Source organism: Scleropages formosus, chromosome 16 (genome assembly GCF_900964775.1).
Source record: "Scleropages formosus chromosome 16, fSclFor1.1, whole genome shotgun sequence".
Classification (NCBI taxonomy): Eukaryota; Metazoa; Chordata; class Actinopteri; order Osteoglossiformes; family Osteoglossidae; genus Scleropages; species Scleropages formosus.
This window is the reverse complement of record NC_041821.1, coordinates 1,395,095-1,454,635: the sequence shown is the minus strand read 5'-3', so window position 1 is coordinate 1,454,635 and position 59,541 is coordinate 1,395,095. Positions and strand designations below refer to the sequence as shown.

The following is a 59,541-nucleotide window of genomic DNA, read 5'->3' as shown; positions in this document are numbered from 1 at the left end:
CTGTGTAAAGGCTAATCTGGAGATGATCAGAAAGTTATGGTGCGTGGACCTTTACAGCATACATGAGCTGGAGAGATCTTGGGTGAAGTGAATCTGGAAAAAGTGAGTTTTCAGACCTTTCTTGAATGTAGACAGAGTTTCAGCAGTTCTGAGTTAGAGGGGGAGGTAGCGGGAAGACCACACAGGAAAGAGTTGCAGTAGTCCAGATGGAATGTCACCATGGACTGGACAAGTAGTTGGGCAGAGTCAGTCGTGAGGTAGGGACAGATCCTGCGAATATTATGCAGGATGTATCTGCAGGATCGGGCTGTGGCTTCGATGTGCTGAGAGAAAGACAGACTCGAGTCAATCGTCACTCCTAGAACCTTAGCCGAGGAGGTAGGCAAAATAAGTGAGTTGTCCAGTTTGATCGATAGATCGTGACAGGAAGATGGGCTAGCTGTGAAGTGAAGAATCTCTGTTTTGGAGAGGTTGAGTTGGAGGTGGTTATCAGACATCCATGCAGAGATGACGACAGGCAGGTATCGGATCAGAGTGCTGCTACTACGGCGGAGCGGTTGCTGGAAGAGATATTCTGCTTTTTTGGGGCACTGGAGGAGCTGCACAGCGACCAGGGAAGGAACTTCGGGTTGCAGGTCATGAAAGAGGTGCGCGACCGGCTAGGGGTGCGGAAGATGCACACCACACCTCTCCACCCACAGAGCGACAGTCTGGTGGAGCGGTTCAACCGCACGCTCACCACGCAGCTCTCCGTTCTCACCTCCTGACACCAGTGTGACTGGGACAGACACCTACCCCTGGTCCTGTGGGCATGTCGCTCTGCTGTCCAGGAGTCCACTGGCTGCACCCCTGCCCTGCTCATGTTCAGGTGCGAGGTGAGAACGCCAGTGGACTTAGCTTTCGGCAGCACGCCGGAGCCCGAGGTGAGTGGAGAACCGTTTTGGAATACCTTCAGCAATTGCGGCAGTGCCTCGAGTCCGTGCATGCATTTGCCAAGTGCCATCTGATGGAGGCAGGGGAGCGGCAGATGCACACATACCACATGCAGCGTTGTGGGCATCTCCTGGCCCCAGGGATTGAGTGTGGGTCTACAGTCCCCGGCGGAAATGTGGGCTTTGCCCCAAGCTCGTGGACAGTTGGGTGGGTCCCTGTGTCATCCTGGACTGACTGTTGGATGTCGTTTAGAGGGTGCAGATAGGATCCGGGTGTCGGACAGTGGTCCTACATCACAACAGGTTAGCCGCCTACTGTCTCAAGGAACCTGCACCGGAGCCCCCATTGCAAATCTGCCAGGTCCAGCAGACTCACTGCCTCTGCTCAGACCCAGGAGAGAGTGCAGGCTACCTCCGCGTAGGGATTTTGTGCTGGTGAGGTCGACAGTTACCAGGACAGATGACTACTGAAGGAGGGGCAATGTAACGGCACTGAGGGGGCATGAATTAGCTCCGTGTAAATAGTTATTAGTGTTCACGTCTGTACATAGTTTGGTGTTCTGTTATCATTGGTTGTTTTATTGTTTACAAGTATTTTGTTACAGGGGAATTCTGGGTACTTTTACGGGTGGTTCCCTAACCGTTGTGCACTGTAGGGGATGGGAGTGACCTAGGGGAACTCCCCAGTGTTTTGTGTGACTAAGTACTGTCTGAGTTATCTTTGTTAAGACTACTGGGAAAAACATGTATACAGTTAATAAAGAGTCTGTCCCTTTTACCCTGAGTCCGTTTCTAGTAGCTCCATTGGGAGATGCTACAAGAGTTATTAATAACCACTAATTACACACACTATCCGAAACCGCTTGTCCTGAGCAGGGTCGTGGCAAACCGGAGCCTAACCCAGCAACACAGAGAGCAAGGCTGGAGGGGGAGGAGATACACCCAGGACAGGACGCTAGTCTGTCGCAAGCACCCCAAGCAGGACTCAAACCCCAGACCCACCAGAGAGCAGAACCCAGCCAAACTTGCCGTGCCACCGCACCCCCACAACTACTAATTAAGTAATAATTATCTAATTGTTAGTACTGCAGGATTTCATAGTTATTAATAACTACTACATAAGTAATAATTATCTAATTGTTACTCCAAACATTACCTACTCATTAGTTAATCACTCTTCCTTACTAGTTATCCGTAGTAACTAATTGTAAGAAACTGATTTGGCTTAAGTAAGATATGCAGAATTACTATTCAGAATAAATTACAATTTTAATAATTTAATCGTTTAAAATTATTCCTTCAGTACAGACATTGTTTGGACAGTGATTTCATAAAATGTTCATATAATGTTTCAGGTGTAAACTGATAAATAATATGTAAGTAGACAGGTACAGGAGTAGGCAGGAGTTTGAGGACATACACCCTGTTATGAACATTCAAGTTAAAAATTTCAGAGTTTCAAAAATTTCCCAGCTTATTTATTTATTTTTCATTGTACATTTAATTTTGCAAGTGATTGTGTTGAAAATGACCCGCGTTCCTACTTTAGGACAATAGATGGCAGACAAATACACAGAATAAAAACAATGGCACTCTGTGTGTGCATATGGGCGTTATCTTCACTAAGCTGTACAGTAGCAATTTTATTTACCATTTTTTTACTATAATGATATTTCAGCCTTTTGCAGAAACTGTCCCACATACAAAATAAATAGGTGAGGGTATAATTACACACATGCGCGCGCACACACACACAGACAGACAGACACACACACACACACACACACTGGCTGAAACCACCTGAAACCACCTGTCCTGAGCGGGGATGCGGCGAACGGGTGCCTAACCCGGCAACACAGGGTCGCAAGGCATCCCAGGCGGGACTCAAACCTCAGCCCCAGCAGAGAGCAGGACCTGGCCAAACCTGCTGCACCACTGCATACCCACTGGGTATAATTATAAAAATTAAATAAAACATAGAAATAGAACACAGTGCAATTATAAATGGTATGAAAAATCATGGAACAGATAATACATACAAAATTAACAGATATATTGGGGACAACTGCTGCCTTTGCACGCAAAGGTTACTGGTTCAGTTTCCCCCTCCAGCTGTCATACCCTTGAACAAGGTACTTACCTTAAATTGCTCCACTAAAATTACCCAGCTGTGTGAATGGATAAATAATTGTAAGTAGACAAACATTATAAACATCAGCTAAATGAATACATGTATGGGAATAAATGTTATTTTAAACATTTTTTTGAGGAAGAAAAAACCAAATGGCACTTCTCTCCCAGCCCTTATTTACTGGTTAAATACAACAAGAATATGTGATCTGAGCATATTTATTTACAATGCTTATGGAAAGCACCCTAAGCTGACTTGATAGAAGTGTAAGCATCAGAAATTCAGTTCAATTCAATTAAATTCAATTAATATTTATAGAGCACTTCCCACACAGTGGCGCATAGCACTCAGTAAAGGATCAGGGACATAATATAAATTAAATTTTGGCTATAAAATAACTTACCACAAACAAAGAGTAGTAAGAAAAAAATGTTAAAACCGTCAAAATGTTGCTTTTTGTTGATGATCTAGTCCTTGTTTCTTCAAATCGATGAGATTTACACACAAATTAAAATAAAATTAAACAAAATTTTGAAGAGAGTGGAAATAACATACAACGCAAAATGCCAAATGGATGAACCATGTAAGGATTAGTGTAAACACTGACAATGAATATGTATGGATATGTACACCTCATTCAACTAATTAAAATGAACAATATCACTAAAGAAACTGGTGGGAGAAAAAGAGTGACTTGGAACTGGTCTTTGGTCGTATTTAATAGCACAATAATAAAGAAGCAGTCAGACACAAAAAACCCCGTATTTTATTGTGTAATTCATTTTGAGAACAGTTGGAGAAAACCATCAAATAAATGAGAAAATATGTCATGGTTATGCTACAACGAGGACGGACTCAAGTGCAGAGTTTCCTGAACCGTAGTTCAATAAATTAGGCTGACGTGATCCAAAGCAGCGTAGGGGGTGCGGTGGCGCAGTGGGTTGGACCGCAGTCCTGCTCTGCGGTGGGTCTGCGGTTCAAGTCCCACTTGGGGTGCCTTGCGGCGGACTGGCGTCCCGTCCTGGGTGTGTCCCCTCCCCCTCTGGCCTTACGCCCTGTGTTGCCGGGTAGGCTCCGGTTCCCCGTGACCCCGTAAGGGACATGCGGTTCTGAAAATGTGTGTGTGTATGTGTGATCCAAAGCAAACTCGTGGGAGAGGCAGAGGTCGGGCGACCAGCAACAGGAGTACAGCGGACGAGACAAAGAACGTGGTCGGGCAACACACTGGCAAAGGTCGATATCGGAATTGTCCGCAGTAACACAATCGGAAGAGAAACAAGAGTGGCAAAAAACGGGGTTCCGCATGGAGGTCTGTTCGGCGTCCCTTTTTATACCCGTTTCCATTATGAAACAGCAGGTGTCACCGATGTGCTGGCTGCGGGGGACGTGACATGTAAACTGATCTTAATGGAATAAATCTGATATTTTCTCCTCATTTGCAACAGTATTTCATGTTTACACTTTAGTGTTAATTTAGAATTTATAAATATCATGGATTGTGAGTTTTGACCACATCACCGACACTCTGTAGAATACAGTGAAAATTTTACATTTAGTGCACTCATTTGACATCTTTCTCCAAAGTGACCTACAATCTTCAGCTACTTACATTGATTTTCCCATTTGCACAGCATGATAATTTTTAACTATATTTAACTCAACTTAGGGGCAGCACCTTTCTGAGACTCAGGGTTCCTATGGCAGCACTGGGATTCAATGCCAGGTCTGTTGAGTTCAGTGTGACAGTTTGAATGCACTGTGCTACTTTGATAAATGTAAAGGTCGATTCCGGGTGCCTCGCATGGATTTTACCGTGAAAATGTACAGTGCAATATATCGTACTAGTCCTGACAGTGAACACCGACCGTGGAAGTAGGAAAAAGTGGCAGCCGAATAACTAACAATGAAAACTTTATGCCACAATGCAGTTGGAATTAATGAAGACAGGGAAAATATGCAGTTAAAAACAAGTGTAGGATGGGAAAATATGCAGGTAGTTGTTGTGTTTACTCAATAAACACACTGAGAATGATTTTGTTAACTGGCACGTAGCCTCATTTAATGTCCACGCTGGGTTCTCACAACCATGTGCTTTTTTAGTATCTCTGATAAATCTGCTTCCTTGCTGCCTAGGTATCCTTCCTGTACCTACCGTACACTCCTGCCCACTATAGGTAATAACAGAAACAACAACTGATTACCACAGTAGTGAAAATGAAGCAGGAGAGGTTCAGTCTTCATTAGATATCTTTTTCCTCCATGACTTCTTCACATTGCAGTAAATGTGACCAAAGCCCTACCATACTGAGTACTACAGTAAACTGTGTCCTAAGAGCAGGCTGGTGAGCTGTGCATTTATAAACAACATCCAGCATGTTGTGTATTGTTTGTTGTGTTGTGCTGTTAGCTTGTTCACATACTTAAAGTAAAGGCAGCTAGAAGAGGAGCTCGTAGCCTTGTGGTGAGGGTTACTGCCTTCGACAGTTGCTGGTTCACATCCTCCTCCTATTGCTGTGGTACTCTTGAGCAGGGTACTTACCGTGAATTACTGCAGTAAAATTACCTAGCTGTTTAAATGGGTAAATCATTGGAAGGTGCTTTGGAGAAAAGTGTTGGATAAATGAATAAAGGCTGTATAATGTAGGGTCTTTGCTCCTTTCCAATGTGAAAAAAGAGCACTGGGAGTCCAGAAGGTGCTGCTCAGGGTCCTACTGGGGTAAAACCCAGTGCTGCGAGAAGCAAGGGTGGGTCAAGAACTTTGTATGTTTTAGGACAAACACCTTATTGTTACACTGGTGCATAGGGTTAGGTATGTACTAGAACCCAAAAGACACACCTGTTTCCAAATCTGCGAAACAAAAGTAGATGTCTCTGTGTTACAGTCAAATGTCAACATTCCTCAGCCTCGGTGTCTGTGTGTGTGTCTGTGTGTGTCTCTCTGTCTAACCTGCTTCTCAAACGCTTGGGCTGTGGACCAAGTAGCTGGGTTTGGTCATTTCCTTAAGGCCTGTTCTCTCAGGTATTTCTGTGGCAGAGCAAGCCTCAAGGCTGGGTGTGTGAGTATGTGTGTTTGTGTTCACCTGCAGGCACATGCTTGTGTGGGCAAGAGGTGTGGCTTGGGAAGGCAGCCAGCAGGTGTGTGGGAATGTTAGACTGCTTGACTGCAGAAGCGAACAGTTGTGAAAAGTTGAAATGCGGCAGTTATTTATTATAATTATTTAATGTATGAAGAGAGCAGAATAAACAGGATTCATCAGGATTAATCTATCCTGCATTTTATGCACCTTTCTCAAGTGATGAACACCAGTGCATCAAGTGGAAAGTAACAAACTAGATTTACTTAAGAATCACATGTCTGCAGCTATGTCGCTTTCTGTTAGTGTAATGCACAAATTGTGTTGTTGCTGAGATGTACGCCGCTTTGGAGAAAAGTGTCTGCTAAATGACTAAATGTAAATGTAGGGGTAGCCAGTAGTGGGATATAGACCAAACAACACGTATATTTACTGTCACACAGTATTTATGGCCCCCTCTTTGCTATCCACTAGATTCTCTGACCAGCTGCCTTTAATGTCCAACTTAACCTCTTTTCACAGTCAACATCTGATCCCCAAAACTTTGAGCTGGAACAGGCAGCCACTGGGGAGCTCTCCTTCATATTCCTCCTCTCCGGATCCAGCGGCTGCCCCTCTCACCAGCTGGCCACATCTCTCAGGTTTGATTCTCACCCTCTCACACCAGTGGTTCCCAACACTGATAATGCAAAAGGGTCTTTGAAAGAAGCCATCAAAAGATTTCCAGAAAATGATCCCATTGTGCATTACTGCAGGCCAGAGATCACGTTGAATCCAAAAGCCAAAATCAATTTTAAGTTTGTCTTTGTAATATATATTTAGTTCAATTTGGACCCATTTCTTCTTTTGATAAAAAAAATCATATTGCGTTTAGCTGACACTCTCCTACAAAGTAGCTTACATGTTGAGCTTTTTGTTTTTTTTTTTAAAACACACATTGTCTGAAACCGCTTTTTATTTACCCATTTCAGTAATATTATTGGAGTAATTTGGGGCAAGGGCATTGCTCAAGGGTATTAGAGCTGGAGGTGAGACTTGAACCTGCAACTTTTGGGTGCAAAGGCTACAGCTTTAAGCACTAAATTACCAGCTGTCTTGTATTAAAAATAAAGAGGAACATGTATGTATGCTGGACTGAAATTTTCTGAAACACATCAGTTTTACTGTTCATCTGTGACCATTCCGAACATCAGGAACATCGTAACAAGAGTACCACTGATCACCACTGCTAGTCACAACACAACATCTATAAAATTATTAAAAATAAATTCATACTCTCAATATTTTACCTTTATATATGGTTTCTCTTCCTTGGTGTTGGAGATGAGGAATGATGTATATGTTTATGGGATGGATGTCAACAAATGTTAAAAGTTAATAAAAATATGACAATGAGTCAGAGTATTTTTACTTAGTTATATAACAGATATGTCTTCAGGATGAAGATGCATTGAATTGGTTGCCTTAAATACTGCATGCGTCACAAAGCGATCACCAGTAATGGAATGTCACTTAAGCTGTTAAACCATTCACGTAGCTCCAATGAAGATACCATAAAATATATATCACATTTAACATATAAAATATTGAAGCCACTGCTTGATACTCATTTTTATATCCTAAATGTTTCAGCCTAGATAACTATCCCATCAGATAGACTGGCTGAGTAAAGCTCATGTGACTGACCGTGTCACAACCTCTCGATCAAACTGGACAACTCACTCATTTCGCCTAGCTTCTTTGCTAAGAGTCTGGGAGTAACGGTTGATGTGAGTCTATCATTCTCTCAACATATCGACGCCACGACCCTGTCCTGCAGATACATCCTGCATAATGTTCGTAGGATCCGTCCCTACCTCACTACTGACTCTGCCCAACTACTTGTCCAGGCCGTGGTGACTTCCCGTCTGGACTACTTCAATTTTCTCCTGTGTGGCCTTCCTGCTAATGCCATCAAACCTCTGCTGCTTCTACAGAATGCTGCTGCACGAGTTGTGTTTGATTTGCCAAAGTGCTCCCATGTGTCTCCTCTACACATCTCTCTGCACTGGCTTCCTATAGCTGCCCGAATCAAATTCAAAACCCTGGTTACTGTGTACAAATGCATCAAAAGAACTGCTCCCAGCAATTTACAAGACTTAGTCAACTGCCACACCTCAGCCAGGCCCCTTCACTTATCGACTTCTGCTCGCTTGGTGGTCCCGCGCACGAAAGGCAAAGCTTGGAGGTTTTCGGTTCTGGGTCTGTTGTGGGGGGAATGACCTTCCCCTGTCACTCAGAACTGCGGAAACTTTGTCTGTTTTCAGGAAGGTTCTGAAAACCCACCTTTTCCAGATCCACTTTGCCCAAGATCTCTTCAGATCGTCTATGGTGCAACTGTTCACGCATTGTAACTCCAGAAGCATCCCCAGAATACAACCTTTATTCAGCCATTGCTCTGGTATTGTACTGCTCATCTGTGTATCTTCTAATATCCATCCATCCATCCATCCATCCATCCATCCATCCATCCATCTTCCTCCGCTATCCGGGGCCGGGTCGCCGGGGCAGCAGTCCGAGCAGAGTCCTCCAGACTTCCCTCTCCCCGCACACCTCCTCCAGTTCCTCTGGGGAAACCCCAAGGCGTTCCCAGGCCAGCCGGGAGACATAGTCTCGCCAACGTGTCCTGGGTCTGTCCCGAGGCCTCCTCCCAGTGGGACATGCCCGGAACACCTCACCAGGGAGGCGTCCAGGAGGCATCCGGAACAGATGCCCGAGCCACCTCAACTGGCTCCTCTCGATGCGGAGGAGCAGGGGCTCTACTCCGAGCTCCTCCCGGGTGACTGAGCTCCTCACCCTATCCCTAAGGGTGCGCCCAGCCACTCTGCGGAGGAAACTCATTTCTGCTGCTATCTTCTAATATTTAATTAAAAAAAAAAAAAAAAAAATTGGTGTGGGTATCGGGATTTGTCTATCCTGTGTCTTATGCGCCTACTCGAACGATGAACCTCGGTGCAACAAGTGGTAGGCAACAAACTAGGTTTACTTGAGTCACATGTCTGCAGCTATGTCTCCTTCTCTTAATGTAATGCATAAATTGTACTTTTGCTGAGATGTACGTTGCTTTGGACAAAAGCGTCTGCTAAATGAATAAATGTAAATGTAAATGTGTAGGGGTTTACCTTTCTTTGGATTTTGAGCATATGAACTGACTGAACTGAAGACCCCACCCCAGCCTTTGTTCTATCATTTACATTTACATTTATTCATTTAACAAACTCTTTTTTCCAAAGCGATGCGCTTCCTAGTAATATACTGTATAAAAGCATTTACATTACATTACAAGAGTACCTGTGTAAAAGTTTATCCGAAGGTGATCTTAAAGCTTTAATGCATGAACATTTACACCTTACATGATCTTAAAAGATCATAGGTGAAGTGAGTCTGGAAGAGATGAGTTTTAACACCCTTTTTAAATGTGGACAGAGATCCAGCAGTTCTGAGTTGGAGGGGGTCATTCCACTACAATGGAGCCAGAAGTGAGAACCTTTTTGATTTATCACTGTAAGCATTAAAGTTATGGCACACAAGTTGTTCATTATTGTTCATTAACTGGCGCATTTGTTCACTCATAATATCCACTTAAAGTGTCAAGACTTCTATAACACATTACGTGATGTGTTCCACGGGGCCTGATCGGGCTCAGCCCGAAGCCAAGACGTGGAGCCGCTCTTCGGTGGCCTTACCACCTGCCGGAGAAGCCGTAATGGGCTGGTGCATTGTGATTTGGGCGGTGGTCGGGGCTGAGTGCCCGGCCGACGCAAACCTCGGGTGTCAGCTCTGGCTTTTGGGACTTGGAATGTCACCTCACTGGCAGGGAAGGAGCCTGATCTAGTGCAGGAGGTTGAGAGATACCCTCTAGATATAGTTGGGCTCACTTCTACTCACAGCTTGGGTTCTGGAACCACTCTTCTCGAGCAGGGGTGGACTCTCCACTATTCTGGCGTTGCCCAGGGTGAGAGGCGGCGGGCGGGTGTGGGCTTATTAATAGCACCCCAGTTCAGCCGCCATCTGTTGGAGTCTACCCCGGTGAATGAGAGGGTCGTCTCCCTGCGCCTTCGGGTCAGGGAACGGTTTCTCGTTGTTGTTTGTGCTTATGCGCCTAGCGGCAGTGCAGAGTACCCGGCCTTTTTAGAGTCCCTGGGGGGCGTGCTGGAAAGCGCTCCCACTGGGGACTCTGTCGTTCTACTGGGGGACTTTAACGCACACGTGGGCAGCGACAGTGACACCTGGAGGGGCGTGATTGGGAGGAACGGCCTCCCTGATCTGACCCCGAGCGGTGAGTTGTTATTGGATTTATGTGCTAGTCACAGTTTGTCCATAACAAACACCATGTTCATGCATAAGGGTGTCCATCAGTGCACTTGGCACCAGGACACCCTAGGTCGGAGGTCGATGATCGACTTTGTAGTCGTTTCTTCTGATCTTCGGCTATATGTCTTGGACACTCGGATGAAGAGAGGGGCTGAGCTGTCAACTGATCACCACCTGGTCGTGAGTTGCATTTGACGGCGGGGGAAAAAGCTGGACAGACCTGGCAGGCCCAAACGCATAGTAAGGGTCTGTTGGGAACGTTTGGCGGAGGGCCCCTGCCAGAGAGGTCTTCAACTCTCCACCTCCGACAGAGCTTCAACCAGGTCCCGAGGGAGACTGGGGACATTGAGTCTGAATGGACTATGTTCCACACCTCCATTGTTGGGGCGGCGGTTTGGAGCTGCGGCCATAAAGTCTCCGGCGCCTGTTGTGGCGGCAATCCCCAAACACGGTGGTGGACACCGGATGTAAGGGATGCCATCAAGCTGAAGAAGGAGTTCTATCAGGCCTGGCTGGCTCATGGGACTCCTGAAGCAGCTAACGGGTACCGGCGGGCCAGACGGAGCGCGGCTCTGGCACTCGCCGCGGCAAAAACTCGGGCCTGGGAGGAGTTCGGTGAGGCCATGGAGGAAGACTTTCGGTCGGCCTCAAAGAGATTCTGGCAAACCGTCCGGCGACTCAAAAGGGGAAGCGGTGTTACACTAACACTGTTTACAGTGGAAGTGGTGTGCTGCTGATCTCAACTGAGGACGTCCTCAGGCGGTGGAAGGAGTACTTTGAGGATCTCCTCAATCCTTCCGACACGCCTTCCGTAGAGGAAGCTGAGGCTGGGGACTCGGAGGGGGACTCGTCCATTACCCTGGCTGAAGTTTCTGAGGTAGTCAAAAAACTCCTCGGTGGCAAGGCTCCGGAGGTGGATGAGATCCGCCTTGAGTTTCTCAAGTCTCTGGATGTTGTAGGGCTGTCTTGGCTGGCATGCCTCTGCAGCATTGCGTGGAGCTCAGGAACGGTGCCTCTGGACTGGCAGACCGGGGTGGTGGTCCCTCTTTTTAAGAAGGTGGACTGAAGCTTGTGTTCCAACTACAGGGGGATCACACTCCTTAGCCTCCCTGGGAAAGTCTATGCCGGGGTACTGGAGGGGAGAATCCGACCGATAGTCAAACCTCGGATTCAGGAGGAGCAATGCGGTTTTCGCCCTGGCCGTGGAACACCGGACCGGCTCTATACCCTCATTAGGGTGTTGGAGGGTTCATGGGAGTTTGCCCAACCAGTCCATATGTGTTTTGTGGACCTGGAGAAGGCATTCGACCGTGTTCCTCGTGACATCCTGTGGGAGGTACTTTGGGATTATGGGGTTTAGGGCTTGCTGCTACGGGCTGTTCCTTCCCTGTATGACCGGAACAGGAGCTTGGTTCGCATTGCCGGCAGTAAGTCAGACCTGTTCCGGTGCATGTTGGACTCCACCAGGGCTGCCCTTTGTCACCGATTCTGTTCATTATCTTCTTGGGCAGAATTTCTAGGTGCAGCCAGGGAATGGAGGGTGTCTGTTTTGGTGGCCGCAGGATCTCGTCTCTGCTTTTTGCGGACAATGTGGTCCTGTTGGCTTCATCAAATCAAAACTTACAGCGTGCACTGGGGAGGTTTGCAGCCGAGTGCGAAGTGGCAGGGATGAGAATCAGCACCTCCAAATCCGAGGCCATGGTTCTCAGTCGGAAAAAGGTGGATTGCCCCCTCCAGGTTAGGGGGGAGTTGCTTCCTCTAGTGGAGGAGTTTAAGTATCTCGGGGTCTTGTTCACGAGTGAGGGAAAAATGGAGCGGCAGGTTGACGGACGGATCGGTGCGGCGTCCGCAGTAATGTGGTCATTGTACCGCTCTGTTGTGGTGAAGAAGGAGCTGAGTCGTAAGGCAAAGCTCTCAATTTACCGGTCGATCTACGTTCCTACTCTCACCTATGGTCATGAACTTTGGATCATGACCGAAAGAATGAGATTGTGGATACAAGCGGCAGAAATGAGTTTCCTCCGCGGAGTGGGTGGGCGCACCCTTAGGGATAGGGTGAGGAGCTCAGTCACCCGGGAGGAGCTCGGAGTAGAGCCGCTGCTCCTCTGCATCAAGAGGAGCCAGTTGAGGTGGCTCGGGCACCTGTTCCGGATGCCTCCTGGACGCCTCCCTGGTGAGGTGTTCCGGGCATGTCCCACTAGGAGGAGGCCTCGGGGCAGGCCCAGGGCACGTTGAACAGACTACGTCTCCCAGCTGGCCTGGGAACGCCTTGGGGTTCACCCAGAGGAGCTGGAGGAGGTGTGTGTGGAGAGGGAAGTCTGGGGGGCTCTGCTTGGACTACTGCCCCCACGACCCGGATAAGCGGAGGAAGATGGATGGATGGATGGATGATGTGTTTCTGCATTAAGATCCATTTAAGTGGCATCAAGCAACTTTTACGAGACTGGCCCTGTTTAAAATAGAGCAGCACAGTTGATAAATATATAATGATTTAGCAGACTGTTTTCTTTTCTTTTTTCTGTATTAGTCAAAACATCTTATTTTATTGGTACTGAAAAGATTTACAATATATAAATACATCTTTCTGTAAGGTGGAACAGTATACTGAAGTTTTTTTTAACATGGGCCTCGTCCCAGTTGGCCGTGCCTAGTATACCTCCAAAGGGAGGCGCACGGGGGCATCCGTACCAGATGCCCGAACCACCTCAATTGGCTCCTCTCAATGTTGAGGAGTAGCGGATCTACACTGAGTTCCTCCAGGATGTCCAAATTCTTCACCCTGTCATGGAAAATGAGTCCTAGCACCCTGTGGAGAAAACTCATTTCAACCACTTGTATCCGCAATCTTATTCTTTCGGTTATTAAGCCCATATATATTTATCTCTTTATCATCACTGTTGCAGTACTGTATATTTTATTTATTTTTACGAATTGATCCTTTTTTTGCTGAACTCCCTTCATAAGCAGAAATATTGTTTTACTCAATTCATGCATTTGATATCTTATTGGAAATGCAGACTGTGTACGTTCTTCAAGTCCACTGGAGCAGGAACCCCCAGAAACCTAGTTCTTTGAAAGACAAAGATCACAGAGAACAGCCTCAAAAATACGTCAGAACTGGATCCCTGAGTCCTGCCAGTTTTAAACAGACAGCTGTACGTCACAGTCATATGCCAGCATTCCTGAAAGCCTGTGCGTGTGTGTCTCACATTTTTCTTCTAAGGGTGGGGTGTCATACCTTTGAGGCCTCTCCTCTCAGGTGCATCAGAACAGTGCTGGAGAAAACCTCAAAGTTAGCTGGGAAAGTGCCAGACAGATGTGTACCAAGTTGGTCAGACAGCATGATAGTGGAAGGGAACATTTATATTCATTATGTGTCTTAAACGTTACTGCAGTAAGTCAAATGGCAGAGTGTTCGTGTCCAAAAAAACACCCTTTTTACCTGGATTACACAGTGCCCTTACTGACCCACAGAGAAGGAGCCGTTATGTGATAAGTCACCTTGTACCACTCTTTCTGCTAGGGAGCTTTACCTTACACTGACTGATCCCACAAGTGCACTTTCACCAATACTTATTTCTTTTTTCATAACCTATATTTATTAGGGGATACAAACAATATAACAGTGTTGCAAGTTAGATATTCCCCACAATTTATTTTCTTTACAAAAACAAAAAAGAGTACAGCACTGTGGAAGAGGATAAGGGTTCAGTCCTTGCTCAGTCTGTATGGAATTTGTATGTTCTCCATTTCCTGTTTCCTCCCGCAGTCCAAAGACATGCTATTCAGGGGGACTGAGGACTCCAAGCCACCCACAGTGTATGTGAGAGACAGAAATAGTGTATTTTACTGGTGTATGGATGAGTGATGTACTGATGGAGAGATCACCCTTATGTTATTGTATTTATCGGTATTTTGATACATTTGCCCAATAAACTCAAAAATCTTACTTCAATTTCAGCTCCAAAATAACCTGAGCGACGTATTATTTGTGCTCATTTGTTAACACGGAAGACACAGATTCCAGTCTGTTTTCATTCCTACATTTTTTTTCAGTCTGGAAATTCCTGGGCCTTGTTTGTGCAGATATGACGAAGCAGATGTGTGACGCCAGCAGCAGGAAGTAATACATCAATATCAGAAAGTCAGAAATAATAATAATATCAGAAATAACTCATACAAAAAACATACAAATCAAATAAAGTAATTCATATCAAAATAAATATTAACTGGAATATATACATTTTTATAACTAGATGAGCCTAGGCATAAATTACAACCTTGGGGAAAAAAAAAAAGAAAACTTTCTGAATAATAAACTTTTAATACAAAAAAAGATCTGTCATTATGTAAACACATTGCTGCTCTATTTTTGAAAGATTTCAGTTTTGTAGGTAACATTTCATATAAACAAACTGTATGTATAGTATGTATTGCAATAAATAGTATGATCAGTAGCATATAATGTTTTTTCCCTTAAATTTCAGTCTTGAAATGAAGTTCATCAGTTGTTAATAATTTTGTGTTCTGAGAACACATATTTGTCGTGCTATAAATAACCACATTAAAAATAACACCTATAAATTTAAACTCTGTTTTCTTTGTGATCTGTAAGTATCCATATCTAAAGGAAAAATAACAATTCATTTACTCATCGCTTTTCTTCAGAGAAACTTACAGTGTTGAGGTATAAATAATTTACTCATATATACAACTGTTTTTAGTGGCACACTGAGGTGACATTTCTATGTTAGAGAATATCACATCGGACTATATTACTTGTTCTCAGTACTCAGGGGTCTCGGGTTTGTGCTCTTTTACCAGGTTATGAGTCTTAGCGCATTGGCCTTGGACACAAGCGGTTTCTGAAAATCAGCCCTGCCAAAAATTGCTGCAGTCCTTGTTAACTCGGTCACAGAAGTGCTCATGTAATACCAAAGTAATTTTTGAGGCTGAACTTTTGGGGTATTTAGTAACTATCGCCATCTATCCCTGTTTATGTGCTTCCACTTGTGACCCTTATTCCTCTTTGCCGATGCAGGTTACCATGTTTACCATATGCTGCCATTGTTTTTGAGACTGTTCCCTGTGACACATTAGATAACTCTGCCATTTTAATGACTGATGTAACTGCAATTTGGGTACTGACCATTTGGCCTTTTCGGAACTCTGATGGTTTACACATGTTGCTTTGAAAACTCACACATCAAAGTGCTCAGAAAAGAAGCAAATCCTAGAGGTTGATTAAGTCCTTCCCAGCAATCAAGAGGGGTCTCTTTTAAAAAAGATGGAAATTGAACAAGCAGGACAGGAGAAACATGGACACTTTGAACTCCGGTGCTGAAGGTGACTTTAATACTTGGTAGATGGTCACATAAAAAACAGATGGATGTTGGGTCAAATCAAACCAGAACTCTTACTGGAAGCACAGATAAGACTACTTTGAACATATCTTGAGAAGACTGGATTCTTGAGAAATGATGGTGATGGTGGAAAAGTTGAAGGAAAAGAAAAGGAAACATAGCGATTGGATGGACTCAATCACAGTATCAATGGACACAGTCCTTTCAACACTAAGGACACAAGTGTGGGACAGAACATTCTGAAGATGCTATGTATGTGGTCAAGAATATTGGAAATCAACTAGACAGCACTTAACAACATATGGAGGGAAAGGCAGCCCTGAACTCTAATTCATTCCAAAAATATTATGGCATTTTTTAATACTGGACTGAGGAATGTTGATAAATCACTTCGTTGAAACCAGTCCCTTTGGTTGCCTAGTATGGCAGAAACAAAAAAAAATTCTCTGTCAAAGAGCAGCCCAATGAAAATGTCACCACTGAGGGTATGAAGTATAGCAGGTCTGGGGTAAATAGAGGGAGGCTGAGGAATGCGAAGAACGGCCGCCTTCTTCGTTAAATAGGCATGCATGAAGAGAAACCAAAGAGGAAACAAGCTATCTGGAGATCAGGTGCGCCGCACATATAGATATTTTAATTGATACCTCTATTTGATTTATTAAAGAAAATTAGTGGAATTAGCAGCTACAAAGTTTTTACAGCATTTATATATCTAAAAGTATCACTTAGGGACACTTCAGGATTAATCATTTCACAAAGAAGGTAAGAAACATCTGTGGAAAAACAGGGATAAATCTGAATTTAGCTTCGGTTCACTTACAGCTTCCTATATAATGTTTATTCCAGTTATACTATATTTTGCTTTTGTTTTAATGTTTGAAGCAATTTTCACAAAAAGACTATTTCTTCTCGTTGTAGCTCATGGTGGAAATCATACGTCCGCATGTTATATACTGCATTTAGATTTACATTTATTCATTTAGCTGATGCTTTTCTCCAAAGCAGCTTACAATGTTAAGGTTACAATTATTCATCCATTTATACAGCTGGGTAATTTTACTGGAGCAATTCAGGGTAAATACCTTGCTCAAGGGTACTACAGCCAGAGATGAGGCTCAAGCCTGTGACATTTGGGTCCAAAGGCAGTTGGTCTAACTACTCTACCAGCTGTCCCCAGTGTATATCATATACAATACATTATAATTTTAGAAAATAAAACGTTTGGTTGGAAACAGCACCTTTTTCTTCGTTATAAAAGCCAAATCAGGACAGAGGGGAATGCTGTATTCTTTGCTGCGGGTTTGAATCCAGCTCAGTCTGAGTGGAGTTTGTATGTTCTCCCTGTGCTTGTGTGGGTTTCATGTAGACGGGTCTTTCCAAACTGTACTTTCTCTCTCTCTCTCTCTCTCTCTCTCTCTCTCTCGCCCTCTGTGCGTGTGTGTCTATTTCACTGCATTGTGACAGAGTGAGACTTATTAAAAAATACTGTATAATATACACACACACACACACACACACACACTTTCTGAACCGCTTGTCCCATACGGGGTCGCGGGGAACCGGAGCCTAACCCGGCAACCCTGGGCGTAAGGCTGGAGGGGGAGGGGACACACCCAGAACGGGATGCCAGTCCATCACAAGGCACCCCGAGCGGGACTCGAACCCCAAACCCACCAAAGAGCAGGACCTGGCCCAACCCGCTGCGCCACCGCACCCCCCCGTATGATACAGTATAATTAAATATAATATGAAAAAATAATATTTGCTTGACTTGAGATGTTAAGGTGTACAGTTCTTGATCCTACTGGGTTTGGGGTTTTGACTGAGTGATTTTAATGTGATGAGAAAATCCAGTGTACATTTCAACATGTTTTATACCAAGTATTTTTATCATGACTGTTTTGACATGTGGGGGGTGCGGTGGCGCAGTGGGTTGGACCGCAGTCCTGCTCTTCGGTGGGTCTGGGGTTCAAGTCCCGCTTGGGGTGCCTTGCGGCGGACTGGCGTCCCGTCCTGGGTGTGTCCCCTTCCCCCTCCGGCCTTACGCCCTGTGTTGCCGGGTAGGCTCCGGTTCCCCGTGACCCCGTAAGGGACAAGCGGTTCTGAAAATGTGTGTGTGTGTGTGTGTGTGTGTTTTGACATGTATTATTCTGAAAATTAGAAACATGTTTTGTTAGCAAAGACAATAAAGATTTTAGGCTTTAAACATTTCTGTCATTAATAATTGATTTGGATTTTTCTTTAAAACATTCCTTCACTGGACACAGCAGGTGTACAGTGCAGAAATAGATAGGTTTGAAACTGTATCAGAGAAACAACCAAACCCCATGAACTGGAACAATTTAATAATAAAGTGATATTGTAAAATATCACAGTCACATTAAAACAAGGACACTTCGGGAATACCATCATACAGTTGTTCATTCTGTTTTTTATAAATATTAAAGGCAGAGTGTCTACCTTGCAGGCTTCAGCAGATCCCGCAAGTATGGGGATGATGTGGACAATTGCACTCGTTTTCTTAACAGGTAAGATCACGACTCATAAGAAGAATGAGTTGGTAGAAAATATAACAATGTAGCAGTGCCACCCTGAGAGTAGTGAAAACAAATACTCTCCTCTGGTTCTCTGAGTCCAAAACGATGAGTACATCTTAAAATGCACATTAATTAATGAAGAACACAGAGAAAAAAAATTTAAACTTCAAAACTTGTAACTAAAATCTGAAAAATTCACTATTTTTTACCCTAACTACCACAACTATGCCTGCAACAACTACAACCGAAGCAGCAGCCAGAACGACTCCCTCTCCAAATACCACAGCCGAAGCATCAACCACAACAACTACTCCTCTCACTACAGCAACTGAGGCACCTACCACAACCACTCCTCCCACTACTTCAACCGAAGCATCAACTGCAACAATTGCTCTTCCCACTACTACTACCGAGGCAACTTCCACAACAATGACTGCCTCTCCAACTACCACAACCGTAGCATCGACAACAACAACTGCTCTTCCCACTACTACAACCCAACCATCTCCCACAACTACTACAGCCTCTCCAACTCCTACAACCCAAGCATCTTCCACAACAACTTCTCCTCCAACTACTACAACCATAGTATCAACAACGACTCCTCTCACTACAGCAACTGAGGCAACTTCCACAACCACTCCTCCCACTACTTCAACCGAAGCATCAACCACAACAACTGCTCTTCCCACTACTACTACCGAGGCAACTTCCACAACAACGACTGCCTCTCCAACTACTACAACCCAAGCATCTACCACAACAATTTCTCCTCCAACTACTACAACTGTTGCATCGACAACTACTCCTCTCACTACAAGAACTGAGGCACCTACCACAACCACTCCTCCCACTACTTCAACGGAAGCATCAACTGCAACAACTGCTCTTCCAACTACTACAACCCAACCATCTCCCACAACGACTGCCTCTCCAACTACTACAACCCAAGCATCTCCCACAACAACCACTCCTCTGACTACTTCAACGGTAGCATCGACAACAACAACTGCTCTTCCCACTACTACAACCGTAGCATCGACCACAACTCCTGCCTCTCCAACTACTACAACCGTAACATCGACAACAACTGCTCTTCCCACTACTACAACCGAGGCAACTTCCACAACAGCGACTGCCTCTCCAACTACTACAACCGTAGCATCGACAACAACAACTGCTCTTCCCACTACTACAACCCAACCATCTCCCACAACGACTCCCTCTCCAACTACCACAACTGAAGCATCAACCACAACAAGTACTCCTCTCACTACAGCAACTGAGGCACCTACCACAACCACTCCTCCCACTACTTCAACCGAAGCATCAACCACAACAACTGCTCTTCCCACTACTACTACCGAGGCAACTTCCACAACAACGACTGCCTCTCCAACTACTACAACAGTTGCATCGACAACAACAACTGCTCTTCCCACTACTACTACCGAGGCAACTTCCACAACAACGACTGCCTCTCCAACTACTACAACCCAAGCATCTTCCACAACAACTTCTCCTCCAACTACTACAACCGTAGTATCAACAACTACTCCTCTCACTACAACAACTGAAGCACCTACCACAACAACCACTCCTCCCACTACTTCAACCATTGCATCGACAACAACAACTGCTCTTCCCACTACTACAACCCAAGCATCTCCCCCAACGACTGCCTCTCCAACTACTACAACCCAAGCATCTACCACAACAACTTCTCCTCCAACTACTACAACCGTAGCATCGACAACTACTCCTCTCACTACATCAACTGAGGCACCTACCACAACCACTCCTCCCACAACTTCAACGGAAGCATCGACAACAACAACTGCTCTTCCCACTACTACAACCGTAGCATCGACCACAACTCCTGCCTCTCCAACTACTACAACCGTAACATCGACAACAACTGCTCTTCCCACTACTACAACCGAGGCAACTTCCACAACAGCGACTGCCTCTCCAACTACTACAACCGTAGCATCGACAACAAAAACTGCTCTTCCCACTACTACAACCCAACCATCTCCCACAACTACTACAGCCTCTCCAACTCCCACAACCGAAGCAACTTCCAGAACAACTGCTCTTCCAACTACTACAACCCAACCATCTCCCACAACGACTCCCTCTCCAACTACCACAACCGAAGCATCAACCACAACAACGACTCCTCTCACTACAGCAACTGAGGCACCTACCACAACCACTCCTCCCACTACTTCAACCGAAGCATCAACCACAACAACTGCTCTTCCCACTACTACTACCGAGGCAACTTCCACAACAACGACTGCCTCTCCAACTACTACAACCGTAGCATCGACAACAACAACTGCTCTTCCCACTACTACAACCCAACCATCTCCCACAACTACTACAGCCTCTCCAACTCCTACAACTCAAGCATCTTCCACAACAACTTCTCCTCCAACTACTACAACCGTAGTATCAACAACTACTCCTCTCACTACAACAACTGAAGCACCTACCACAACAACCACTCCTCCCACTACTTCAACCGAAGCATCAACCACAACAACTGCTCTTCCCACAACTACAACCCAACCATCTCCCACAACTACTACAGCCTCTCCAACTCCTACAACCCAAGGATCTAACACAACAATTTCTCCTCCAACTACTACAACTGTTGCATCGACAACTACTCCTCTCACTACAACAACTGAAGCACCTACCACAACAACCACTCCTCCCACTACTTCAACCGAAGCATCAACCACAACAACTGCTCTTCCCACTACTACAACCCAAGCATCTCCCACAACTCCTGCCTCTCCAACTCCTACAACCCAAGCATCTACAACAACAAGCACTCCTCCCACTACTACAACCGTAGCATCGACAACAACAACTGCTCTTCCCACTACTACGACCCAACCATCTCCCACAACGACTGCCTCTCCAACTACTACAACCCAAGCATCTACCACAACAACCACTCCTCTGACTACTTCAACGGTAGCATCTACCACAACAACTTCTCCTCCAACTACTACAACCGTAGTATCAACAACGACTCCTCTCACTACAGCAACTGAGGCACTTACCAGAACCACTCCTCCCACTACTTCAACCGAAGCATCAACCACAACAACTGCTCTTCCCACTTCTACTACCGAGGCAACTTCCACAACAACGACTGCCTCTCCAACTACTACAACCCAAGCATCTCCCACAACAACCACTCCTCTGACTACTTCAACGGTAGCATCGACAACAACAACTGCTCTTCCCACTACTACAACCGTAGCATCGACCACAACTCCTGCCTCTCCAACTACTACAACCGTAACATCGACAACAACTGCTCTTCCCACTACTACAACCGAGGCAACTTCCACAACAGCGACTGCCTCTCCAACTACTACAACCGTAGCATCGACAACAACAACTGCTCTTCCCACTACTACAACCCAACCATCTCCCACAACGACTCCCTCTCCAACTACCACAACTGAAGCATCAACCACAACAAGTACTCCTCTCACTACAGCAACTGAGGCACCTACCACAACCACTCCTCCCACTACTTCAACCGAAGCATCAACCACAACAACTGCTCTTCCCACTACTACTACCGAGGCAACTTCCACAACAACGACTGCCTCTCCAACTACTACAACAGTTGCATCGACAACAACAACTGCTCTTCCCACTACTACTACCGAGGCAACTTCCACAACAACGACTGCCTCTCCAACTACTACAACCCAAGCATCTTCCACAACAACTTCTCCTCCAACTACTACAACCGTAGTATCAACAACTACTCCTCTCACTACAACAACTGAAGCACCTACCACAACAACCACTCCTCCCACTACTTCAACCATTGCATCGACAACAACAACTGCTCTTCCCACTACTACAACCCAAGCATCTCCCCCAACGACTGCCTCTCCAACTACTACAACCCAAGCATCTAACACAACAATTTCTCCTCCAACTACTACAACTGTTGCATCTACAACTACTCCTCTCACTACAAGAACTGAGGCACCTACCACAACCACTTCTCCCACTACTTCAACCGAAGCATCAACTGCAACAACTGCTCTTCCAACTACTACGACCCAACCATCTCCCCCAACGACTGCCTCTCCAACTACTACAACCCAAGCATCTACCACAACAACTTCTCCTCCAACTACTACAACCGTAGCATCGACAACTACTCCTCTCACTACATCAACTGAGGCACCTACCACAACCACTCCTCCCACAACTTCAACGGAAGCATCGACAACAACAACTGCTCTTCCCACTACTACAACCGTAGCATCGACAACAACTGCTCTTCCCACTACTACAACCGAGGCAACTTCCACAACAGCGACTGCCTCTCCAACTACTACAACCGTAGCATCGACAACAACAACTGCTCTTCCCACTACTACAACCCAACCATCTCCCACAACTACTACAGCCTCTCCAACTCCCACAACCGAAGCAACTTCCAGAACAACTGCTCTTCCAACTACTACAACCCAACCATCTCCCACAACGACTCCCTCTCCAACTACCACAACCGAAGCATCAACCACAACAACGACTCCTCTCACTACAGCAACTGAGGCACCTACCACAACCACTCCTCCCACTACTTCAACCGAAGCATCAACCACAACAACTGCTCTTCCCACTACTACTACCGAGGCAACTTCCACAACAACGACTGCCTCTCCAACTACTACAACCGTAGCATCGACAACAACAACTGCTCTTCCCACTACTACAACCCAACCATCTCCCACAACTACTACAGCCTCTCCAACTCCTACAACCCAAGCATCTTCCACAACAACTTCTCCTCCAACTACTACAACCGTAGTATCAACAACTACTCCTCTCACTACAACAACTGAAGCACCTACCACAACAACCACTCCTCCCACTACTTCAACCGAAGCATCAACCACAACAACTGCTCTTCCCACAACTACAACCCAACCATCTCCCACAACTACTACAGCCTCTCCAACTCCTACAACCCAAGGATCTAACACAACAATTTCTCCTCCAACTACTACAACTGTTGCATCGACAACTACTCCTCTCACTACAAGAACTGAGGCACCTACCACAACCACTCCTCCCACTACTTCAACCGAAGCATCAACTGCAACAACTGCTCTTCCCACTACTACAACCCAAGCATCTCCCACAACTCCTGCCTCTCCAACTCCTACAACCCAAGCATCTACAACAACAAGCACTCCTCCCACTACTACAACCGTAGCATCGACAACAACAACTGCTCTTCCCACTACTACAACCCAACCATCTCCCACAACGACTCCCTCTCCAACTACCACAACTGAAGCATCAACCACAACAACTACTCCTCTCACTACAGCAACTGAGGCACCTACCACAACCACTCCTCCCACTACTTCAACCGAAGCATCAACCACAACAACTGCTCTTCCCACTACTACAACCGAGGCAACTTCCACAACAACGACTGCCTCTCCAACTACTACAACAGTTGCATCGACAACAACAACTGCTCTTCCACTACTACTACCGAGGCAACTTCCACAACAACGACTGCCTCTCCAACTACTACAACCCAAGCATCTTCCACAACAACTTCTCCTCCAACTACTACAACCGTAGTATCAACAACTACTCCTCTCACTACAACAACTGAAGCACCTACCACAACCACTCCTCCCACTACTTCAACCATTGCATCGACAACAACAACTGCTCTTCCCACTACTACAACCCAAGCATCTCCCCCAACGACTGCCTCTCCAACTACTACAACCCAAGCATCTACCACAACAACCACTCCTCCCACTACTACAACCGTAGCATCGACAACTACTCCTCTCACTACAGCAACTGAGGCACCTACCACAAACCACTCCTCCCACTACTTCAACCGAAGCATCAACCCACAACAACTGCTCTTCCCACTACTACTACCGAGGCAACTTCCACAACAACGACTGCCTCTCCAACTACTACAACGGTAGCATCGACAACAAGAACTGCTCTTCCCACTACTACAACCCAACCATCTCCCACAACCACTATAGCCTCTCCAACTCATACAAACCAAGCATCTTCCACAACAACTTCTCCTCCAACTACTACAACCGTAGCATCGACAACTACTCCTCTCACTACAACAACTGAAGCATCTACCACAACAACCACTCCTCCCACTACTACAACCGTAGCATCGACAACTACTCCTCTCACTACAGCAACTGAGGCACCTACCACAACCACTCCTCCCACTACTTCAACCGAAGCATCAACCACAACAACTGCTCTTCCCACTACTACTACCGAGGCAACTTCCACAACAACGACTGCCTCTCCAACTACTACAACCCAAGCATCTAACACAACAATTTCTCCTCCAACTACTACAACCAAGCATCTCCCACAACTCCTGCCTCTCCAACTCCTACAACCCAAGCATCTAACACAACAACCACTCCTACGACTACTTCAACGGTAGCATCGACAACAAGAACTGCTCTTCCCACCACTACAACCAACCATCTCCGACAACTACTACAGCCTCTCCAACTCCTACAACCCAAGCATCTATCACAACAACTTCTCCTCCAACTACTACAACTGTTGCATCGACAACTACTCCTCTCACTACAGCAACTGAGGCACCTACCACAACCACTCCTCCCACTACTTCAACCGAAGCATCAACTGCAACAACTGCTCTTCCAACTACTACAACCCAACCATCTCCCACAACGACTGCCTCTCCAACTACTACAACCCAAGCATCTCCCACAACAACCACTCCTCTGACTACTTCAACCGAAGCATCAACCACAACAACTGCTCTTCCCACTACTACTACCGAGGCAACTTCCACAACAACGACTGCCTCTCCAACTCCTACAACAGTTGCATCGACAACAACAACTGCTCTTCCCACTACTACTACCGAGGCAACTTCCACAACAACGACTGCCTCTCCAACTACTACAACCCAAGCATCTAACACAACAATTTCTCCTCCAACTACTACAACTGTTGCATCGACAACTACTCCTCTCACTACAAGAACTGAGGCACCTACCACAACCACTCCTCCCACTACTTCAACCGAAGCATCAACTGCAACAACTGCTCTTCCAACGACTACGACCCAACCATCTCCCACAACGACTGCTTCTCCAACTACTACAACCCAAGCATCTACCACAACAACCACTCCTCCGACTACTTCAACGGTAGCATCGACAACAACAACTGCTCTTCCCACTACTTCAACCTTAGCATCGACCACAACTCCTGCCTCTCCAACTACTACAACCGTAACATCGACAACAACTGCTCTTCCCACTACTACAACCGAGGCAACTTCCACAACAGCGACTGCCTCTCCAACTACCACAACCGTAACATCGACAACAACAACTGTTCCTCCCACTACTACAACCCAAGCATCTCCCACAACTCCTGCCTCTCCAACTCCTACAACCCAAGCATCTACAACAACAAGCACTCCTCCCACTACTACAACCGTAGCATCGACAACAACAACTGCTCTTCCCACTACTACAACCCAACCATCTCCCACAACTACTACAGCCTCTCCAACTCCTACAACCCAAGCATCTAACACAACAATTTCTCCTCCAACTACTACAACTGTTGCATCGACAACTACTCCTCTCACTACAAGAACTGAGGCACCTACCACAACCACTCCTCCCACTACTTCAACCAAAGCATCAACTGCAACAACTGCTCTTCCAACGACTACGACCCAACCATCTCCCACAACGACTGCCTCTCCAACTACTACAACCCAAGCATCTACCACAAGAACCACTCCTCCGACTACTTCAACGGTAGCATCGACAACAAGAACTGCTCTTCCCACCACTACAACTCAACCATCTCCGACAACTACTACAGCCTCTCCAGCTCCTACAACCCAAGCATCTATCACAACAACTTCTCCTCCAACTACTACAACTGTTGCATCGACAACTACTCCTCTCACTACAACAACTGAGGCACCTACCACAACCACTCCTCCCAGTACTTCAACCGAAGCATCAACTGCAACAACTGCTCTTCCAACGACTACGACCCAACCATCTCCCACAACGACTGCCTCTCCAACTACTACAACCCAAGCATCTACCACAACAACCACTCCTACGACTACTTCAACGGTAGCATCGACAACAAGAACTGCTCTTCCCACCACTACAACCCAACCATCTCCGACAACTACTACAGCCTCTCCAACTCCTACAACCCAAGCATCTATCACAACAACTTCTCCTCCAACTACTACAACTGTTGCATCGACAACTACTCCTCTCACTACAACAACTGAGGCACCTACCACAACCACTCCTCCCACTACTTCAACCGAAGCATCAACTGCAACAACTGCTCTTCCAACGACTACGACTCAACAATCTCCCACAACTACTGCCTCTCCAACTACTACAACCGTAGCATCTACCACAACAACCACTCCTCCCACTACTACAACCGTAGCATCGACAACAACAACTGCTCTTCCCACTACTACAACCCAACCATCTCCCACAACAACGACTGCCTCTCCAACTACTACAACCCATGCATCTAACACAACAATTTCTCCTCAAACTACTACAACTGTTGCATCGACAACTACTCCTCTCACTACAAGAACTGAGGCACCTACCACAACCACTCCTCCCACTACTTCAACCGAAGCATCAACCACAACAACTGCTCTTCCCACTTCTACTACCGAGGCAACTTCCACAACAACGACTGCCTCTCCAACTACTACAACCCAAGCATCTAACACAACAATTTCTCCTCCAACTACTACAACTGTTGCATCGACAACTACTCCTCTCACTACAAGAACTGAGGCACCTACCACAACCACTCCTCCCACTACTTCAACGGAAGCATCAACTGCAACAACTGCTCTTCCAACTACTACAACCCAACCATCTCCCACAACGACTGCCTCTCCAACTACTACAACCCAAGCATCTCCCACAACAACCACTCCTCTGACTACTTCAACGGTAGCATCGACAACAACAACTGCTCTTCCCACTACTACAACCGTAGCATCGACCACAACTCCTGCCTCTCCAACTACTACAACCGTAACATCGACAACAACTGCTCTTCCCACTACTACAACCGAGGCAACTTCCACAACAGCGACTGCCTCTCCAACTACTACAACCGTAGCATCGACAACAACAACTGCTCTTCCCACTACTACAACACAACCATCTCCCACAACTACTACAGCCTCTCCAACTCCCACAACCGAAGCAACTTCCAGAACAACTGCTCTTCCAACTACTACAACCCAACCATCTCCCACAACGACTGCCTCTCCAACTACCACAACCGTAACATCGACAACAACAACTGCTCTTCCCACTACTACAACCCAACCATCCCCCACAACTACTACTGCCTCTCCTACTGCGACAACCCAAGCATCTACCACAACAACCACTCCTCCCACTACTACAACCGTAGCATCGACAACTACTCCTCTCACTACAGCAACTGAGGCACCTACCACAACCACTCCTCCCACTACTTCAACCGAAGCATCAACCACAACAACTGCTCTTCCCACTACTACTACCGAGGCAACTTCCACAACAACGACTGCCTCTCCAACTACTACAACGGTAGCATCGACAACAAGAACTGCTCTTCCCACTACTACAACCCAACCATCTCCCACAACCACTATAGCCTCTCCAACTCATACAAACCAAGCATCTTCCACAACAACTTCTCCTCCAACTACTACAACCGTAGCATCGACAACTACTCCTCTCACTACAACAACTGAAGCATCTACCACAACAACCACTCCTCCCACTACTACAACCGTAGCATCGACAACTACTCCTCTCACTACAGCAACTGAGGCACCTACCACAACCACTCCTCCCACTACTTCAACCGAAGCATCAACCACAACAACTGCTCTTCCCACTACTACTACCGAGGCAACTTCCACAACAACGACTGCCTCTCCAACTACTACAACCCAAGCATCTAACACAACAATTTCTCCTCCAACTACTACAACCCAAGCATCTCCCACAACTCCTGCCTCTCCAACTCCTACAACCCAAGCATCTAACACAACAACCACTCCTACGACTACTTCAACGGTAGCATCGACAACAAGAACTGCTCTTCCCACCACTACAACCCAACCATCTCCGACAACTACTACAGCCTCTCCAACTCCTACAACCCAAGCATCTATCACAACAACTTCTCCTCCAACTACTACAACTGTTGCATCGACAACTACTCCTCTCACTACAGCAACTGAGGCACCTACCACAACCACTCCTCCCACAACTTCAACCGAAGCATCAACTGCAACAACTGCTCTTCCAACTACTACAACCCAACCATCTCCCACAACGACTGCCTCTCCAACTACTACAACCCAAGCATCTCCCACAACAACCACTCCTCTGACTACTTCAACCGAAGCATCAACCACAACAACTGCTCTTCCCACTACTACTACCGAGGCAACTTCCACAACAACGACTGCCTCTCCAACTCCTACAACAGTTGCATCGACAACAACAACTGCTCTTCCCACTACTACTACCGAGGCAACTTCCACAACAACGACTGCCTCTCCAACTACTACAACCCAAGCATCTAACACAACAATTTCTCCTCCAACTACTACAACTGTTGCATCGACAACTACTCCTCTCACTACAAGAACTGAGGCACCTACCACAACCACTCCTCCCACTACTTCAACCGAAGCATCAACTGCAACAACTGCTCTTCCAACGACTACGACCCAACCATCTCCCACAACGACTGCTTCTCCAACTACTACAACCCAAGCATCTACCACAACAACCACTCCTCCGACTACTTCAACGGTAGCATCGACAACAACAACTGCTCTTCCCACTACTTCAACCTTAGCATCGACCACAACTCCTGCCTCTCCAACTACTACAACCGTAACATCGACAACAACTGCTCTTCCCACTACTACAACCGAGGCAACTTCCACAACAGCGACTGCCTCTCCAACTACCACAACCGTAACATCGACAACAACAACTGTTCCTCCCACTACTACAACCCAAGCATCTCCCACAACTCCTGCCTCTCCAACTCCTACAACCCAAGCATCTACAACAACAAGCACTCCTCCCACTACTACAACCGTAGCATCGACAACAACAACTGCTCTTCCCACTACTACAACCCAACCATCTCCCACAACTACTACAGCCTCTCCAACTCCTTCAACCCAAGCATCTAACACAACAATTTCTCCTCCAACTACTACAACTGTTGCATCGACAACTACTCCTCTCACTACAAGAACTGAGGCACCTACCACAACCACTCCTCCCACTACTTCAACCAAAGCATCAACTGCAACAACTGCTCTTCCAACGACTACGACCCAACCATCTCCCACAACGACTGCCTCTCCAACTACTACAACCCAAGCATCTACCACAAGAACCACTCCTCCGACTACTTCAACGGTAGCATCGACAACAAGAACTGCTCTTCCCACCACTACAACTCAACCATCTCCGACAACTACTACAGCCTCTCCAGCTCCTACAACCCAAGCATCTATCACAACAACTTCTCCTCCAACTACTACAACTGTTGCATCGACAACTACTCCTCTCACTACAACAACTGAGGCACCTACCACAACCACTCCTCCCACAACTTCAACGGAAGCATCGACAACAACAACTGCTCTTCCCACTACTACAACCGTAACATCGACAACAACTGCTCTTCCCACTACTACAACCGAGGCGACTTCCACAACAACGACTGCCTCTCCAACTACCACAACCCATGCATCTAACACAACAATTTCTCCTCAAACTACTACAACTGTTGCATCGACAACTACTCCTCTCACTACAAGAACTGAGGCACCTACCACAACCACTCCTCCCACTACTTCAACCGAAGCATCAACCACAACAACTGCTCTTCCCACTTCTACTACCGAGGCAACTTCCACAACAACGACTGCCTCTCCAACTACTACAACCCAAGCATCTAACACAACAATTTCTCCTCCAACTACTACAACTGTTGCATCGACAACTACTCCTCTCACTACAAGAACTGAGGCACCTACCACAACCACTCCTCCCACTACTTCAACGGAAGCATCAACTGCAACAACTGCTCTTCCAACTACTACAACCCAACCATCTCCCACAACGACTGCCTCTCCAACTACTACAACCCAAGCATCTCCCACAACAACCACTCCTCTGACTACTTCAACGGTAGCATCGACAACAACAACTGCTCTTCCCACTACTACAACCGTAGCATCGACCACAACTCCTGCCTCTCCAACTACTACAACCGTAACATCGACAACTGCTCTTCCCACTACTACAACCGAGGCGACTTCCACAACAACGACTGCCTCTCCAACTACCACAACCGTAGCATCGACAACAACAACTGCTCTTCCCACTACTACGACCCAAGCATCTCCCACAACTACTGCCTCTCCAACTACTACAACCCAAGCAACTTCCAGAACAACTTCTCCTCCAACTACTACAACCATAGCATCGACAACCACTCCTCCAACTACTACAACCGTAGCATCGACAACCACTCCTCCCACTACTACAACCGTAGCATCGACAGCAACAACTGCTCTTCCCACTACTACTACCGAGGCAACTTCCACAACAACGACTGCCTCTCCAACTACTACAACGGTAGCATCGACAACAACAACTGCTCTTCCCACTACTACAACCGTAGCATCGACCACAACTCCTGCCTCTCCAACTACTACAACCGTAACATCGACAACAACTGCTCTTCCCACTACTACAACCGAGGCGACTTCCACAACAGCAACTGCCTCTCCAACTACCACAACCGTAACATCGACAACAACTGCTCTTCCCACTACTACGACCCAACCATCTCCCACAACTACTACAGCCTCTCCAACTCTTACAACCCAAGCAACTTCCAGAACAACTGCTCTTCCAACTACTACAACCCAACCATCTCCCACAACGACTGCCTCTCCAACTACTACAACCGAAGCAACTTCCCCAACAACTTCTCTTCACAATACTACAACCCAATCATTGCCCACAACTAGTGCCTCTCCAACCACTACAACCGTAACATCGACAAAAACTGCTCTTCCCACTACTACAACCCAAGCATCTCCCACAACGACTGCCTCTCCAAGTACTACAACCGTAACATCGACAACAACTGCTCTTCCCACTACTACAACCGAGGCAACTTCCACAACAACGACTGCCTCTCCCACTACCACAACCCAAGCATCTAACACAACAATTTCTCCTCCAACTACTATAGCTGTTGCATCGACAACTACTCCTCTCACTACAACAACTGAGGCACCTACCACAACCACTCCTCCCACTACTTCAACCGAAGCATCAACTGCAACAACTGCTCTTCCAACTACTACGACCCAACCATCTCCCACAACTACTGCCTCTCCAACTACTACAACCCAAGCATCTACCACAACAACCACTCCTCCCACTACTTCAACCGTAGCATCGACAACAACAACTGCTCTTCCCACTACTACAACCCAACCATCTCCCACAACTACTACAGCCTCTCCAACTCCTACAACCCAAGCATCTACCACAGCAACTTCTCCTCCAACTACTACAACCGTAGTATCAACAACTACTCCTCTCACTACAACAACTGAGGCACCTACCACAACCACTCCTCCCACTACTACAACCGTAGCATCGACAACAACAACTGCTCTTCCCACTACTACAACCCAACCATCTCCCACAACTCCTGCCTCTCCAGGTACTACAACCGTAGCATCGACAACAACAACTGCTCTTCCCACTACTACAACCCAACCATCTCCCACAACTCCTGCCTCTCCAGGTACTACAACCGTAGCATCGACAACAACAACTGCTCTTCCCACTACTACAACCCAACCATCTCCCACAACTACTACAGCCTCTCCAACTCCTACAACCCAAGCATCTACAACAACAAGCACTCCTCCCACTACTACAACCGTAGCATCGACAGCAACAACTGCTCTTCCCACTACTACAACACAACCATCTCCCACAACTACTACAGCCTCTCCAACTCCCACAACCGAAGCAACTTCCAGAACAACTGCTCTTCCAACTACTACAACCCAACCATCTCCCACAATGACTCCCTCTCCAACTATCACAACCGAAGCATCAACCACAACAACTACTCCTCTCACTACAGCAACTGAGGCACCTACCACAACCACTCCTCCCACTACTTCAACGGAAGCATCGACAACAACAACTGCTCTTCCCACTACTACTACCGAGGCAACTTCCACAACAACGACTGCCTCTCCAACTACTACAACGGTAGCATCGACAACAACAACTGCTCTTCCCACTACTACAACCGTAGCATCGACCACAACTCCTGCCTCTCCAACTACTACAACCGTAACATCGACAACAACTGCTCTTCCCACTACTACAACCGAGGCGACTTCCACAACAGCAACTGCCTCTCCAACTACCACAACCGTAGCATCGACAACAACTGCTCTTCCCACTACTACGACCCAAGCATCTCCCACAACGACTGCCTCTCCAACTACTACAACCGAAGCATCGACAACAGCAACTGCTCTTCCGACTACTACAACCGAAGCAACTTCCCCAACAACTTCTCTTCACAATACTACAACCCAATCATTGCCCACAACTAGTGCCTCTCCAACCACTACAACCGTAACATCGACAAAAACTGCTCTTCCCACTACTACAACCGAGGCGACTTCCACAACAGCAACTGCCTCTCCCACTACCACAACCCAAGCATCTAACACAACAATTTCTCCTCCAACTACTATAGCTGTTGCATCGACAACTACTCCTCTCACTACAACAACTGAGGCACCTACCACAACCACTCCTCCCACTACTTCAACCGAAGCATCAACTGCAACAACTGCTCTTCCAACTACTACGACCCAACCATCTCCCACAACTACTGCCTCTCCAACTACTACAACCCAAGCATCTACCACAACAACCACTCCTCCCACTACTTCAACCGTAGCATCGACAACAAGAACTGCTCTTCCCACTACTACAACCCAACCATCTCCCACAACTACTACAGCCTCTCCAACTCCTACAACCCAAGCATCTACCACAGCAACTTCTCCTCCAACTACTACAACCGTAGTATCAACAACTACTCCTCTCACTACAACAACTGAGGCACCTACCACAACCACTCCTCCCACTACTACAACCGTAGCATCGACAACAACAACTGCTCTTCCCACTACTACAACCCAACCATCTCCCACAACTCCTGCCTCTCCAGGTACTACAACCGTAGCATCGACAACAACAACTGCTCTTCCCACTACTACAACCCAACCATCTCCCACAACTCCTGCCTCTCCAGGTACTACAACCGTAGCATCGACAACAACAACTGCTCTTCCCACTACTACAACCCAACCATCTCCCACAACTACTCCAGCCTCTCCAACTCCTACAACCCAAGCATCTACCACAACAACTTCTCCTCCAACTACTACAACCGTAGCATCGACAACCACTCCTCCAACTACTACAACCGTTGCATCGACAACAACAACTGCTCTTCCCACTACTACAACCCAACCATCTCCCACAACGACTGCCTCTCCAACTCCTACAAGCGTTGCATCGACAAACACAACTGGTCATCCCACTACTACAACCCAACCATCTCCCACAACTATTGTCTCTCCAACTACTACAACCGTAACATCGACAACAACAACTGCTTTTCCCACTTCTACAACCCAACCGTCTCCCACAACTACTACAGCCTCTCCAAGTACTACAACCGTAACATCGACAACAACTGCTCTTCCCACTACTACAACCGAGGCAACTTCCACAACAACGACTGCCTCTCCAACTACTACAACCGTAGCATCGACAACAACAACTGCTCTTCCCACTACTACAACCCAACCATCTCCCACAACTACTGCCTCTCCAACTACTACAACCGTTGCATCGACAACAACAACTGCTCTTCCCACTACTACCTCCGAGGCAACTTCCACAACAACGACTGCCTCTCCAACTACTCCAACTGTAGCATCGACAACAACAACTACTCCTCTCACTTCTACAACCGAGGCAACTTCCACAACAACTTCCTTTCCCACTACGACAAACGAGGCATCTACCACAACAACTGCTCCACCCACTACTACAACTGAAGCATCTTTCATAACAACTACTCCTCCCACTACTAAAACTGAAGCATCTACCACAACAACGACTGCCTCCCCAACTACTTCAACTGTAGCATCGACAACTACTCCTCCCACTACTTCAACCGAAACAAGAACCACAACAACTACTCCTCCCACTACTTCAACCGAAAGAACAACCAGAACAGCTTCTCCTCCCACTACGTCAACCAAAACAACAAGCACAACAACTTCCTCTCCGACGACCACAACCGAAACAACAATCACAACTTCTCCTCCCACTACTTCATCCGAAAATACAATCACAGCAACTATTCCTCCCACTACTTCAATCGAAACAACAACAACTACTCCTCCCACTACTTCAACCGAAAGAACAACCAGAACAGCTTCTCCTCCCACTACGTCAACCAAAACAACAAGCACAACAACTTCCTCTCCGACGACCACAACCGAAACAACAATCACAACTTCTCCTCCCACTACTTCATCCGAAAATACAATCACAGCAACTATTCCTCCCACTACTTCAATCGAAACAACAACAGCTTCTCCTCCCACTACTTCAACTGAAAGAACCACCACAACAACTATTCCTCCCACTACTTCAACCGAAACGACAACAGCTTCTCCTCCCACTACGTCAACCAAAACAACAAGCACAACTTCCTCTCTGACGACCACAACCAAAACAACAGTCACAACAACTACTCCTCCCACTACTTCAACCGAAACATCAACCACAAGAGCTTCTCCTCCCAGTACTTCAACCGAAACAACAATCACAACTACTACTCCTCCCACTACTTCAGCCGAAAGAACAACCAGAACAGCTTCTCCTCCCACTACGTCAACCAAAACAACAAGCACAACAACTTCCTCTCCGACGACCACAACCGAAACAACAATCACAACAACTTCTCCTCCTACTACTTCAACCGAAAGAACAACCACAACAGCTTCTCCTCCCACTACGTCAACCAAAACAACAAGCACAACAACTTCCACTCCGACGACCACAACCGAAACAACAATCACAACAAATACTCCTCCCACTACTTCTCTGGTGACTACCACAACAGCTGTCCCTTCCTCTACTATGACTACTACTAAAGCACCAACTACAACAACGGCCTCTTCAATTTCTACAACCGAGGCAACTACCATGAGAACTGCTCCTCCAACTACTACTTCTGGGTTACCCACCACAACAACTGTCTCTCCGATTATTACAATCCTAGCAACCACGACAACTGCTCCTCCAACAACTTCCACCAAGGCCCCCACCACAGCTGCTTCTCCCACTACTACCATGGAACTGTCTGCCACAGCAACTTCTTCTTCAACTACTACTTCCAAAGCACCTAGCACTACAACTGCCACTCCCGCTACCAACACAGTGGCACTGACCACAATTTCTGCAGTGCAAACAGCTAATCCCACAATAGTTCTAGTTACAACTGCAGCCTCTACTGATCCTCCTCAGGAAAATGAAGGTTACCTCAACTTGACTTTCAGAATGGAACGCCAGTATAACTCTGAACTTAATGACAAGTCATCTGCACAGTATAAATCCTTGTCTTACAACGTCAGCACTGAGGTAATTTCTCTCAAGACTTTCATTACTATAACAGTTCTTTTTTGAAAAATGCAGGATTCCTTATTGTTTACAGTTCATTGTTTTACAGGATTCCTTATTTGATAACACTACATTTACATTTGCTTTCATTCATTTAGCAGCCGCTTTTCTCCAAAGCGACGTACATCTCAGCAAAGACACTATTTGGATTACATTAATAGAAAGAGACCTGGCTGCAGACATGTGATTCTTCAGTAAATATACACAGAGTTCACTGGAAATCGCTTTGGAGAAAAGTGTCTGATGAATAAATAAATGTAAACGTTTAATGTTTTTCTTAGTATTCTTTGAAGCGATGTGTTCAGGTGTATTTTACAAATATTTTGTAAAACAATTTTTAATTAAAGTATTAGGCACAGTAACTAGTTTTTCAAACTTGAAAATGTACAAACATCTGAAGATACACTTATTTTCCAGCTGAATCATGGGTATGGGCAGCTTTTCCCATATACGTACTCAAGGTGCATCATCTTAGGCTTCTGGTGAGATCATTTTCTTCTTTCTTGGCATAATGAGATCCGTTGGTCAACTGCTGATGGGTGAATATATATAAGCATAACTGTCCTTGCAGTTAAATATACTGACTGTCCCTGATTTGTATAAACCTGACTGACATAAATCTGGAGTACTGAAAAAGTCTGAAGAAGTTTAAAAAAAAAAAAAATGTGTGAGTTGGCCAAACTGAAAAACACTAGAGACACTTGTCAGCTGCACAGTGTGCCGTGCTGTAAGCCGCATCTCCTCAGTTACTATGTGTTTCTCATTGCGTTAAGACATCTTCAGTGCACAGCGATTATTTTCAGATTTTCAGTTCTTTTTGCTATTAATCGTTTCAGAGGGAAATTAATACCGATGCTAATTTGCAATGGGGGTTAAAACCATGGCCAGTCATAATTGTGCCAAGTGAAAAGTGACTTCAGTTTGTGAATGAAAGCAAAGTGATTTGGAATGAAAACTGACAATAATAAGGAAATATGAAGATCATCAAAATTTATCAGCAATATCACGTGAACTTGGGTTGTCCGTATTGACAGTGAATACTATAGTGAAGGGCTCTGCTCGTGTAACAGAGCACGCAAAATAAAAAGCATCCATGAAATCTACAATAATAACAAAAAGATGTGAATGTAAAAATTACTAACGATGTGGAAGGAAGACCAGATTCAGAAAAAATGTGAAGAACCCATGTTTTTTTCTTTTTTTTTTTAAACTACAGTATACTTGTCTAGGGGGCACGGTGGTGCAGCGGCTTGGCCGGGTCCTGCTCTCTGGTGGGTCTGGGGTTCAAGTCCTGCTTGGGGTGCCTTGTGACGGACTGGCGTCCTGTCCTGGGTGTACCCCCTTCCCCCTCCAGCTTTGCGCCCTGTGTTGCCGGGTTAGGCTCCGGCTTGCTGCAACCCTGCTTGGGACATGCAGCTTCAGCCAATGTGTGTGTGTTTGTGAGCGTGTGTGTATAATTGCCTAAAGGGGTAGATACTTAAACTTTACAGTATTTCTTTAATATGTTTGCTCCTTAGGAATTTATTATTCTGCCGGTTCTATATGTTTTAAGTGTTTTTTGTTGTAATGTGGCAAAGAGCCATAGAGGAAGGGGGAAATCTGACTTAGATAAAATTTGACATGTCAGAATCTACAGAACAGAATCCTGACATAAATTGGGGACTCTCTGTACTGTATATGTATATTCATATAAAGACACATATAAAATACAGTGCAGCACAGTGGTGCAGTAGGCAGTACTGGTGTCTTAGCGTTAATTCACTGTATTTGTCTGAGCTGGAATTCTGCGGTTTGATTTGAGAGGCTGAATGTGGTGATTCCTACCTTCTCCCTCCAGGAATGGGTCTGTAGGAGTCGATGCCAACTTGATCTTCAAGAACCAGACAGTGGTCCCCAACATTACTAATGCAGAGGAGTCTTTGAAAGAAGCCATTAACAGCTCACTAACCTTTCTGGATGTTATTCTGTCCAGCATTACTGCAAGTCAGTATTTAACTTTACACAATTTTTGTTCAATGCAATTTCTTGATAGAATTAAAACATTTCAAAAATAATGAGAAAGATTCATGCACACTAGATTTTGAACTGTTTCCACAATGATAAACATTCCTTGATCTATGTTCCTCCCAAACAGCACCACCAAACACCACAAGCACCAACGCCACGACGACAACAACAGCAGCAACAATGCCAACGAGCGCCGCAACCACCAAAACTACATCCAAGGCTTTCAGCAGTTTTATGTCAACAAACAGGCCAAAGGAAGTGGCTTTTCTTCTGATCCCAGTGATTCTGGTCCATTTCTGGTTCACAGAAGATCAGTGATGTATTTAATCAGAACAGCAATTACAGCAAATTGTACAGCACAATTTGTAATCAAGAAGACATACTGACACTCACATTTATATATGGCTACTATTCTTTTACAATTCAGCAGACTACCAAGTTGATCATTCTTCCTCATGGTGCTTTTGAACTTTAAATGTGTAGCCTGCATTTTAAAATTTCTTTTAATTCATATTGTGTAATGTTAAATACAGTAATATTTGCTCATATATTGTATAGGAAAATTGTATGCAATTTTACAGAGACTGTCACCTACATATATTACTATTTATTAAATTACTTTCAACTATGCAAGTGTTCAGTAACCCTGCATTCTAAAACTGCGCTAGTCAAGCACAATGCTCAAGTGAAAGTAATGTTTATTAAAATCATTTGCACACAACTGTACTTAAACGAAAACAAAAATGTTGTTTATATGTATCTCAAAAATAAAAATTACTTGGAAGATGACCAGAAATCATGAATATTCTGATCAAGTTATTTGCAACTACTCATGTGATGAACATTAGTTCATATGATGGAAAGAAAGTAACTAACTGCACTTAAGAATCACGCATTTGCATCTACGTGTCTCTTTCTCCTAAAGTAATGAACACATTATATTTTCTATGAGATGGACGCTGTTTTGGAGAAAAGTGTTTGATAAATGTAAATTTTGTCAGGTTGGGACACTTTACTAGTTAAACTGATTTGAATTCAACTTTTTAATATCCTAATCTACTAGTAAAGTTATCATCTTAAATACACAAAAAATGCATGATTATTTTCCTCAAATTAAATCAGGTGTTTTGACATAGTTAAAAAGAGTTGTGAAACAAATACAAAACAAAGACAACAAACATATTGCCAGCTAACTAACAGGTTAGTCGTATTCTTGCTTTCTTCAGTCCTGCTGATTTGTTAACAAGCTGTGCAGGATTCATTTAGGACACCAAAATTATTAACAGTTATTGCCTGGAAAACATGTTATATTACTTGCTTGCTACAGCTCGCTAAATGTGTACATTTGTATTTTTAGTGGTTTTATTTTTTACCACTTCATTAAATAAATTGATAAGTACAGAAAAATACCGATTAAAATCAAACCATAAAATAGAATGAATATTTCATTGCTAAAATTAACATCAAAGTTCTGGATAGCAAGCAGAGCTTTTTACCTCGATAGAGATAAAATACATACACTTACCGGACCAGTGTTTGACATGTGCTGGGCTTGGAGCTCCAGCTGTCAGCAAATCACGTTAATGAAAATATGTTTAGATGTGATGTGCATAATTACACCTGTCTTCTCAATGTGATTAAACAGTAAAGGCCTGCAGTCATCAGTGGTGAACCTGTTTCCTCATCAGTACACTTCTGGTCAAAACGTCACTCGTTAATTACCTCTGCCTTTCACAGCATGCTATGCATATAGGGTGTATGACTATGTAACTTTCAAACATGTTAAAGTAAACAGCTGCTTGCTTAGCTGAAAAAATATAAATAAGCCAATGTACATTAGATGGGTAGCTGCATGGAATTTGTAGAATACATTTATAACAGTTTTAACAACATAAACAATAACTACTTCAGCAGTGGCATATGGAATTGATGATAAAGAAAGGTGAATTTAACTATTGATGTAAGTTTGTGGAGCAGATGGGAGATCCTAAGAGAAGTGAGTGTGAATGTGTGTTCAACAGTTCTGAGGGATAGAGGGAGCTCACTCCACTACACTGGAGAACCTTTGTGCTTTTGATTTTAGACTTCTTGTGCATGGGAGCACCAAGCAGATAGAGGCTGAGGAGCGTAGCAGTTTAGTTGGGGTTTTGCGAGTGTTCTGCTCTTGTAGATTGGGGAGCAGCTCCACCGGTGGTCCTGTAGGCCGTTACCAGTATTGAACTTGATACAAGTTGCTTAAGAGTGCTTCATCAGGTAGAATAATGTTTCTGCTGTCGTTCATATTTTTGTTTGAAACTGATGTGCCAAGAGGGAACAGTGTACAATGTACACTGACCACTGTACAATAAACATAACTATTACACTTTACTGTCCCAGTACACCCACTCATACCGTGTACATTAATAGGAACACACAACCACTGTCATCATGCTGACAAAAAAGGCAAAGAAAACACTGCAATATCACAACACTTTCTTTGTGGGGAATTACAGACAGGCAAATAATGTTTGGCCATGTTGCTACAGCCAGCAGTTACTCCTGAGAAAATTCATTACTGTTTGTGTAATGATGAATACATGTAGGACTTACCTTTGTTTTTACCACATAATTTTGGAAATTATTTTAGCTGCTTTTCTAAACTGCTCCTATGGGGTATTACTCTTTCCTCATTGCCAGGCAGAGCTCACCCCTTCCATCTATCTTTGTAGGGCCTCGTAGGAAGTGCCAACTCCTGCCTTGAGAATGTACCACTATGGCAGGGTGTTCAACATGCATTGGCAGTTGGGGTGTGAAATGTATATTTGTGTTCCATTTTGATATCTGAATGTGCTATATGCTATATTCAGGTGAATATGTACATGTAATTGACTTTACTTGTACTACAGTTCTGTGTCTGTGACCCTGCCATCCAAGAAATCCGTGGGCGCAACCCTTTCTTTGTCTGTAGCAGCACTACCCTCACCCAGGGATGCTGGAGTCACAGGAAGAACCCCAACCACCCCAAGTGTGTCCATTCTCACTGGAGCGTTCCTCTTTACCACCCTGCACTCTGCTGGCCAGGACTGTCTCTCCAACCAGTGAGTGTTCCTGACCTCAGATGATTAATATTTCACATCTTGCATCACTTACATCATTAGTTGCATTTAGCTTTCTTTATCATCAATTCCATGATCTCTGATGATAAGGGGAAAATGACTTCTGCATGCACCAGTGACACACAGCTTGCCAAGAGGAAAAATGGAGTCACTCTTTTGAGCCACAGTGAAGGAGTCCCCCAACCGACATAACCTGGCCTGCTACTGTAGATCTCGCTGAAATGCTGCGATAAACAAAAATGTGGTCAAACACAGTCAAGACTTTGTGTCCCAAACTGGTAATATGGAGAAGCCATTCAGCAAAACCAAGAGTCAGCTCCTTTATTTATCATCATTACTATACCAATCCATCCACAGTAGCCATATTATGTTGAGGTCTGAAGTATAAAACTATGCTTTCATAATTATGTTCATATCTAAGGCTCTTCGTGTGATGTTGAAGGCACTTTCCCTCTGAGTTGTATGTTGCTCTGGAGAAAAGTGTTTCCCAAATTAATAAATGTAATTGAGAGTAAATCTCACACCCATGACCACGTGCCCTGCTCATGCACCTGCATCTAATCAAGGAGGCACAGGAGAAAAGGGCGGCTCAGACCCTCCTGCGTGCGGAACCTCCTCGAGACTAACCGAAGCACCATGTCTGAGTTCTTTACCCGTGTGTTCTCCTCCTGTTCGGATCCTGGACCCTTTGCTCTTGTTCTACTGGTTTTGACTCCTGCCTGCCCTTCGGAACGACATTTGCTGATTTACCGACCTGTGCCTGTCCGTGACAATTCTCCTGCCTGCCCCTCTGATTATTCCTGCTACCGCATCTGAGTCCTTCAGCTGGTTTCCCGAATTCCGCCATGACAGTAAATGTAGTGCACAGTGTGTGATTTTATGAACTCATGCTCCTGGTTCACAAGGCAGCTGGCAGCATAGTGATTAGAGCTGCTGCCTTTGAATCTAAAATAGGTTCAGGTCTGAATCCCACCTTCAGCTGTAAGACCCATGAGGAAGGTACTTAGTGAATTTCTCCCAGTAAAAAAATGCCTAGCTGTACAAATGGGTACATAACTGCTTTACACTGTACATAATAGCTTTACACTGTAAACTGCTCTGGAGAAAAACATCTGCCAAATGAGTAAATGTAATTAAGTGTGAATGTAGTGCAAATGTAGTGCTAATGTTTTCAAGTCTGCGAGGAGAAGCAATCCGTAATGTGAATCTTGTCCGAACTCAAATTTCCAAGAAATTACCATTAATGGTACATCACCAGCCATGTGACCATTAATTAACGCCTATTCGTTGGAGACCCTAGAGCCGACTGCACATGAGAAACGTTCTCGCCATTGTGAATTTTGTGATGAAGCTGGGGGGGCGCATTCATCATGACACGGTGAGAAAAGCAAGAACATATGGTATCGCAGAGGCCCTAAGGCTCTAAGAAAGTGGAATGCGTGTGAAGTGGGGGTGGAGGGGTGGGTGGTGCTACTTGTTTAAAAAGCGTAACACCCAGATAGCACGACAGACAAGCTACCCTATATAATTCAACATTGTGCAGGTTTAAGGCCAATTTCCACTGATCCTCTGCACCTGTCTTTGCCCGAGCTGTTGGTACTTTATTTAATCAGATCTTTAACAAATTTCACTGGCAATTAAACAAATATTATTTGAAGCCTTTTTGTGGATTAATTTGTAGAAGAGGTAAGTGTTTGACATTTGCCCAAAATTGTAGGTATACCAGAGATTTATTCATTTTCCCTAAATTAGAGGTTTTTAACTATGAGGGCTCACAGGGGTCTGTAAAGTACAGGCTTGCTTTGAAAATAATAGTCTCACTAAATAAAAGTTAATCATGAAATATAAACATTAATGTGCTATGACATGCTGTAATTTTATGTGAAGGTAATCTGAAATAAACTGAGTGTGATGTTTTTCCAGGTTTATTAATGAACATTGTTGTGGGAAGCATCCTTAGCTTTCATCAGATTGTTAAGGGACTAAGAAAGGTCCTGAATAATGGCAAATAATGTTTATTTTCCTCTGTATATGTTTTCTTGACCATTGTTTTTTGCTTGCTTCTAATATGACATATGGAAGATTTGTGCTTTTTAGCAGGAGTTTAAGTGTAATTGAAAGAAGCCAGACACTTCACAGATGTATTATGAAGTAGGAAGTAAAGGTACAAGAAAACAAAAGAGAACAAAGACACAAATAATAATGTTATCATCAGAAAGTAAACTGAAAGCAGAAAAGATGTGAACGTCAATGTGTCACTGCTGTATCTCTCACACTGCGACCTTAAAATGAAGCTTCAGTGTGAAAAAGAATTGCCTGAGAAATACTTTCCAGGTCCTCAGAAATAAGTGCTTATCCACTGTAAATACCAAGTCTCTGAAAAAATATCAAAATACATCAAAATATCAAAATTCTTTTTTAACTAAGCAAAATGCTTTGACGTTGAAATATACCCGGCACGTGTTCATGAAATGAATACAGTTTTTGTTTAAAAATAAACAAACAAATAAATAAATTTGTTAATTCATTAACTGCATGATCTGTTCAGGGCAGTTTGGAGCTCATCCTGGACTCAATGGGTGTTGGGCTAGGAGGGGCGAATCCTAGATGGATCAGCAGTCCATCACACGGTGACCCCACACATTCACTCACTGTGGGCATTTTAGGGCATCCAATCCACATTAACTGTACCTTTTTTGACTGTGGCACAAAACACATGCACACACTTTGAGAACATGCCAACTCCACACAGACAGAGCTGGATTTGAACCTACACCCAGCCCAGGCACTGTGAAGTGGCACTGCTACCTGCTGCACCACCAAGCTGCCCTTGTAAATTATAAAATATAAATTATAAATGTAAAGCTTAGCAAAGGGCAGGCATTATGCTCTAGGTTTCCAAGTTTGAACTTCTCAGCTGTGACAGTTAATGTTACAAATGCCAGGATTTTGAGAGCTACTGTAAAGGTGAATGGAGAGCGACACAGTATTCCTACAAGGGCTACTAATTATCTTCTCTTCCACTTCTTAAAGATGGATGTTTATGTTCAAAGACAGAAAGACATTTTACAAGGGGGATATCAGAGGGGACAGAGATGATGCAAGACACGGTCTTGTGTGTACTCCTGAGTGGGGTTGAAATCAATAACCATTTGTCCAGTAGAGGGCCGGGATGCTCTGAAGTCTATCCGGAAGCATAGGGTGTGAAACAGGGTACGCCCTGGACGGGATACCAGTCCACCACAGGCGATCACACATTCATTCGCTCACAAACACACACAATACAAACGATTTAGAGCCACCAGTTGACCTGAAACACATCTTTAGACTGTGGGAGGAATTCAGAGCACCCAGAGGAGCAGAGTCGAACCTGTGCCGTTGCCTTTTCACCAGACTTCACTTTCCCTCATCAAACTCCTTATCTCTCTTTCATTTTTCTCAAAACTGTTTTTCACACAACCCTGCACTCTGTCACTATCTTTTACTTCCTCAACCTTCATTCTTTCACTGTGCTTATCAGACTTTTACTCATTCTTTCTCTCCTTATCATAGTCTTCTACTCATTTCTTTACTGTCCCTATCACTATCTTTTACTCAACCTTTTACTCTCCCTGTCATTCTTTCACACTGTCTTTTACTTGCCATTTCAGTATTGGTATCATAGTACTTTACTATTTTTTTTCAGTTTCTGTATCAGTGTGTCAGGGGGTGCGGTGGCGCAGTGGGTTGGACCGCAGTCCTGCTCTCCCGTGGGTCTGGGGTTCGAGTCCCGCTTGGGGTGCCTTGCGGCGGACTGGCGTCCCGTCCTGGGTGTGTCCCCTTCCCCCTCTGGCCTTACGCCCTGTGTTGCCGGGTAGGCTCCGGTTCCCCGTGACCCCGTATGGGACAAGCGGTTCTGAAAATGTGTGTGTGTGTGTGTATCAGTGTTTGCTCAGTCATTTACAATCCCCAACACTGTCTTTTACTCAACCTTTTACTCTCCCTATTGCTGTCTTTTTTTACCCATCTGTTTACTCTCTTTGTCACTGTCTTTTACTCATTCCTACAATCACTGCATCAGTCTTTGCCTTGACCTTTTACTCTCCCTAACACAGTGTCTTTTACTTCAACTTTCATTGCATCACTGCCTATCAGTCTTTTACTCTCCCTGTCACTGTATTTATTCATTCTTTCTCTCTATCATCTTTATCTTGGCCTTTCACTGTCTGTATCACAGTCTTTTACTCATTCTTTCTCACCATATCAGTCTTTTACTCATTCTTTATCTTTATCACTGTCTGTTACTCATTCTTTTACCCTCCCTATCAGTGATATAATGCAATCTTCCATTACACCCATTACTGTCTTTTACCCAAATTTTCACTCTCAATGTCTAACCGCACCCTTTCACCCTCCCCGTCACTTTCAGTCTTTTTTTTTACTGGTGTTCACTTGTTAACAGAATTATTAGTGACTCATGAAAAGCAACACATGAAGCCAGGTGAGAGACAACTGAAAGGGTTTGATCTGGTACCTTACTAAGTCCTTTGTTTGTTTATTCCAAAAAGCATAAAATTAGCATAAAATGTATTTAAAAACTCTTAAATCTGACAATTAACCAATGTATGAATGTGAGGATGCTTCTCAGAAACACCCTTCATGAGCTGCAGAAAGACTTTAATATTGTATCTGTATTATTATTAAAAACAATGCGGTGCTCTTGCAGGAAAAGAGCTCAAAAATATGAAAATAATGTGGAGAATTGCACTACTATTCCTAACTGGTAAGTACATTGAATCATGTATCAATAGTGCAACAACCACAAACAAAACAAAACTGCAGCAATAATTTACAGAAGTTAGGACAGGCAAATCTTCTTACTGGAAATTAAAAAATGACATTTTTTAAATATGGTCCAGCTGGTTGCATAATGGCTAAAGCTGCTGATTTTGAACCAGAAAGTTACAGCTTTGGATCCCACCTCCAGCTGTAGTATGTTTGAGCAAGATTCTTACCCTGACTTGCTCCACTAAAATTACCTACCTGCATAAATGGGTGCATAATTAAGTAGCTCAACACTGTAAGTCGCTTTGGAGAAAAGCGTAAAAACAAGAATGAAATAAATGTAAATGCAATTAAACTGATGTTCATACATGTCTCGTTTTAAATGGTAAATTTAAACTTCAAGTAATTGTATCTTAGAGGAATGGAGCAGTTTCAAAGGAGACATTCTAAATTTATAATGAAATATTAACACTAGTTAACAAACTTGCCTTCAAATACATTAATATGAGTGTGATAGGTGGGATTTTCCAAAATGTGAAATCAGAGGTACAGCTAAATGTTCATGATAACGAACCAAACAAGTACAAATGAATAGTAAAAAGAATTTCAGCAACTCCAATTTCTTCCTCTAGCATCAGTAACAAAGGTTCAAACTCAAAATGTGACATCTGCCACAAGTGCTGCCTCACATGTTACTACAGAGATATCTACAAGTGCTGCCCCAACTACTACTACTGCAGCTTTTACCACAAGTGCTGCATCAAATGTTACTACAGAAATATCTACAAGTGCTGCCCTAAATGCTTCTACTGCAGCTTCTACCGCAAGTGCTGCCCCAAATGATACTATTGCAGCTTCTACCACAAGTGCTGCCTCAAATGTTACTACAGAGATATCAACAAGTGCTGCCCCAACTTCCACTACTGCAGCTTCTACCACAAGTGCTGCCCCAAATGCTACTATTGCAGCTTCTACCGCAAGTGCTGCCTCAAATGTTACTGCAGAAATATCTACAAGTGCTGCCCTAAATGCTTCTACTGCAGCTTCTACCACGGGTGCTGCCCTAAATGCTTCTACTGCAGCTTTTACCACAAGTGCGGCCCCAAATGTAATTATTGCGGCTTCTACCACAAGTGCTGCCTCAAATGTTACTACAGCGATATCAACAAGTGCTGCCCCAACTTCTACTACTGCAGATTCTACCACAAGTGCTTCCTCATATGCTACTATTGCAGCTTCTACCGCAAGTGCTGCCTCAAATGTTACTGCAGAAATATCTACAAGTACTGCTCCAGCTACTACTACTGCTGTGTCTACCACAAGTGCTTCCTCAAATGCGACTACTGCAGCTTCTACCCCAAGTGCTGCACAAAATGTTACTACAGAGATATCAAGAAGTGCTGCCCCAAATTCCACTACTGCAGCTTCTACCACAAGTGCTGCCCCAAATGCTACTATTGCAGCTTCTACCGCAAGTGCTGCCTCAAATGTTACTGCAGAAATATCTATAAGTGCTGCCCTAACTTCTACTACTGCAGCTTCTAGCACAAGTGCTGCCCCAAATGCTACTACAGAGGTATCCACAAGTACTGCTCCAGCTACTACTACTGCTGTGTCTACCACAAGTGGTATCTCAAATGCTACTACTGCTGTGTCTACCACAAGTGCTTCCTCAAATGCGACTACTGCAGCTTCTACCCCAAGTGCTGCACAAAATGTTACTACAGAGATATCAAGAAGTGCTGCCCCAACTTCTACTACTGCAGCTTCTACCACAAGTGGTATCTCAAATGCTACTACTGCAGCTTCTACCACAAGTGCTGCCTCAAATGTTACTACTGCAGCTTCTACCGCAAGTGCTGCCTCAAATGTTACTGCAGCAATATCAACAAGTGCTGCCCCAACTTCTACTACTGCAGCTTCTACCACAAGTGCTTCCTCAAATGCGACTACTGCAGCTTCTACCCCAAGTGCTGCACAAAATGTTACTACAGAGATATCAAGAAGTGCTGCCCCAACTTCCACTACTGCAGCTTCTACCACAAGTGCTGCCCCAAATGCTACTATTGCAGCTTCTACCGCAAGTGCTGCCTCAAATGTTACTGCAGAAATATCTATAAGTGCTGCCCTAACTTCTACTACTGCAGCTTCTAGCACAAGTGCTGCCCCAAATGCTACTATTGGAGCTTCTAACACAAGTGCTGCTCCAACTACTACTACTCCAACTTCTACCACAAGTGCTGCCTCAAATGGTACTACAGAGATATTTACAAGTACTGCTCCAGCTACTACTACTGCTGTGTCTACCACAAGTGGTATCTCAAATGCTACTACTGCAGCTTCTACCGCAAGTGCTGCCCCAAATGCTACTATTGCAGCTTCTACCGCAAGTGCTGCCTCAAATGTTACTGCAGAAATATCTATAAGTGCTGCCCTAACTTCTACTACTGCAGCTTCTACCACAAGTGCTGCCCCAAATGCTACTACTGGAGCTTCTAACACAAGTGCTGCTCCAACTACTACTACTCCAACTTCTACCACAAGTGCTGCCTCAAATGGTACTACAGAGATATTTACAAGTACTGCTCCAGCTACTACTACTGCTGTGTCTACCACAAGTGCTTCCTCAAATGCGACTACTGCAGCTTCTACCCCAAGTGCTGCACAAAATGTTACTACAGAGATATCAAGAAGTGCTGCCCCAACTTCCACTACTGCAGCTTCTACCACAAGTGCTGCCCCAAATGCTACTATTGCAGCTTCTACCGCAAGTGCTGCCTCAAATGTTACTGCAGAAATATCTATAAGTGCTGCCCTAACTTCTACTACTGCAGCTTCTACCACAAGTGCTGCCCCAAATGCTACTATTGGAGCTTCTAACACAAGTGCTGCTCCAACTACTACTACTCCAACTTCTACCACAAGTGCTGCCTCAAATGCTACTACAGAGGTATCCACAAATACTGCTCCAGCTACTACTACTGCTGTGTCTACCACAAGTGGTATCTCAAATGCTACTACTGCAGCTTCTACCGCAAGTGCTGCCTCAAATGCTACTACAGAGATATCCACAAGTTCTGCTCCAACTAGTACTGCAGCTTCTGATACAAGTGCTGCCTCAAATGGTACTACAGAGATATCTACAAGTACTGCTCCAGCTACTACTACTGCTGCGTCTACCACAAGTGGTACCTCAAATGCTACTACTGCAGCTTCTACCACAAGTGCTGCCTCAAATGTTACTACTGCAGCTTCTACCACAAGTGCTGCCCCAAATGCTACTATTGGAGCTTCTAACACAAGTGCTGCTCCAACTACTACTACTCCAACTTCTACCACAAGTGCTGCCTCAAATGCTACTACAGAGGTATCCACAAGTACTGCTCCAGCTACTACTACTGCTGTGTCTACCACAAGTGGTATCTCAAATGCTACTACTGCAGCTTCTACCACAAGTGCTTCCTCAAATGCGACTACTGCAGCTTCTACCCCAAGTGCTGCACAAAATGTTACTACAGAGATATCAAGAAGTGCTGCCCCAACTTCCACTACTGCAGCTTCTACCACAAGTGCTGCCCCAAATGCTACTATTGCAGCTTCTACCGCAAGTGCTGCCTCAAATGTTACTGCAGAAATATCTATAAGTGCTGCCCTAACTTCTACTACTGCAGCTTCTACCACAAGTGCTGCCCCAAATGCTACTATTGGAGCTTCTAACACAAGTGCTGCTCCAACTACTACTACTCCAACTTCTACCACAAGTGCTGCCTCAAATGCTACTACAGAGGTATCCACAAATACTGCTCCAGCTACTACTACTGCTGTGTCTACCACAAGTGGTATCTCAAATGCTACTACTGCAGCTTCTACCGCAAGTGCTGCCTCAAATGCTACTACAGAGATATCCACAAGTTCTGCTCCAACTAGTACTGCAGCTTCTGATACAAGTGCTGCCTCAAATGGTACTACAGAGATATCTACAAGTACTGCTCCAGCTACTACTACTGCTGCGTCTACCACAAGTGGTACCTCAAATGCTACTACTGCAGCTTCTACCACAAGTGCTGCCTCAAATGTTACTACTGCAGCTTCTACCACAAGTGCTGCCCCAAATGCTACTATTGGAGCTTCTAACACAAGTGCTGCTCCAACTACTACTACTCCAACTTCTACCACAAGTGCTGCCTCAAATGCTACTACAGAGGTATCGACAAGTACTGCTCCAGCTACTACTACTGCTGTGTCTACCACAAGTGGTATCTCAAATGCTACTACTGCAGCTTCTACCACAAGTGCTTCCTCAAATGCGACTACTGCAGCTTCTACCCCAAGTGCTGCACAAAATGTTACTACAGAGATATCAAGAAGTGCTGCCCCAACTTCCACTACTGCAGCTTCTACCACAAGTGCTGCCCCAAATGCTACTATTGCAGCTTCTACCGCAAGTGCTGCCTCAAATGTTACTGCAGAAATATCTATAAGTGCTGCCCTAACTTCTACTACTGCAGCTTCTACCACAAGTGCTGCCCCAAATGCTACTATTGGAGCTTCTAACACAAGTGCTGCTCCAACTACTACTACTCCAACTTCTACCACAAGTGCTGCCTCAAATGCTACTACAGAGGTATCCACAAATACTGCTCCAGCTACTACTACTGCTGTGTCTACCACAAGTGGTATCTCAAATGCTACTACTGCAGCTTCTACCGCAAGTGCTGCCTCAAATGCTACTACAGAGATATCCACAAGTTCTGCTCCAACTAGTACTGCAGCTTCTGATACAAGTGCTGCCTCAAATGGTACTACAGAGATATCTACAAGTACTGCTCCAGCTACTACTACTGCTGCGTCTACCACAAGTGGTACCTCAAATGCTACTACTGCAGCTTCTACCACAAGTGCTGCCTCAAATGTTACTACTGCAGCTTCTACCACAAGTGCTGCCCCAAATGCTACTATTGGAGCTTCTAACACAAGTGCTGCTCCAACTACTACTACTCCAACTTCTACCACAAGTGCTGCCTCAAATGCTACTACAGAGGTATCCACAAGTACTGCTCCAGCTACTACTACTGCTGTGTCTACCACAAGTGGTATCTCAAATGCTACTACTGCAGCTTCTACCACAAGTGCTTCCTCAAATGCGACTACTGCAGCTTCTACCCCAAGTGCTGCACAAAATGTTACTACAGAGATATCAAGAAGTGCTGCCCCAACTTCCACTACTGCAGCTTCTACCACAAGTGCTGCCCCAAATGCTACTACTGCAGCTTCTACCACAAGTGCTGCCTCAAATGTTACTACTGCAGCTTCTACCGCAAGTGCTGCCTCAAATGTTACTGCAGCAATATCAACAAGTGCTGCCCCAACTTCTACTACTGCAGCTTCTACCACAAGTGCTTCCTCAAATGCGACTACTGCAGCTTCTACCCCAAGTGCTGCACAAAATGTTACTACAGAGATATCAAGAAGTGCTGCCCCAACTTCCACTACTGCAGCTTCTACCACAAGTGCTGCCCCAAATGCTACTATTGCAGCTTCTACCGCAAGTGCTGCCTCAAATGTTACTGCAGAAATATCTATAAGTGCTGCCCTAACTTCTACTACTGCAGCTTCTACCACAAGTGCTGCCCCAAATGCTACTATTGGAGCTTCTAACACAAGTGCTGCTCCAACTACTACTACTCCAACTTCTACCACAAGTGCTGCCTCAAATGCTACTACAGAGATATCCACAAGTTCTGCTCCAACTAGTACTGCAGCTTCTGATACAAGTGCTGCCTCAAATGGTACTACAGAGATATCTACAAGTACTGCTCCAGCTACTACTACTGCTGCGTCTACCACAAGTGGTACCTCAAATGCTACTATTGCAGCTTCTACCACAAGTGCTGCCTCAAATGTTACTACTGCAGCTTCTACCACAAGTGCTGCCCCAAATGCTACTATTGGAGCTTCTAACACAAGTGCTGCTCCAACTACTACTACTCCAACTTCTACCACAAGTGCTGCCTCAAATGCTACTACAGAGGTATCCACAAGTACTGCTCCAGCTACTACTACCGCTGTGTCTACCACAAGTGGTATCTCAAATGCTACTACTGCAGCTTCTACCACAAGTGCTGCCTCAAATGTTACTACTGCAGCTTCTACCCCAAGTGCTGCACAAAATGTTACTACAGAGATATCAAGAAGTGCTGCCCCAACTTCTACTACTGCAGCTTCTACCACAAGTGCTGCATCAAATGCTACTACTGCAGCTTCTACCACAAGTGCTTCCTCAAATGCTACTACTGCAGCTTCTACCCCAAGTGCTGCACAAAATGTTACTACAGAGATATCAAGAAGTGCTGCCCCAACTTCTACTACTGCAGCTTCTACCACAAGTGCTTCCTCAAATGCGACTACTGCAGCTTCTACCCCAAGTGCTGCACAAAATGTTACTACAGAGATATCAAGAAGTGCTGCCCCAACTTCTACTACTGCAGCTTCTACCACAAGTGCTGCATCAAATGCTACTACTGCAGCTTCTACCACAAGTGCTTCCTCAAATGCTACTACTGGAGCTTCTAACACAAGTGCTGCTCCAACTACTATTACTCCAACTTCTACCGCAAGTGCTGCCTCAAATGCTACTACAGAGATATCCACAAGTTCTGCTCCAACTAGTACTGCAGCTTCTGATACAAGTGCTGCCTCAAATGGTACTACAGAGATATCTACAAGTACTGCTCCAGCTATTACTACTGCTGTGTCTACCACAAGTGGTATCTCAAATGCTACTACTGCAGCTTCTACCACAAGTGCTGCCTCAAATGCTACTACAGAGATATCCACAAGTTCTGCTCCAACTAGTACTGCAGCTTCTGATACAAGTGCTGCCTCAAATGTTACTACTGCAGCTTCTACCGCAAGTGCTGCGTCAAATGTTCCTGCAGCAATATCAACAAGTGCTGCCCCAGCTTCTACTACTGCAGCTTCTACCACAAGTGCTTCCTCAAATGCGACTACTGCAGCTTCTACCCCAAGTGCTGCACAAAATGTTACTACAGAGATATCAAGAAGTGCTGCCCCAACTTCCACTACTGCAGCTTCTACCACAAGTGCTGCCCCAAATGCTACTATTGCAGCTTCTACCGCAAGTGCTGCCTCAAATGTTACTGCAGAAATATCTATAAGTGCTGCCCTAACTTCTACTACTGCAGCTTCTACCACAAGTGCTGCCCCAAATGCTACTATTGGAGCTTCTAACACAAGTGCTGCTCCAACTACTACTACTCCAACTTCTACCACAAGTGCTGCCTCAAATGCTACTACAGAGATATCCACAAGTTCTGCTCCAACTAGTACTGCAGCTTCTAGCACAAGTGCTGCCCCAAATGCTACTACAGAGGTATCCACAAGTACTGCTCCAGCTACTACTACTGCTGTGTCTACCACAAGTGGTATCTCAAATGCTACTACTGCAGCTTCTACCACAAGTGCTGCCTCAAATGTTACTACTGCAGCTTCTACCACAAGTGCTGCCCCAAATGCTACTATTGGAGCTTCTAACACAAGTGCTGCTCCAACTACTACTACTCCAACTTCTACCACAAGTGCTGCCTCAAATGGTACTACAGAGATATCTACAAGTACTGCTCCAGCTACTACTACTGCTGTGTCTACCACAAGTGGTATCTCAAATGCTACTACTGCAGCTTCTACCGCAAGTGCTGCCTCAAATGCTACTACAGAGATATCCACAAGTTCTGCTCCAACTAGTACTGCAGCTTCTGATACAAGTGCTGCACAAAATGTTACTACAGAGATATCAAGAAGTGCTGCCCCAACTTCTACTACTGCAGCTTCTACCACAAGTGCTTCCTCAAATGCTACTACTGGAGCTTCTAACACAAGTGCTGCTCCAACTATTACTACTCCAACTTCTACCACAAGTGCTGCCTCAAATGGTACTACAGAGATATCTACAAGTACTGCTCCAGCTACTACTACTGCTGTGTCTACCACAAGTGGTATCTCAAATGCTGCTACTGCAGCTTCTACCACAAGTGCTGCCTCAAATGTTACTACTGCAGCTTCTACCACAAGTGCTGCCCCCAATGCTACTATTGCAGCTTCTACCACAAGTGCTGCCTCAAATGCTACTACAGAGATATCCACAAGTTCTGCTCCAACTAGTACTGCAGCTTCTACCACAAGTGCTTCCTCAAATGGTACTACTGGAGCTTCTAACACAAGTGCTGCTCCAACTATTACTACTCCAACTTCTACCACAAGTGCTGCCTCAAATGGTACTACAGAGATATCTACAAGTACTGCTCCAGCTACTACTACTGCTGCGTCTACCACAAGTGCTGCCTCAAATGTTACTACTGCAGCTTCTACCACAAGTGCTTTTCCTACTACTACTACTGCAGCTTCCACCACAAGTGCTGCCCCAAATGATACTACTGAGGTATCTACCACAAGTGCTGCTCCAACTACCACTAGGGCAACTTCTACCACAAGTGCTGTCCCAACTGCTACTATTAGAGCTTCTACTACAAGTGCTGCTCCAACTACTACTGCTGCCACTTCTTCCACAAGTGCTGTCCCAACTGCTACTATTAGAGCTTCTACTACAAGTGCTGCTCCAACTACTACTGCTGCCACTTCTTCCACAAGTGCTGTCCCAACTGCTACTATTAGAGCTTCTACTACAAGTGCTGCGCCAACTGCTACTACTGGAGCTTCTACCACAAATATTCCTCTATCCACTACTACCACTACTGAGATATCTACCACAGGTGCTGCTCCAGCTACTACTACTTCAGCCTCTACCACAAGTGCTCCTCCAACTACTACTACTGCAGCCTCTTCCACAAGTGCTACTCCAACTACCACTACTGCAGTCTCTACCACAAGCGCTACTCGACTTAGTACTACTGCAGCACCTACCGCTCCAACTGCTGCTCCAACTACTGAAACAGCAACACCAACCACAGCAGTGTCCCTCACAACACTTCAGTCTACATCCACTGCCTCTAATGATCGTCCTGCACCAGCTGAAGGTTATCTAAACTTCACCTTCAGAATGGACCAACAATACTCTTCAGCTTTGGGAAATACATCATCTCCAGGGTTTACAGCCTTGGCAAAGAACATCACAGCTGGGGTACAGTTTTTTCTTTCCGTCTTCATTTATCCTCTTCAGATCAGTAAATTTTCTAACAAACAAGTAATATTTATGAATTTCATCCAAACTTGAATGCTAGTATATTTAGTATTATGAATCCATATGAATTTTCAGAAGACAAAAGATAAAAATTTGTTGTTGTCCCATATTTTTTCAGTCACTAACAAAGATCTTGGTATATGATTGAAATAATATGGCACAACAACAAATGTGTATTTTCAATATATATTGTGCACTTATTGCATAATTTTCCAGTAGGAATATAATAACATGTTGAAATATCTACTTTTGTGATTTTTCAGATGTATGTTATATTCATAAAGACTTTCCCGAATACCTTCCTCAGGTGTTTTGTCATAGGTTTCTGGTAAGATCAGTTTATTCAGTTACTTTCTAGAAGATCATTAAACATTGCATGTTTATGCTAGTAATTCTTTTGCTACTTCCACACAGTTCTGCTGGGGTTGTTTTCAAAGGAATCCTTTTTTAATAAAGATGTGCAGTTTTCATATAACTGATTTGTGAGTCTGATAGTAAGATACATCTACAGTACTGCATTAAGATTTTCCAAAGTTTTTTTTTTTTTTTGTTATTGTCTCTGTATCTGTAATCTAGTATATTTTATACCCTTGCTGTTTCTAGTATTTCATTTACTCCATTTATCAGGACAGGAATGCTGCTGTCATGTGGCTTCTGACTTGAGATGTTAATTGTGGTGATTTTCACCTTCTCCTCCTAGGAATGGGTCTATAGGAGTGAACACTAATGTGATCTTCAAGAATGTAACAGTGGTTCCCAGCATCACTGATGCAGTGAATTCTTTTACAGAAGGCATCTCCAATTCAACCATCTTCCAAAGTGTTATCTTATCCAGCATTACTGCAAGTAAGTGATAACTATAAATTAAGTCATTCGTCAAAGCAAAATCAATATTTCACTTTCTTGGCTTTTAAAAAAAAATTATTTTTTGTAACTTCACAGTATGAAAAAAACTGAACCTTTTACAAAACAAACACTATTCATGGTTAACCTGTGGTCTTCCCAAACAGCATCACCGAACCTCACCGCACCCACAACAGCTACAGCCGCTACATTGACCACCACTGGCAGCCTCAACACAACATCTAATGCATTCAGCAGTTTCAAGACAACAAACAGGCTTAAGGACGTAACCATTATCCTAACTCCAGTCGTTCTTGTTCATTTCCTTTTCACCGAACTTTGGTTGGAGTAATCAGACAGTAATGATAAAATATGAAAAAAATGACAACATAGTATATCGAGTAGAATCCAGAGCATAAAGTTAAAACATACTGTAGCTGTAGTGCTTTACTTATGTTTCGAGTTCCTCAAATATTTTTTAAAGAATGTTAATGTATTTTTTTCCTGCTGACATTTATACTGATAAATTTTAAACCGTCTATTCCTTCTTTTAAAATGTTTTCTTTTCACACTTTTATTTTAACCTCCACTACATAACTTTAATGTATAGCAATATAGTAATTTACTGAATTTTTCCAGAAATTAATGGATATTTATATAACAGGAACAAGAGTAAAAGTTCTCTGTGAAGTGCTGTGGACCGCTTAGTACTCAAACTTCCTGCTGGGAGGGCTAAATAGTTAGTTTTCTGACTTTGTAAAACTGCCTTAAATTAGACTAAAGAATAACAGTTAAAATTTATTGTTTTAACTTAATTTTCTTCAAAGTGACTTCAGCTACCTGCAATTGTTTACCCACTTATAGGCCTCAGTCACTTTAATGGTGCAATTAAGTGTAAAGACCTTCCACGTGGGTTTTACAGTAGTAGCTCAGATTTAAACTGGCAGCTTTCACATACAAAGGCAGCAGCGATAAGTACTATGATCTCAGCTTAAACAAGCTTTAAGACACAGATGAAAATTACGTTGTTTTGACGGGGCAGAAATGATTCCATTTAATTTGCTTAAAACATTTTGGAAACATTTGACCATTGAATTTGTTACAAAAGGTTTCTTTGCATGAAACAAATGTCTAAATGCATCTCATACAGCTGTATGAAACATTTGTGGATTAATTCAAAATAATGTTTTGCAAAAATAGTATTTTATGTATCTGTCTCATTAAATTTCTTGTGCCACAATTTGTATATTCATCTGCATTCCATTTCACTTTTAAACAACTATCTACAAGGCAGAAATAACTAACTGGTAGAAATATCCTCTGGTACATATTTACTACTGGAGTGAGTAAGGGATCTACATGGATCACAGCTGTAGCCTCCTCTACAATTTCATCTTCAGGCAATTACACACAACTGTCCAATAACACAACTGTCACAATGCATGCACCAGTTCTAAGTGAACTCAAAACACCTGCACAGTCCAGACCTCAACAAATAAGGCAGCCCCATGCACAGTTAGAAATCACTGCAAAGTTCATTTACAGTTGTACTACACCCAACATAAAAAAGTGGTAATAGATGTTATACCACCATGTCCATTAATTGAAAGCTGTTTATTAATGCTCTGCCTGTCAGTAACATTAACATTAAGGGAAATTCATACCTGGGGGATGCAACTGGAATATCCTCATGCCAGTGCTTGAAGATCAAGGAGGGGGTTCATTCTTGGCCTTCTTTGGAGGATGAATCCACTGACAAGGGATGAATGTAGAATCAGCAGTCTTGTGGGCTTTCAACCGATCTCTGGTAGTGAAGCAAGAGCTGAGTCTTCAGAAAAAGTTTACCACTTAGTCTATGGTTTACCACTTAGTCTACGTCCCCACCCTCACCCATGCTCAGAAGCATTGAGTCGTGATGGAATGAGTGAGACTGCGGTTCCAAGCAGGAGAGAAGTTCAGTGATCCGGGGAAGCTTCAGAGTAGAGCTGTTGTTTCTCTGGAGTGAGAAGAGTCAGTTGAAGTAGTGCATGCTGGCTAGCTGCCATTGGAGTTATTCCAGGCATGTCTCATTAAGAGGAGACTCTGGGAGAGACCCAGGACATGCTGGATACATCATATCTCACCACTGGCTTTGGAACACCTTGGGATCTCCGGAGATGAGCTGGAGACTGTGACTGGGGAAAGACAGGTTTGCAGGTTTGCGCCTGCCCACTCTGCTTCATACCACTGTGACCCTCAGCAGGAGAAGCACACGGAACCTGAAAAGAACTAAACAGAATATGGGCGAAAACTATTTTTAAGTTACTACGCTTATTTAAACATATTTTTTCACAGTGTTACCATAATTTCTTCAGAAAGTGAATAAACTTGCTTGTCAGTTACAGTGGGACATAGCAATAGCAATAAAAGCTGTTTGGTCAAGAATAACAAAATCCACTATAATACTCAAAGGCAGCACTGTTAAGTATTTGAAAATGCCATGTCTGGTAGCTGTGTTTGTATGTATTGTTATACAAAGATTTCTCTAGAAGTTATAGCTTTTCATCCAAGCCCATTACGCACTTTTAACGTCTCAGTCTTGTGTTTCCTAAAAAGATTATAATTCACCCATCCATTACCAATAAATACCTTGTCCAGTGCAGGGTTTTGGAGGTCCAGAGTCAAATCACACACACACACACACACATTTTCAGAACCGCTTGACCCATATGGGGTCACGGGGAACCGGAGCCTACCCGGTAACACAGGGCGTAAGGCCGGAGGGGGAGGGGACACACCCAGGACGGGACGCCAGTCCATCGCAAGGCACCCCAAGCGGGACTCGAACCCCAGACCCACCGGAGAGCAGGACTGCGGTCCAACCCACTGCGCCACCGCACCCCGGGAGTCAAATCACACTTCAGTAAAATACCTTATAAGTTTTTTTCTCTTCTGTTCCTAAATACACAAAACCAGTTCTACCATACGGATTCATAGCAGTTTTTAACAGCAAAAAATGGAAGGCCCCGTCTTCAGAGAGGTGGTAAAAAGAAAGGAAAACAATGTATCACCATGCATTGTTCCCTTGGGTGCTAGTGCAGAAGGTGACTTTAAAGATCATGGCAGTACCCACAAATTACTGCACATTTTTCTGACACTGTCAGAAAAAAAAAAAAAACAAGGACTTGATTATTTAAGGGAGCGGCGTGCATATTCTTGGCACCAGTTATTGGCCAGCTACATAGAGCAGTTTTATTACAGTTCTCAGCCATTC

At 44.6% G+C, this 59,541-nt stretch overlaps 1 protein-coding gene across 1 annotated transcript; it reads left to right on the top strand.

The window, feature by feature from the left end:
• Window positions 1-638: 638 nt before the first annotated feature.
• LOC108934720 (mucin-2-like) lies at window positions 639-35,836 on the top strand. The gene is made up of 13 exons (XM_029259277.1): window positions 639-713; window positions 831-923; window positions 6,660-6,778; window positions 19,970-20,133; window positions 20,173-20,292; window positions 22,420-22,581; window positions 22,763-23,900; window positions 24,902-25,119; window positions 25,333-26,435; window positions 32,730-32,810; window positions 34,175-34,335; window positions 34,774-35,128; window positions 35,300-35,836. Exons 1-13 carry the CDS (start codon window positions 639-641, stop codon window positions 35,834-35,836), a joined length of 4,326 nt encoding a protein of 1,441 aa, XP_029115110.1.
• The last annotated feature ends 23,705 nt before the right edge of the window (window positions 35,837-59,541 follow it).

What these genes read in the sequence shown, in the direction of transcription:
- LOC108934720 (XM_029259277.1), top strand. Translation starts at nt 639, where the DNA reads ATGAAAGAGGTGCGCGACCGGCTAGGGGTGCGGAAGATGCACACCACA. An exon ending in CTCTCACTACAACAACTGAG is followed by an intron (nt 26,436 to 32,729) that starts GCACCTACCACA and finishes ACAGCAACTGAG; the next exon opens with GCACCTACCACAACCACTCC. An exon ending in ACAGCTTCTCCTCCCACTAC is followed by an intron (nt 35,129 to 35,299) that starts GTCAACCAAAAC and finishes TTCAACTGAAAG; the next exon opens with AACCACCACAACAACTATTC.